The sequence below is a fragment of the Planococcus citri genome, chromosome 5, assembly GCF_950023065.1.
Source record: "Planococcus citri chromosome 5, ihPlaCitr1.1, whole genome shotgun sequence".
In the NCBI taxonomy this organism is placed as follows: domain Eukaryota; kingdom Metazoa; phylum Arthropoda; class Insecta; order Hemiptera; family Pseudococcidae; genus Planococcus; species Planococcus citri.
The window spans coordinates 64018382-64090470 of NC_088681.1; the positions used below are offsets into that span (position 1 = coordinate 64018382).

Sequence of the window (72089 nt, forward strand, 5' to 3'; positions counted from 1 at the left end):
AAATCACATTGAGCTTTTTTTTCAAAATCGCATTGTGCTTTATTCCAAAATTGCGTAGTTCTTTTTTTTTAAATCGCGTTGTGCTTTTTTTTCTGGAATAGTGTTGTGCTTTTTTTCAGAAATCGGATTTTGCTTTTTTTTCATAATCATGTTGCGCTTTCTTTTCAAAATCGCGTTGTGCTTTTTTCCGAAATCTCATGTTTTTTTTATTAAAATCGCTAATTGCGCTGTGCTTTTTTTTTGAAATCGCGTTGTGCTTTTTTTTCTGAAATTGCGTAGTGCTTTTGTTTTCATAATCGCGTTGTGCTTTTTTTCCCATAATTGTGTTGTGCTTTTTTTTCAAAATCGCGTTTTGCTTTTTTTTCTGAAATCCTGTTTTTTTTTATAATCGTGTTGTGCATTTTTTTCCAAAATTGCGTAGTGCTTTTTTTTCTGGAATCGTGTTGGGCTTTTTTTCAGAAATCGGATTGTGCTTTTTTTTCATAATCGCGTTGCACTTTCTTTTCAAAATCGCGTTGTGCTTTTTTTTTGAAATCGCATTGTGTTTTTTTTTCTGAAATTGCGTAGTGCTTTTGTTTTCATAATCGCGTTGTGCTTTTTTCCCATAATTGTGTTGTCCTTTTTTTCAAAATCGCGTTTTGCTTTTTTTTCTGAAATCTCGTTTTTTTCATAATCGTGTTGTGCCTTTTTTCCCGAAATTTCCGAAATTGAGTTGTGCTTTTTTTCATAATCGCGTTGTGCTTTTTTTTCAACATCGCGTTGTGCTTTTTTTTTTAGAAATCGCGTAGTGCTTTTTTTTTAAACTTCCGCTGTGCTTTTTTTTGAAATCGTGTTGTGCTGTTTTTTCTCAAAATCACTTACTGCTTTTTTTCATAATTGCGTTATGCTTTTCTTTCCAAAATCCCATTGTGCTTTTTTTTCAAAATCGCGTTGTGCTTTTTTCCAAAATCGCGTTTTCCCAAATTGCTATCCCGTTGTGCTTTTTTTTAATAATCGCGTTTTCCGAGATCGCGTTGTGCATTTTCTCAAAATCGCGTTGTGCTTTTATTAAAAAATCGCGTTGTGCTTTTATTAAAAAGTCGCGTTGTGCTTCTTTTTCAAAATCAAGTTGCGCGGTTTTTTCAGAATTGTGATGTGCTTTTTCCAAAATTGGAGTTTTTTTTTCAAAATCAGGTTTTTTTACTTTCAAAATTGCGTTGAGCGTGTTGTGCTTTTTCTCAAAGTCGCGTTGTGCTTTTTTTTTCATAATCACGTTTTCCAAAATCGCATTGTGCATTTTCTCAAAATCGCGTTGTTTTCCATAATTGCGTTGTGCTTTTTTTTCAAAATCCCGTTGTGCTTATTTTCTCAAAATCGCATTGTGCATTTTCTCAAAATCGCGTTGTTTTCCATAATTGCGTTGTGCTTTTTTTTCAAAATCCCGTTGTGCTTATTTTCTCAAAATCGCGTTGTGCTTTTTTTAAAATTGTATTGTGTTTATATTTTGAAATCGCGTTGTGCTTCTTTTTCAAAATCGAGTTGCGCGGTTTTTTCAGAATTGTGTTGTGCTTTTTTTCCGAAATGAGTGCTTTTTCTCATTTTTCTCAAAATCGTGTTGTGCTTTTTTTAAAAATTGCGTTGTGCTTTTATTTCGAAATCGAGTTGCGTGGTTTTTTCAGTTTTTTTTTTAAAATTGCGTTGTGCTTTTATTTCGAAATTGCGTAGTGCTTTTATTTCGAAATTGCGTTGTGCTTTTATTTCGAAATTGCGTTGTGCTTTTATTTCAAAATCGCGTTGTGCTTCTTTTTCAAAATTGAGTTGCGCGGTTTTTTCAGAATTGTGTTGTGCTTTTTTCCAAAAAATGAGTTTTTTTTTCAAAATCAGGTTGTTTTACTTTCAAAATTGCGTTGTGATTCTTTTTCAAAATTGCGTAGTGTGTGTTTTTTTTAAAAGATCGCGTTGTGCTTTTTTTCCAGACTGCTTTTTTTTTCAAGTGGTTTTTTTTTTGAAATTTCATTGCGCCTTCAAAATCATAATTGCGTTCTGCTTTCAAAATCCCAATCTTTTTTTTGAAAATCGCGATGTGCTTTTTTTTCAAAATAGTGTTGTAATTTTTTTTTGAAAATCGCGTTCTATTTTCGAAATTTGCGTTGTGCTTTTTTTCGAAATTGTGTGGTGATTTTTTTTCAAAATTGCATTGTGCTTATTATTTTAAAGTCGCGTTCTGTTTTTTTTCATAGTTGCGTCTTTTTTTGAAATTTTGTTCTAGTCGTTTTTTTCGAAACCATGTTGTTACCTAACTAAATAGGCTACGCACACTATTCCAGCTGCGCTTTAGCGCAGGTGTCTAGTTAATTTTCTATTCGCTGATTAGCTCTAACAATGAGAATCCCTTGAAAAATGCGATTTTCGGAAAGAAAAAATGGTTCGAATTGAAACCTCTACCAATTAATCGTATTAAAAAAATCGATCACTTGTGGTTTTCGATCTCACATGAGCGAACTTGTTTGAAATAAAAAATTAATTTCAGCTTCAAAAATAAATTTTGGATAAAAAATCGAATAATCGAGTCAAAAACCGACTCTTCTCCGATTTTCGAACTCATACAATCGAATACGTTAGAACAATGAAAAATCAATTTCATTTTTAAAACTAAATTTCTGGATTAAAAATCGATCATGATCGAAAATCGAATAATCGAATTTCGAAAATCGACTCAATTGCGATTTTCGATCTCATATGATCGAACGTGTTTGGAATGAAAAATCAATTTTATAGTTTCATAAATAAAATCCCGGATGAAAAATTGATTGTGATCAAAAATTGATAAATCGAGTGCCAAAAATCGACTCATTTTCGATTATCGATCTCATATATGAATGAACATGCTTGAAATGAAAAATCAATTTTATTTTTAATAAAAGTAAAATTTTGGATCGAAAATCGATCAATCGAATTTCGAAAATCGACTCAATTGCCATTTTCGATCTCATATGATCGAACGTGTTTGGAATGAAAAATCAATAATTTTACAGTTTCAAAAATAAATTTACGGATGAAAAATCGATCGTGATCGAAAATTGATAAATCGAGTGCCAAAAATCGACTCATTTTCGATTATCGATCTCATATACCTATGATTAAACATGTTTGAAATGAAAAATCAATTTTTATTTTTAAAATTAAAATATTAGATCAAAAATCGATTAATCGAATTTCGAAAATCGACTTCATTGTGGTTTTCGATCTCATGCAATCGATCGCGTTTGAAATTAAAAATCAATTTTACAGCTTCAAAAATAAACTTCCTGATGAAAAATCGATCGTGATCGAAAATTGATTGAGTGCCAACAATCGACTCATTTTCGATTTTCGATCTCATATTTATGATTAAACTTTTTTAAAATGAAAAATCAACATTGTTTTCAAAAGTGAACATCTGGATCAAAAATCGATCATAATTGAAAATCGATTAATCGAATTTCGAAAATCGACTTCGCTGTGAATTTCGATCTCATGTAATCGATCGTGTTTGAAATTAAAAATCAATTTTACAGCTTCAAAAATAAATTTCCGGATGAAAAATCGATCGTGATCGATAATCGATGAATCAAGTGCCTAAAATCGACCCATTTTCGATTTTCGATCTCATATGACCAAACATGTTCGAAATGGAAGAACAATCTCATTTTCAAAAGCAAACTTCTGGGTAAAAATCGATGTTGAATGAAAATCGATTAATCGAATATCGAGAATCGATTCAATTGTGATTTTCGATTTCATATAATCAAACACGTTTGAAATGAAAAATCTATTTCCTAACTTCAAAAATAAATTTCCTGATGAAAAATCGATCATGGTCGAAAATTTATGAATCGAGTGTCTAAAATCGACTCATTTGCGATTTTCGATCTCATGTAGGATCGAAAACTTTCGAAATGAAAAATCAATTTTATTTTCAAACGTTAACTTATTCTTGATCAAAAATCGATCACGATTAAAAATCGATTCATTTGTGATTTTCGATCTCATATGATCGATCATGTTCGATATGAAAAATCTATATTTTATTTTCGAAAACTTTTCAAAAAATCTCATCGTCATCGATTGTTTGCTGTGTTATAAATCAAAATTTTCTGTATCGATCTCCCTCGGCCATTTTATCTAAGGGAGAGGGGGGTAGTTCTCGATTCTATCAGGTGACCAACAATTGGCTACCAAAGCTCAACTCCCTTCAATTTTGAAAAAAAATATATATAATTATCGATAACCAAGCCAACAATTATAATTTTTTTTCAATTCGTACATTACGAAATTTCACAATATTATCAACCAAACTTGTTAGTGTTACAAATATTACAATACAGATCCACGTGTTCTACTAGCATAATTGCCAGTAAATTTACATCAGCTTTAGCACACATATTGAACGTATACTCACTTCTAGTCTCCCTATTTGCATTATTATGCAAATCACCGATCACGCAAGTCGTATCACTGAACCCTTCCCGGGCTGCTTCAAAAAAACAGATCCGCTATCCTATCAACTTTTCAAACAAACTGGGCGCGATAATTTACGTTTCGAATCAACGCCATCATCATTATGCCCCTCCACTGCTGCACTCCAGTTTTGATTGAAAAACCAATGGCCATTTGCCATATGACTTTATTCAATCATCCTTTTGTTCATCTCTGAAAACAGACGATGCTTTGTGATGGCGCTGCCATTGCGATTGGAAATAGCAGCGAGCCCAAAATTCAAAACAAATCGCGAGTAAGTAAATCATCTTACAATAATTTAGTAATCAGCGATTACGAATATTAATATTCGATGTTTTTCAGGTTCCTCTACACCAGCAACTTCACTCGAGGACTTCATCTTGAACAGTCTTTTCTTTCAGCTCAGAATGATTAGGTATGAGAAGACGTACCTACTACACCTAAGTTATTATGAAATGAGTAGAAGTACACATATCGTACACGCTGTTCGAGAAATTCAAGCCACTTTTACCTGCACTACAAATAATATCATAATGATAATGTAATCTGACCATCTAACTTTATACCATTCTCATAATAGACAACGTAATATATGGAGTTCTCTTTCTCTCTTTCTCATCCTACACGTATTACGAATAAACCTATATTTTCATATTACTGTACGAGTTCATTTTATTTCTTAATTCGGGCTATTCTTATATAGAAATCTATTTCGTATTAGGTTTTCAACCGCTCCATACATCAGTACAAGAGTCGTAAGAATATTATCATCATCATCGCCGCACTGTACCTATGTACCTTTGAAGAATGAATTCAAATCGAGGGGGTTGTTCTTTATACAGAAAAGCACCACCCTCTCCGAACCTTGCCTTATAGCTCTTTGCTTTATTTCCAGGCACAGCAACACTACCTATTCTTATTCTCCAATCTTCATCTCGAGTACAAAGTGCCTATATGTACCTGTTTGTATATCCGCTGTGTGTTTTTTTATTAAAACGTTTTTCTCTTTCCTCCTTCTTCTTCAACATTGCCTTCGTGTTTCTTTCCAATATAGATTTTTTTTTCACCGTAGTACCTTTATTACTATTGTTCCATCTGTCGAGGAGGTTTTTTGATCTTCTTTTTCTTCTTGTGTTTTGCCCTCTCGGTGTATTATTGTTTGCGTCTTCCTTCGACGCATTGACGGTGGTGATGACGATGAACGCAGTGCGGTGGATAGAGACAGAGGCGGCTGCGACTGTGATTTATGAAAAATATGAGCCGCGTAAAATTTCTCGAGTATTCGACGTCATGGCTTTAGTCATGTTTTTTTCGGACAGTTCATCAAAGAGTTCGCCTATGTTGAGGTACATATACGAGTATAATACACTTGATGCTTGAGATTACTCGTACAACCAGAGATGAAGACGTGATAACGAAAACTGAGAATGAGTCTGTTTTGCAGCGAGTTGGAGGAATTTGGAAGAACAAAGACTATGGGTCATTCCATGCCAAATCGGCGGATTTTTGCACGAGGGTTCTTCGATTTTTTTCAAAATCAGATCTTGTGTAGAGGTCATCAAACGATGACGAATGACGCAAACCGGACATTTTTTCGATTTTTTTTGACGGAGCTGTGGCGCTTCAAAGTTCTCTAAAATTGCCGAAAATGGAAAATTTCAGTTGCGAATTGCTCCAGTTGTACGTGGTATAGAATTTTAAACTTTTTTTCAAATTGTAGTACTTTGAGAGGGTAATCGACGAATTATGTCAAAATCAGTGTTGCCACTTTCTGAAACCTAAAAAACTCGATTTGAAAACTTATAATTTAAATATAACCACGATGTCCACCAGTAAAAATTCTGAAAAAATTCTCAGTTTTAGTCCTTTTTATGTAGAATAACATATCAAAAAATTGGAGGGGCATTTGTTTTCATTTTCGATAAAAAAAAATTACAAGTTTTATTTTCATTGCAAAAGTACCATCAGAAACCTAAAAAATGAAAATTTTTGCATTTTTGAAATATTTTATCAATGCGTAGACGAATATGTGAAAAAAATCCCCCTCACCCCAATTTGTCAACGAATTGACATTTGTCGTGCTATAATTTTATTTTAAGAGTGAAATGTATTGAAAAAATGTCGTCGCCGTTAAAAAATTGGGGTGACGGGGATTTTTTTCACACATTCGTCCACACATTGATAAAATATTTCAAAAATGCAAAAATTTTCATTTTTTAGGTTTCTGATGGTACTTTTGCAATGAAAATTGTTAGAGTGTATATGAGCAGTTTTGGTAATAAGAGAGAGGATGAGAAATATTCCTTAGCGGGTGAAAGATTGCCAGAAGTCTTATACTACTCTTTGCAATATCAAGAAGGAACAATTTAACACTTACCCCTTGCTAGCTCGGCGGTTATACTACCAAATTGTCGGATACATCAACATAAATACTAACCAATGTATAAATTAGGCCCACTTTCACGGAATAATAACACATTCGTTAGTTTCTCCAATGTAATCGGTGTAACAAATTACATTCTCTTAATTATAAAGCCTGGGACAGACGATCCAATATATTTGACAAACCAGGTTTGTCAAATTGATAAAATTTATCAACATATATTTGGTTGCATGGAAAGTCAAATATGTTAGATCATGTAAACGCTCTAATAATCTAAGTTTTTTTCCAAATTTTCAAAGTTTTGTTGATCGATGACAACAATTCTGAAAATATAAATAATTTCTATTTTCAGAATTGGTGTCATCGATCAACAAAACGTTGAAAATTTGGAAAAAAAACTTAGATTATCAGAGCGTTTACATGATCTAATATATTTGACTTTCCATGCAACTGATGCAACCAAATATATGTTGATTATATGTTGATAAATTTTATCAACGATGTCAATTTGACAAACCTGGTTTGTCAAATATATTGGATCGTCTGTCCCAGGCTTAAGGTTTTCTTCAAATATATACATTCACCAATATACGCGTTATTTACGAATTAGAACAGAGACACTATGCTCGACCGCCTAATCACGTTGATTCACCAAAGAGGACTTAATTAATCACAACTCCACGACAGGGCAACTAAGATGAAGTGGTTGATTGCTTTATTAAGCCCCAAATTAACCAATGAAGATACTAATTAACCGAACCCTGATAAGGGTAAAGAGGGAAAAGGAATACGTTTTCAAACGATTAAGTCGAAGGAAAACGGACCAAGTGCTCAAGTCCACGATTCATAGATCGTTGAAGTACTATGGTAGGTACCGAATTTACGTATCTACGACTCCGCGAACGAACAAGAAGTGATTTCGAGATCGAACCTAGCTAAAGTTATACCTAAAGCACCTAAAAGTTCCTAAATCGATCTCGAAAGCTGATAGGCTCGCGCTACTTTTACCAAAAGATGGGGGAAATATTCTAACCAATCATAAAATAGATGCAATTTGCGAATTCTCCGCCCATATTATATATTAGCGCGGACCCCCCCGGTGTGATGGAATATTATCCGGACCACCCAAATGGTATTCGATAATATTCGAATTCGCAAGTACCTACACTTTACCTTAATAAATCAGACGATCCCTAAGTTGTCAAGACCTAGAGGATGGATTTACCAAGTCCTATAGGATCTTCCCCAACTTAAGAATCGTTATAAGATGCACTGAGAGGACAGTGAGGCCATAATGCCACCTTACAAAATAAAACTTGTAATTTTTTTTTATCGAAAATGAAAACAAATGCCCCTCCAATTTTTTGATATGTTATTCTACATAAAAAGGACTAAAACTGAGAATTTTTTCAGAATTTTTACTGGTGGACATCGTGGTTATATTTAAATTATAAGTTTTCAAATCGAGTTTTTTAGGTTTCAGAAAGTGGCAACACTGATTTTGACATAATTCGTCGATTACCCTCTCAAAGTACTACAATTTGAAAAAAAGTTCAAAATTCTATACCACGTACAACTGGAGCAATTCGCAACTGAAATTTTCCATTTTCGGCAATTTTAGAGAACTTTGAAGCGCCACAGCTCCGTCAAAAAAAATCGAAAAAATGTCCGGTTTGCGTCATTCGTCATCGTTTGATGACCTCTACACAATATCTGATTTTGAAAAAAATCGAAGAACCCTCGTGCAAAAATCCGCCGATTTGGCATGGAATGACCCTATGTTATTGCAACCTGTGTTGAAAGTTGTCGTTTTGATAAATACACAATATAGACTGTTCTTCTTTCAAAGGTCGTAAACATCCTTCACTTCGTTTAGTGGCTCACCCCTGCAGGACTCGCCTTCATCAAAGAGCTTTTAAAAATGTATAAGAGTTCACCATTTTTAATTGCTGGAGAGAGGTGTAAAGGAGTTCAAAATTTGAAACCTCTAAAAGATACATCTAAAGTCATCCACCGAATATTAGATATCAACATTCAACTGCTCGGGTCAATTTTGGAAGGCTGCAACGGTGACACAAAGTCAAAAACTGTTTTAAAAAGACCAGGGCTCGTACTCAGTTTTTTCCAAAACAAAAAGTAACCTAAGTAACCAAAAAAGCTTGAAAAAGTGACCAAAAAAGTGACAAAACGTGAGCCAAAAAAAACAGAACATTACAAAATGAGAAATGCGTATTTTGGTTTTATTAAATTTAAGAAAATTGAAATATATGTACTTATTTTGCAACGTTTTGCTGAAGAAGCAAGACTTTGAAAATTTTAGCAAAAAGCAAGACTTTTCAGCAATTTTTTACAAGAAATCGTAACTTTTGAACAATTTTTGGAAAAAAGAATAACTTTGAAATTTTCTGAAAAAACGACCATTTTTTTCAGATTTTTCTAAAAATTGAGAATTTTTGTCATTTATTTTTTGACAAAAAGCTAAAACATTGACAATTTCTGCAAAAAGCATGACTTTTAGGCAATTTCTGAGGGAGGGGGGAATGATGCTTTTTTGCAATTTTTGTCGAAAAATCGAGAGTTTTGTGAAAAATAAACGAAGCTTCATTCGGACAATTTTTGAAAAAAAGTGAAACTTTTCGGAATTTTCAACAAAAAACCACAATTATTTGCAGTTTTGCTAAAAATCTCGAGGATTTCTGTCAATTTTTGGCAATAAGCACGAGTTTGACAATTTCATCAGAAAGCAGGACTTTTGGCAATCATGTTGGAGAAAAAATGATGCGAAATGAACGAGACTGACTATAGGATAACTTTTTAGAAAAAAATGGGACTGTTTTAAAAATTTTTTGTCAATTTTTGAAAAAGCGAGATTTTTTGTTAAAAAGTAAGATTGGCAATTTTAGTAAAAAGTTTGATTTTCCGGAAATTGGCAAAAAAGACACTTTTTGGCAAAAAATCGAGACTTCTGAGGTAATTTTTGAAAAAAATTTCAACTACTAATGCATTAAGTTGAGTCACTTCCAACATAAATTTGAAAAAATGTCATTTTTTCGCACCCACATATTTTCCAAAAAATGCTCCAAAGTCTCAAAAATATGCAAATCAGAGGGCTACAACTCCGGTAATCTATGATTTAGGTCATATCTATTTCAATAACAACCGCGATTTGAGGGATATTTTCGACCCAAGTGAAAAAATAATACTTAGGTGGGTACTTGTTGATATTTTTTTTAAAGGGCCTTTGAAAAATAGCATTTTATCTCTTGCTTACGTCAAAATCGAGCTAATGAAATTTTTGAAAATTTTTTTTGAGAATTTAAATTCCCCAAAGAATACTTATTTTCTCACATTGATGGCTGATTTCCTTTTTTGGGGGGAGGGGCAGGAGAGGTTCCCTATAATTTCTCATGCTCCATGCTCTAATAGATAATGAAAATAAATGAATTCATTCACTTTTCTCTTCAACAGAGGAAAAAAATGACGCGATCTGTTCTGAAGAAATACATTGCCTATCGAAAAATTGGGAGAAATGTCCGATTTTTTTATTATAATAAATTACCAATTCTTCCTTCCCCCTCCCCCTGCAAAGTTTCAATTCTTCTTCCGAAATTTTAGTTTGTAAGTACCCTATTTTAGAATCACCCCCCCCCCCCAATCAGTTCGAAAGAGTTTCCAAGGTTTGTAACTTTGTACTCAATTTTTTCCACCTAAAAAAATGAGTAAAAATTGCCAAAAAAAAATTTACAAGACGTGAGCAAAACTTTCGAATGTATACTCGTAGAAAAAAAATCACAAAAAAGCTAGAACAATTATTCAATTACTAAGAAAAATCAATTGAGACTTTGGCAATTCTAGCAGGAAGCATGACTTCTTGGCAATGGCAAATTTTGTGAGAAAATTGAGATAACCTATATCGAAACTTTTTGATCTTTTTGGAAATTTTCGACATAAAAATGAGAATTTTTGGCAATATTTGGCAAAAAAAAAAGTCATTTAGAAAATTTTCGTAAAAGCATTTTTGGTAAAAAAAAAAGCTAAACTTCTAAGCAATTCTTGGAAAAAAATCAAGACGTTTTCGAGGGTGATACTTATTGAATACTTTTTTGCAATTCTTGTCGAAAAAATGAGACTTTTTTCCAACAGCTTTTTGGTAAAAAAAAGTGACTTTTTTGGAAAACGTAGGCAGCGACTTTTTGACAATTTTAGCAAATACGCAGGGCTTTTTGACAATTTTTGGCAACAAAACGAGGTTTTTGACTCTTTACTAAAATATCAATTTTTCGTCTTTCGAACGTTAAAATACTAAAAATAAATATTCTTATAGTCGGAGAGCCCGCCTAAGGATAAATTGCATCCCCCGTGGATCCTCCGGCACAGCAGTTTTCTTAAAGGGGGAGTCCTAAGGAACATTTATAGCCCTTGTACTCAAAAAAAAAAGTGGCCCTACTTACAAATTGGCGACCATTTTGATTGACAGGTCAGCCGAAATCGCAGATTTTGCGTTCCAACATGGGACTTGCACAACATTTTTCAAACTGTACAAAGGTAGATCGAAAGATCAAGCAAAAATTCACCACCTGTCAAAATTTCAAGTGCTAAAGTGCGTTTTTCGATTTTTGGTGAATTTTTGAAAATCAACTTTAGGCCAAAAATGAGGGAAAAAATCAAAATTTTACCAAATTGACCTAGAAAGCTGAAATTTGGGATACACCATATTTTCGACATGCCAAATCGATTGGAAACTATTTCAAACCGTTTTGAGCAGTTCTGGAGCCTCCAGCAGATTTTTGAAACTCGAAATTCCCACAAAATTTTACCAAAATGGAGTTGGAAAGCTGAAATTTATTCTGCAAACTAATTTCAATACGCTACGAAGTCAACAGCAGGGGGATTTAAAGTCGTTTTGGAGCATCCGTCGATTTTTGAAAATTACTGGAGCCTTTAGTAGATTTTTCAAACTTTAAATTTTCACAAAATTTCATCAAATGGAGATGGAAAGCTGAAATTAACTCTACACTCCAATTTTAACACCCTCTGAAGACGACTACAGGTGGGTTCAAATCATTTTGGAGACTCTAGCAACTTTTTGAAAATTACTGGAACCTCCAGTAGATTTTTGAAACTTGAAATTCCCGCAACATTTTACCAAATGAAGTTGGCAAGCTGAAATTTACTTCGTAAACTAATTTCAATACGATAAAAAGTCGACTGCATGGTTCTTTCAAATGGTTTTAAATGATAGTGAAGCTTCCAGCTACTTCTTGGAAATTTCAATTTTCCAAAAAATACCACACAACCTCTCAAAAAGTGGTTGGAGGCTGCAAAACGACTTTAAATCCCCCTGCTGTTGACTTCGTAGCGTATTGAAATTAGTTTGCAGAATAAATTTCAGCTTTCCAACTCCATTTTGGTAAAATTTTGTGGGAATTTCGAGTTTCAAAAATCTGCTGGAGGCTCCAGAACTGCTCAAAACAGTTTGAAACAGTTTCCAATCGATTTGACATGTCGAAAATAGGGTATATCCCAAATTTCAGCTTTCTTGGTCAATTTGGTAAAATTTTGATTTTTTCTCTCATTTTTGGCCTAAAGTTGATTTTCAAAAATCCACCAAAAATCGAAAAACGCACTTTAGCACTTGAAATTTTGACAGGTGGTGAATTTTTGCTTGATCTTTCGATCTACTTTTGTACAGTTTGAAAAATGTTGTGCAAGTCCTATGTTGGAACGCAAAATCTGCGATTTCGGCTGACCTGTGAATCAAAATAGCCGCCATTTTGTAAGTAGGGCCACTTTTTTTTTGAGCACAAGGGCTAGAAATGTTCCTTAGGACTCCCCCTTTAAGAAAAAAGTTGTGCCGGAGGATCGACGGGTGGTGCAATTTATCCTTAAGTGGGCTCTCCGACTAATTAGCTCATTTTTTTGTTTTGAAGGTGCCTTTTCAAGGTTCAGTGAAAAGAAGTGAAAAAAATATTCATTTTACTTTATTTTCACAATTTGGGTCTCTCCAAAAGCTAAATGTCAGTTACAGGAGAGACCAATTGAGAAGAAATTCATCAGTGATCGTTCCTGAAATCCACTAGAAGTTGGGAAAATGCACTTGGATATTGTTAAACGATTAAATCCATTAAAATCCTTCAAGAAATTCCTTTAAAAAAGGCTCTATTGTTGATTGACTTTCCTCCTTTATTGAACGACTTATCCCGAGAATAATTTTTTCCCTCAATTTTTTAGTCACTGACCCTTTTGTCTCATGAGGGCAGTGGATTTTCACAAAATCACTAACGAAATTGATTCGACGATTTTTCTACGTTCTTGTCGATGAAATTCGGAGATTCTTCTGTATGAGGGATTTTCGTCCATTTTGTTGGTTGAATCGGAAAATTCTCTCGGCCAAAGGAGATACTTTTTCAAATCATGTGATAGATTGACAATTAAATGATTTTTCAGTACCTTCCATCAAATCTTGGATGATACTATATGTAGTTATGAATCCCCACCTGAGCCGCCCTATCTGGTGATTTCCGTTCTTAGGACACCTTTTACGTAACGTTTTCTGGCCCAAAAAAAGTACGTTGAAAATCGATCCGGTTTCGTTATCGTTATAGTCAGCCTAGTGAAAATAACGTCTTCAACGGTTTCTTATGTACAAGTTTGTACGAGTAATTTTACATACAAAACGTATTCATCGATGAATTTTTTATTCGTCCATAAATGACACGACGACGATGTCGGCAACTCCTTAATACATACAAATCACGTATATCATCCAGGTATATGTAGATAACCTACACATAATAATTCACATGGTAAGGAGAATTCGAGTACTCGATGGTTTGTTGGCAGAGGAGCTTTATCAAAAGATGAGAAGATTTCGTTTTTTTTCTTTCTTTCTTTCTTCGCTTCTTCTTCTTCTTCTTCTTATGTATGAATGAAAACGTTCGCTGTGCTTTGAGAAAAAGAGCAGAATTTCAAAACGTTTTAAAGTAATTCTAGAAGTTGTACCACGCCTTCTACGCGCAGAAAACACATACAGTAAAAGAGAAGCCGTTTCGTCGTTGATGAGGTAACCGTGTGACAAGTGGAAACGACAACAGCAGCCAGCAATATCAGGCTACAATTTTCGATATCGCTCGCTACTGAAAATACCGTACGCTCAGGTGAAGAACGTCCCATTTCCGGCCTTTTATTGCCGAAAACCCGTCTACATGATTTTTTACCTTACGTCGTCAGTGCGCGGTGTTCTCCCCAGTCACCGACAAGTACTTTGTACATAAGGAGATAAGGGGGAAACATGAAAGGATGAAGAAAGAAAACCTTATTACGTGTCACGCAAATGAACCCACGAATTTACAGGGATCATCCTCCGGTGATCGTATGTAACGGCTATAGAGCTGCGGCCAGTAGAGTTCTTTTTTTTTATGTGGATGTGGTGATAATCGTGTCGAAATCACCCTATGGTTTGAGCCAATTGATATGGAAAAGTCGAAATAGAGGGAAAAAGGGAAAATAATAATACAAGTTGGTCGAACGAGGTGACAACAATGGTGGACGCTGATAGTTGGTATCATTGCTGGTGCATTTATGAATTAGATTTTTGGAGTTCATTTTTCATTTTAAGGGCTGTAGCGAAAGAATTGCCACCACCTTCGATTTTTCAGAGGACTCGAGCAGTAAAGGCCCTCGAGTGAGATGAATAATGAAGAGTAAATCCTACAGGTTTTAAACTCTTAAAATTCATTGAAAAATTAAAAAAATTCTAATTCATGAATTTTTGTAAAAATAAACAAAATTTATGAAATATTTTTTTAATGTTTGTTCGCCAATTTTCAAAGTATCAAGTTTGTAATTTTAAAGAAATGTTCCTGAGTTTTTTATGATGAGGAAAGAGGGGGGGGGGGGTGTCAAAATGAGATTTGCCCAGGACTTGTTATGGCTCTCGATTGCTCTGCTTTCTCTTCCTCAAGTATACAAGTTTCTTCTAATAAGCTATATTTTTTTTTCACCTTCGATGAGAAAGCTCCGTATTTTTCAATTAAGTGAGAGTTATATCGCAGAAATGAAATGATAAATTGAAACTTAAATATATCAAATTGTAAAGTGACTACAATTCGAACAAAACAATTAATCCATGTTGTATTTTTCTTTGTTTCAGGTGAGTACGAATTTTTGCTGAATTGGTATATATTTTCGACTTTCTGCTCATGCGAATGCAAAGTAAGTTATTTTTTGATTCATGAAAGGCTGTTGAATTTACATCATGAACACGAAAGGATTCATTTTTTTAAAATTATTTTCCAACTGGTTACACTGTTCTGGCTTCGGCTAAAATTGTCGAAGTCTCACTTTCTGCTAAAAATAGCAAGAAGTCTTGAGTTTATCAAAATTGCAAAGCAGTGTTGTTCTTTACCAAAAATCGCTAAAAATTATCGCTTGCGGTTTGCAAAAAATTTCAAACGTCTTACATTTTTCCAAAAAGTGTCAAAAAGTTTTGCATATTTACTGAAATTGTCAAAAGGTCGTTTTTTGCCAACGTTTTCCAAAAAAGTCACTTTTTTACCAAAAAGTTGTTGGAAAAAAGTCTCATTTTTTCGACAAGAATTACAAAAAAGTATTCAATAAGTATCACTCTTTTTCGCCTGTAATATCCAAAAAATCGTGCTCTTTGCCAAAAAATCAACAAAACTGTTCCCAATTTCAATACGATAAGAAGTCGACTACATGGTGGTTTCAAATGGTTTTAAATGATTGTGAAGCTTACAGCTACTCCTTGGAAATTTCAATTTTCCAAAAAACACCACACGACCTCTCAAAAAGTGGCTGGAGGCTCCAAAACGACTTGAAATCCACCAGCGACGACTTCGTAGCGTCTTAAAATTGGTTCGCAGAATGAATTTTGACTTTCCATCTCCGTTTGATAAAATTTTTAGGAAATTTGAAGTTTCAAAAATCTTTTGAAGGCTCCAGTAATTTTCAAAAAATCGCCGAATGCTCCAAAACGACTTGAAATCCCCCTGCAGTTGACTTCGCTGCGTATTGAAATTAGTTTACAGAATAAATTTCAGCTTTCCAACTCCATTTTGGTAAAATTTTGTGGGAATTTCGATTTTCAAAAATCTGCTGGAGGCTCCAGAACTGCTCAAAACGGTTTGAAACCGTTTCCAATCGATTTGGCATGTCGAAAACAGGGTGTATCCCAAATTTCAGCTTCCTTGGCCAATTTGGCAAGATTTTGATTTTTTCCCTCATTTTTGGCCTAAAGTTGATTTTCAAAAATTCACCAAAAATCGAAAAACGCACTTTAGCACTTGAAATTTTGACAGGTGGTGAATTTTTGCTTGATCTTTCGATCTACCTTTGTACAGTTTGAAAAATGTTGTGCAAGTCCCATGTTGGAACGCAAAATCTGCGATTTCGGCTGACCTGTCAATCAAAATGGTCGCCAATTTGTAAGTAGGGCCACTTTTTTTTTTGAGTACAAGGGCTATAAATGTTCCTTAGGACTCCCCCTTTAAGAAAACAGCTGTGCCGGAGGATCCACGGGGGATGCAATTTATCCTTAGGCGGGCTCTCCGACTATAAGAATATTTATTTTCAGTATTTTAACGTTCGAAAGACGAAAAATTGATATTTTACACTGCTCAATTTCGATTAAAAATGACAATTTCGGAAATAAAGACTAACTTTTTTCCGATCTTTCAGAAACAAAAAGACCATCGGGAAAAAAGAAGTACTTTTCCTCACCAGAGAGGTCCTGTTAGGACTCCCCCCTCCGTAGATCCCCTGTTACTATTTCATTACACAGTACTGAACCATTCAGCATCAAATTCCATTTTTTTCTCTCTTTTTCTTCAACTCCAAATTATTCTGAAAAATGACTTTTGTGGTTTTAAATTATTTATGAAGACTTTTTTTTCTTGAAATGAATTCGAAGGATTTTTTATAAAAGTTTAATCATTGTAAGAACTTTTCAATGAAAATTGATTTCATAAATTTTGATAAAATTTGATTCAGACAAGTTTTAGAACGATTTCGAAAAATGGAGTCGATGATTTGAGCCAATTTTCAAATCTCAAAATAAAATTTTCATTTGGAATAAGCGAATTTTTTGCACAATTTTCTAAAAATGCTGGACAGATTTTTGGCAAAAAGACTAGAACATTTTTTTAAATTATTAGTTATTATACATGAAGAAATTTCAAATAAACTCGTCGCGTTCTCAAGAGCTCTAAAACGACCTAAAGCAAACGTCACCCCCTCCCTCCCACAAAAATGAATTCTGGGAAAATTATTCAAAATGAATTTCGGAAACATTATTTCACTACAAAATTGAGGGTCGCTTTTTTGCAAAATAATTATAAAAATTTCGATTTTTCAAGGAATTTTCGAAAATTTTACACCTGTTTGATTGAAAATTCATAATTTTCCTATTTCGGACTCGTTACTTTTCATCCTTCCTCGCCCCTCTTCACCCCCTCCCCCGCCGAAAAAAATCGGGCTTGTAGAACATTGCCTCTTTTCCCTTCTTCCCCCTTTCCCCTTTAATGAATCGTTTGAAAAATCACGCGAACTTCGTCAATTATTAAGAAATTCTTTTGAGTAGATATGATTTCTCTGATTTTTTTCGAGAAAAAAGTCGATATATCATTCGACTTTTCACAATTTTTCAAAATTTTGACCCTCATTTTGGGGCACAGAGGGGATTTGAGGGGTTGTAGGCAAAAAATAAGTTCATATTCGTACTCAGAGATTTCGAAAACATACCATTCGATATGTCACTCGACTTTTCACATTTTTTCAAAATTTTGGCCTTTTTTGGGACAGTTGGGAGCTGTGAGGGGTTGGTCCCAAAAAATAAGGCCATATTCGTGCTCAGCGACTTCGAAAACATACAAGTCGATATATCACTCAACTTTTCACGATTTTTCAAAATTTTCACCCCCATTTTGGGGCACAGAGAGACATTGGGGGGTGGAACCCAAAAAATAAGTTCATATTCGCACTCGGCGACTTCAAAAACGTACCATTCGATATATCACTCGACTTTTCACGATTTTTCAAAATTTTCACCCCCATTTTGGGGCACAGAGGGGCGTTGAGGGGCTGTATGCAAAAAATAAGTTCATATTCGTATTCAGCGACCTCGAAAACATACTATTCGATATATCACACGTCCAGATTTATTTTTCAAATATTATATGATTCAGTAGTGTGTTACTTGAAAAATCAAGCAACCCTCACGAACCCCCAAGGAGGGTTGAAGACAAACCAGTGGTAGATTCATTAGCAGTTGGGTGAGTAGACTTTGTAAAAAAAATTTGAGCGAAAACGAATGATTTTAAGTGGTAATTTTGATCAATTTATTGGACTGTCTTTTTTTGAAACACCTACTCTTTCCACCCCTTTTTTTGGACACCCCCCCCCCCTTGAGCAATGGGTATCGAGCGTAGTATAAAATTGTCGAGAATTTGAAGGGGAACATTTTTTGTCATGGTAGTTTTTCTCAAAAATCCAATATTTACGGAGTAAAACGCAAAAAACGTGAATCGGAACCGGTTTCTTCCTCCAGGGGTAGGAGAGTCGGATTTTTTGGTGGTTCAGAGGGTCCATCCGAACACATTCCCGAAGAAAAAATTCATGTGCCAATTTTTTTCCTTTTTGTCCCTGCTTTTTTACGTTATTTTCCCGCTCTATTAAAAAATATGGAAAAATAAAAAATTTCAAGTTTGATTAAAAAATCAAAAAAATATCAAAGGACACTGAGAAAATTTTGTAGAGAAAAAGCAGATTTCATTTTTTGGGAAAAAGCAAGACTTCTAGCAGCAAATTTTTTTCGAATAGTTTGAGAAGTGGAGGAGAGCAAGATCAAAACTTCTTCATTTAAAAAAATGGAAAAAGCGTAATTTTTCCCCAATTTCCTAATTTTATAGCGAAAAAATATGCACTTTATTATACTGTCAGACAGGCAAATACCAACTACAGTATCTTTCCTGAAAAATGAAAAAATATACACGAAACCTTAAGACTAAAAAAAAAAATCCTATAGGATACAGATCAATAATCGACTGAATAAATCAACTTCATCCCTTTTTCGAATGAAAACTCGTCATAATCACAATCGCATCATCGCACCTTTTCACTGGACAAACATGCAAAAAAAATCCTTGCACCAAAAACCCCAAAGATTCCCCCCCCCCAATCTTTCCCATCCACGAATAACATTTGACTCGGAGAGTCAGCAAAATCGAGAATGAACAAGTCGTAAAAAAAGGATAAAAGCAGAGTCGCCAAAACGACTGTATGTAGCATAAACACAACCACCACCATCGTCACCATCGTCAACATCATCAGCTGTTAAAAGACACATCGTCGTTTAAACGGTTAAGGGTGATCTTCGAAGGACAGAGATACCTAGAAAAAGATCGGCTCACAGCGGGGTGAATTAGAAACGCACCGATGGATATACACTACAGAAGAAGAATAAAAAAAAGGCGTGCACTATTAACCAAATAGGGGTGAGCGTGAGCCAATGAGAAACATCGGTATTGAAAACCGGTGACTACGTTTCGATGTCAAAATTCGAAGCCGAGAAGCCCATAAGTCATTTGAGTTTTTAATCTTTTAATAAAAACTACTTTACTCGCGGGGTTCGGTTCGGTTCGATTCGTGATTCTGCACAAAGGTGAAAAAATCTGGCTTTAATCGTAATTACGAGTACTTTATTTTTATCCGAAGTATTTGGAATATTTTTTCGAGTGTTTGTTGGTGCGACGGTCGCGCGCTCCTTGTGTATGTGTAAGTGCCAAAAAAGTGTCCTGCTGGTCTGCGATATTGGTTGCGTCCGTTGCCCACCCTGTCTGTGGATTTTGCGCATAAAACATGGAGAGCTTTGAAGCTTTGAGGTATCAGCAGTCGAAAACTTCTTCTTCGAGTGAGTGATAAATTTTCAGTGTGCTTTTGTATTGTACATACCTAAGTATTCGTCAACGCAGATATTTATTCTTTATTCGTACATCGATGAATTTATTTTAAATGTGGATACGTTTTAGTCATATTTTGATTCCTCGCAATCGAATTATCAAATTAGGTAAAAAATGGATGGTTTGGATGAGTATGCGCAATGAAAGAAGAACATACATTTTTAAAATCACGAATTGATCAAATTTAATGACACTCACGATCACAAAAATGAAATCTTTGAAATATCTGTAGGCATCAGACTTGGAATTTTGGATCTTGACAGTTTTTGGAATTTTGTAATTCGTGAGAAAAAACCATAGCCAAATTCGTGTTCCGAAGGAACTTTCTGGTCAATTTTTAAAAACTGGCAACAAAAGGTATAGGTATCTACTATAGAAAATTTAGTCGCCACTCACAGCGCAGAATAGATAGACCATAATGAGATAGACATCAATTTCTAAAACCTAAAAAGATAATGAAAATGCAAATCAAACTTTTTCATGGTTTTTATAAAATTTCAACGACAAGATTCTTTGACAATCCACGATGACGAATCTTTGTTGGGTTTTGACCAATGAACAATTTTTGAGAAAATATCAAACGTATAGATTTCCAAATTTTTAAATCTCACGATCAAATATGGACGATGAATCTAATTCGGATCAGAATTCGCAAATCCTCATTTTGATAATGTATGTATTTTGGCTCAAACAATAACATAAAATGCAGACTGCATCTTCACTTACAAACAACATAGCCACTTTCAATCTTTTTCTTGACATTTTATTATATGTAGTACTAAAAAGAATTAAAATATGGGCGTAATGATTAGAAGATTATGATGAAACGCCGGGCAGAACTTTTTCAATTAACGATAAACTTCTATTTATGTAGATAATTTCAGTGTTTTGAAAAACCTTAATTTATTGATAATATGGATTATGGATGTGATTACCTCTAGAATCTGCTCACAAAGAAAATACCCCTTGAGGCAAACATTTTTTAGAGCCAGACTTACCTACGAATTATTATAAGCTGAAAGAGCATTCAAAAATAAATATATGTATCATCGGAAAAATTTCGGGGGTTGAATTATTTTATTTTCCGATTTTTGGAGAGTTTTTGAAAATCCAAATTTGTCCCATTTTGCAGGACAAAATTTAAAATCAATTAAATTGAGAGTAGAAAGACGAAACTTGTCATATACTTCATTTTTAACCTGCTGAATCGATTGATGGTGCTTTTGAGACGTTCTGATGCCAGAGGCGTGCCGAACAGGGGCAGGGTGAGGGGGTGACCCCCGACAGAAAAATTCAAGCAAAAAGTGGGGAATTTTTAGGAAAAATTTAGTGAGATGGAACAAGCTGAGTAATTTGGGAAAGTTGGGAAAAAGTACCTAGTACAAGCAAGAAAAATAAAAGAATTACGAGTACCAAAAACTATGAGTTTTCACTTCTTGAATTATAAATTTTCAAAACGTTTCACCCTCACTTCGCTCAGTCTAGGTCATTTTCCTTTCTCCGGCCACAGTTGAAGAGTAGAAGAATAATTGACTTCTCGCATCAAAAATAGTGTTTTTTTAGTTGAAATTTTCCACAAAAAAGGTCTCTTAAATTCATTTTAGTCAAAATTACCAGAAAGTCCGATCTTCTGCTGAAATATCACAAAATTCCCTATTTTTCGCTTAAAATCCGGAAAGAATACTTAATTTCTAATTTTTGCCAAAATTGATTGTTCTTGAAAATACTCGTATACAAATTATGCTTTGACAAAAATGAAAAATTGTGAATTTTCAAGCGCTTCTGCCTTCGTCTCACTCAAACCCCATTCATATTTTCAAAAATACTGTAAGTATTATAATTCCTTGGAAACTGAAATGCTAAAGCCATGAAAACGAGCTTTTTGGATCATCAAAAATTCAAGAATAATGTTTTTTTGGGGTGTTTATAATTACAAGTTTATTACACCCGTGTTGTTTTACGTTTCGAAATTATCGCAATTTTTCACTGCTTCGCTCGAGTTGATCATTTTCCTTGTCATTTCTCTGACCAAAGTCGGAGGGTTGAAAAATTGACTTCGAGCATCAAAAATGATATTGTATTATACTTTTGAATAATTATTAACTTTCGAAGGCTTTTGCCCTCGTTTCACTCGGGCCTTTATTCCTATTTTTGAAAATATTTGACTTCAAAACTGTAGGAAAATTGAACTACATAGGTACCTATCGCAGAAAAAATGAATTAACAAAATTTTAGTCGGCTTGTAACATTTCTTTTTTTTTTTGTAATTTTTTCAACAAAGAAAATAGGTTTTGAAAATGCTTTTTTGATAAAATAATAACGGAAGTGGATCTAAAATTCAAAACTGAAAAGGAAATCCTCATTTCAGGAACTTAAGACGTTTCCAACTCCCTGTTATAAAGAAGAAAATTCTCTGAAAATTTTACCTTTCCTCCCTGACTAAAAGTCTAAAGGTACCACAAGCCTCTTAAAATTAAAATTGTGATGAAAAATTCTGGATTTATGCATCTAAATTTTTCTAAATAACCATCATTAATTCAAAAAAACAATTCATAGTTCGTCTCAAGCAATGTTGCTTCCCTTACATAGCGCCTCCAAAAATGAAAAAACTGAAAGAATAAATAAATAAATAAATAAATAAATAAATAAATAAATAAAAAAATAAGTAAATAAATAAATAAATAAAACGGAAGTCGATGCAAATGTTTCAAAAATTCAAATTTCTGCCTTTACGTATTACAGCTCTAAAAATCTCCTTTTCAAGAAAAAATATTCCCCGGTCCCCCAAGTGATTTTGATCTCAACACAGAGCCCTCCACAGTTGAATTTTTTTTTTTAATGGAATGAAAATTCTCTGAAAATTTTATCTGTTCTTCTTAACTGAAAATTAAGAGGTACTGCAAGCCTCTCAAGGTTGAAAAAAATCAAGAAAATCGAATTTTAAAAAAGGTGACGAAAAATTCTGGGTTGATGGTTCTAAATTCCTCAGAATAACCATGACTTAAAATTTAAAAAAAAAAAAAACAATTTACAGTTTCCTTCAAGCAATGTTCGATCCCTTAGCACAGCGCCCCCAAAAATTAAAAAAAAAATCAAAAATATGTAGAACGGAAGTTGATTAAAATTTTTACCTTACAATCATTATTTTTAACCTCCTTTTCTAGAAAAAAACTTCTTCGGTATTCTAGATAATTTTGGTCTCGACAGAGAGCCCCTCACAGTTGAACTTTTTTTTTTGGTCAAGTGAAATGATGATGTTTGGGGGGGGGGGTGTTTGTAATTACTCGATTATTACACCCGTCATGTGAGATTTAAATCGAGTTGGTAAGGTCAAGTTTTTTAATTGGGTCTAAGAATTTTTTAATTTCGGAAGGGTCGTCTGGTATGAATAGTGAAAAAGTTTAATAATTCCTAAAATAACATCTCTTCCAAAAAAAGAAATTATTTTTTAAAAATTTATCGGAGAGCTCAAGGAAGTTTTATCCTGAAAAGAGAGTTTACATTCATGTTTTTAGAGGAATTCTTGCCGAAGAAATTGAAAATTTTTGAACAATGCTCTTCGACATTTCTTTTCATTTTTTTAAATACTTCTCCCTTTCCTCCCACCCCATCACCGAATCAAATCTTAAAAACAACCGCGAATAACATTTTTTACAGAAATGAAATTTTTTGTCTTCAATTTTTCTATTTCTGTAAGTATTGCATTGCTATTTTTAGCAATTTTTTTAAAAAAATCGAAAAAAATGTGAAATTTTTGTAATTTTTCCAGTTGACACATTTAAAACCTTGATTGAGAGTGGGCGTATTTCTTGAAAAATTCGGTAGGTACAGAGTATATTTATATTTCATGAAAATACATTTAAAAAATGAAAGTTTTTTTTTTTTGTTTCAAAGGATCATAATACGTATACTTAGTTTACCTATTCGAGGGGAGGGGGGAGGAGAGGAACTCAAAAAATTCGAGTTAGAATTATAATTTAACAGTAAAACTTGATAGATGAGTTTTCAACTGGCAGGGGGAAGGGAGTGTTACTGGCACCACTGGAGAAAGTGAAGTAAGGTTATAGCCTTAATACTCGTATAGTTATAATTGAAATGTAAAAAAGACCAAATATTCTTGCGACTACCTAGTTCTTTCATGATTTTAAATTTTCATCTTGAGAGGAATGTTAAGAAAATCACGATTAAAAGTGCTCATGCTTTGTAGGTTGAGGTTAAGAGTAGGCCTGAGTGTATAAAATATTGTTTTTAGCACAGGTAGGGGAAAAAAGTATATATTACATCCTAGGCCAAGTGGACGAAACATCTGTACATTACGCACCTAACATCATAAGCAAAATAGCTGAGCTGTAGGTGATTCGAGTGGGTAATTGTTTAATACATCTCGCGTATAATTAACCCGGATGATTGATTCAACGACGACGCGTCCACAACGACGGCGGGGGTGTTAGAAGCATGAAAAGGGTGCCAAAAAAAAAAGAAGAAAAAAACACGAAGAGCTAATTATCGGTCGGGTGAAAGGGCGAAGTGGGTGTAAGTGAGGGTGGATGATCGGTGAACTATGGGGATATTGATGCTATAGAGATGAGAGACGTGCACGACGTACTATTTACCCTTTTCTTTTTTTCTCTTTTTTTTTATCGAGTACCTAACTCTGTTGTTCTGAACGCCACCGATGATCCGTCGTAATGCAGATTCGCACGCCTATATTGTACCAAAGCAGATGACACGAATCGCATGTTTTCCCACGATTTTTTTCCGCGTTAAGCAGGTTCTGTTCGGCGCGGCGGCTTGGTGGATGATGATGATGAAGAGCCAAATGAAAAGTATACAGAATAACGAGACACGTTTCCAAAGCATGCGGGTATTCGATTGTCAGTGTTTCCTTTATCGAATTCGGCTATTTCCTAGTTCGACACCACCCTGGATGTGCCTAGTGGGCCGTAGCGTGGACTGAGAAATTTTCTCGAAAATACTTTCGTGATTAGTGTGCAGGGTGGAAGAGAGAATAGAGAGAGCTTTCGTGCAGTGGTACATTATGGGATCGCGAGATGTACTTTACTTACCTACACCGGTGGTGTATTGTTTTTTGTAACGGATGGAAGACCCTGTGATGTGGGGTATGTGCGATACCTGTATTATGTCGTGTATAGGAGGACTCGATCAAGTGGCACGATCGTGTCGTGAGATACACGCATGGGAATGATGATGAAATTTTACCAAACAATTTTTGCCACTCGAAAATACTGTAATTAAAGGATACCTACTTGTAGATGAAATGTATCTGACCCTGTTTATAGCCAGGCGATGTGGGTGTTAATGGACGTTTCGATGAGACTGAGAGACGGTGAGATGAATGGTATTGAAATTTTTCCATCAGATGATCGATATGTATCTAGCTAGGGTGACAGATTTATGTGACGAGATCATACATTTATGTAGTTCCAAGAAAGAGCTACTATAGTCATATTTAACTGCGTATGTTCCGATGTTTCGTTTCTTTGGCATGAGTTGTTCTTGAATTTTCATTTCTTTTTCAACAAAATTTCAAAATGAAAAAAAAGGACTTAGAAAGGACTTTTAGTAGGACTTTCAACAGGTCATTTTTCGAGCACTTATGGAATTTTTTGAGGTTGAGGAGGGGGGGGAGTCAAAACTTCTTCAAGGTGGGAGGTTCAAAATTTTTATTTAAGTTTTTAGCCAAAGGTATTCTAGAAGGACTTTTAACTGGGCAGTTTTTGAACACTTGGGATTTTTTAGGGGGGGGGGGAGGGAGTAGGCGAGATTTCTGCTTCAAATTCGGAATTTATTAATTAATAATTATGGAAAAGAGAAACAAAGTCGCCCTGGCGAAGCGAGGGCGAAAACTCTCAAAAATTAGAAGGTATTTTGGGTAATATGAAAAATTATGTCATCTTGTGTGGTTTTTTTTTGAGGGGGGGAGTGTTTATAATGATTCAAAATTCTGAAATTCGAATGATGATGATTTTTCTTGTTGAAAAATTTGAAAATGAAAAAAGAAAAGCAAACGAGCTCGAGGCCACGAGCAATGTGATGGCAAAAGTTTTCGGAAATTAATACTCCGAGAGGCATAAAAACGATGGTATTCGAATGATATTCAAAATTAAAAAAGAAAAATAAATGGGCCCGAGCGAAGCGAGGCAAAAGCTCTCGAAAATCAGCATTTCGAGAGATACAAAAACAAAGTTTGTTTGTGTGATGAATTACTTATTTATGTTTTGCTTCAAAATTATAAAATTTGAATTATGATTTTTTTTTTTGAAAATTTAAAACTGGAAAAAGAAAAGCTAACGACGGGCCCGAGCGAAGCGAGGGCAAAAGCTTTAGAAATTCAGTATTTTGAGAGGTATGAAAACGATGATTTTTTGTGTAAATAAGTTACCTATTATTTTGCTACAAAATCTTGAAATTTAAATGATGATTCAACACCTCAATTCAAAAAAAAAAAAAAGCCAACAAACCCGAGTGAAGCAACGCTAAAAGTTTTCAAAATTTCATGTTTTGCTGAGAAGTAAAGAAAAATGTGTAAGGAAGGAGGAGTTAATTTTTCTGATTCAAACTTTGAACATTTTATTGAATTTGAACACTTATTTGAAAAAAGAAAGAGCAGATAGCCCGAGCGAAGCGAAGGCAGAAGCTCACATAAATGTGTGATTCAAGTTCTAGAAAAGTCGACAAATGAGCCGTTTTCTACAAGTTCAAAATTCCGGGAAAAGGGGAAAAATTGAAAATTTGAAAAAGTCATTTTGAAAAAAAAGGACTTTTGGATAAAATTGTTGAAAAAAAAGGACACTAAAAGGACAAAAAGGTGTCATAGGCAAAAAAAAGGACTTTTGTAGGATAAATAGGATAAATAGGAGTGTTAGACACCCTGCAGGATGTTTAACAAAATTTCAAAATAAAAAAGTAGGACTTAAGTAGGACTTTTAGCAGGACTTTCAGCAGGTAATTTTTTGAGCACTTATGGAATTTTTTTAAGGGGGAGGTAAAAATTTACATTCAAGTTTTTAGTCAAATTTTTGTAAAAAATGTTTGCTTTTCTTATGTTTTCAAACATCTTATGATTTTATTCAAACAAGTAAACGCTAAAAATAGTATAATGTTTCACTTCAATTTTTCATTTTTTTTCTCCTTATTAATTTTAAAAATTGATGAATATCACATCATGTTCGCTTAAAATCAAAAATTCGAATTCTTAAATTTTGATTGTAAATATTTCATATTACTATTTGCTTCAAAATTTTAAAATTTGAATAGTTCTGTCATATTTTGTTGAAAAATTGAAAATGCAAAAAGAAAATCAAATGGGCCCGAGCAAAGCGAGGGCGAAAGCTTTCGAAAATCAGTATTCCAGGAGGCATAAAAACAATGGTACCTATTTGAATGATGATTTTTTTTTTTTTAATTCAAAACAGAAGAGAAAAACAAACGGGCCCGAGCGAAGTGAGGGCAAAATCTCTCGAAAATCAGTATTTCGAGAGGCATAAAACAATAATTTGTTGGTATGATGATTAACTTATAAAACTTTTATTATTTTGCTTCAAAATTTTAGAATTTAAATTATGATTTGTTTCTGGAAAATTTAAAATTGACAAACGTTACCGGTATACAATGGCTAAAAGCTTTCAAAAATTGAATCATGTTTTGAGAAGTGAAACTAAATAGTTTTTTGTGGAGAGAGAAGTTCATTTTTCTGATTCAAACTTTGAACATTTTCTTGAATTTGAACAATAAATTGTTGATGTGGGAAAAGAAGAGCAAATAGCCCGAGCAAAGCGAGGGCGAAAGCTCTCAAAAATGTGCAATTCAGAATCTAAAAAAGTCGACAAATGAGCCCTTTTCTACAAAATTTGTTCAAAATTCTGAGAAAAAAAGGGGAAAAATTGAAAGTTTTAAAACGTCTAATTGAAAAAAAGTAGGACTTTAGTAGGACTAAAAGGACTTTTGAGAAAAAGCAGGACTTTAGTAGGACTAATGGACCAGTAAGACCTGTTAGACACCCTGTTTTCAAAAAAAGTTAATGATTATAAGTATGTATCTTCTACTGATTAGAGTTGAATTATTTTCGAAGCTCTCTCTCAAAAGAGTCAAACTCCGAGTTCAATAATTCTTCCTCAAAAAGAGTCAAAACTCTTTTCCACGCTTTTTATTTTATTTTATTTTTTACACTTTTTTGTGTAGAAAAATCGCAAGGTCAAAGTTGACTTCGCGAGCCACGACATCACAAGTTGAGATAATTTCTCCAACTTTTTGGAGTCGTCTCGAGTAAAATTTTCAATTACCTACCTACTGTATATTTTACCAGAACAAAATAATAAGTGAAATTGACATCAAAAATAGTTTTTGAACTGTTCAGATCTCTTTGAAAGAGCCATTTTGCAAAATAGTAAAACTAATAAGTTGAACTAAGAGTTTGATTTGATGAGTTTCATGAAGAGTTGAAGTTTTCATAAAACTCAATGCCCAGAATTTCCTATTTTCTTTCTAAATAATAATAAATTGCTGTAGAATATTTGAACTACGAAAATTGTTCAAAAAAGACGTGTAATTCGAGTTCACGTGTTCTGAATTTAATTTTTATCTTTTTTTCGATAGTTTTTCCAAAATTGGAAAATCCAAAAATCCTTTGAAGGCATCAGACAGAGGCGTGACAAAATTAAATGTCGTAGAGGGGGGAGGGGGTAAGACTGAAATTGTTCCCAATTTTTTTACCAGATTTTCTCAAAGTTTTACCCCGACCTCCTCCCCTCCGGTATTTTTCATGCTAATTAGGTACTAATTAGCCAGATGTGGTTCGAAAAAATGTGGGAAAGAGGAGTTAGAAACAAAAAGGTTGAATTATTTCAAATACATGTGTTCAAAAACGATGCTTTCTTATGTGACAAAAAATTTGAACTGTACTATTAGAAGGTTGGTACTGAAATCAAAAATCAAAAATTCGCAAATTTTTTTCGAGCGAAGCAAAGGCGAAAGTTTCAGAAAATTAACAATTTGATTTGGTTAATAATTCTTAAATTTCTGAAATTAATTTTTCATTCCTGAAAATTTTTGAAAAATTACACAACGATAGTTTGAAAAGTAAAATACCTAACTGATGCAAGAAATTGATTTTCATAGCTTCAACGATTAAAAAATTTCAACAATAAGTAGTTTTCAGGGTAAACTTTTTTTCAAAAGAAGCATCAAAAAACGCATTTTTGAATTTTTTTCATTTGTTTTTTCTAACTTGAACTCCAACAAACTCGAAATTGGCTTTGCATATATTACAAAGATTAAAACATATGAAGAATTCGAATTTGAATTTTTTTCAGCATTTTCCCCAAGAAATTAGCACGAAAATACCTTATCAGCACAATTCAATAATTTTCAAGACACTGAATTCTATATTTCGGAGCAGTTAATTTTTTTTACGCAAACTAATGTATCTACATGAAAACTTTTTCGAACTAAAGAATAAAAAAACAGTAAAAAATCAAAAATGTCTTCAAATTTACTGATTGTGATTTTAAAACCATAATTCAAAAGCTTATCACGACAATTCAAAAAAAAATATCAAAACGCATCTATTTTCCAAATACTTATAAATAATATTTCGAATGATTCTGTCCCAAATTCCTCAAGAACCCCTCCCCCCTCTTTTCTCTGAACTAAGCGTTCGAAAATGTGACAAAAAAAATTTTAAATGCCACATCTTTTGGTCATTTTTTTAAACAAGATTTGTTTTCATTTCCCCTCGATAATTTTAGACACGTAGGAATATACTTATTTTGAACAGGGGAGAAAGAGGGGTCCGTCCGAAACGAAATTTACATTTCACTCATGCAATGAACGATGCCCATAAAGCTACTAGTAAATCCCTTCTCTCCTTTTGGGCAATTTTCTATAAAAATTTGAATTTACTGCCACTCTTTCTGTGTTACAGAAATGATTTTCGCGAAGATTTTCGAAAATTTAAGTCATTTAACACACGACTCAGAAATGGAAACAAATTGAACTTCTTTATCAAACACTAATTCATTTTTCGATATTTCAATACCTCAAAAAACGAAACCTTGTCGTTTTTTCATTTCATTTTCCCACCATTTAGCAGAAAAAATCGAACGTTTCCATTTTTCTCAACGACAACCCTCGTGAAATTTTTGAAAAAATTACTCTTCACCTCAGGCACTCAATTTTCCAAGCCAAAATCGCTATTTTTATTCCAATACATCTCGTATCCAACCCCCCCCCCCCAACCCTCACGCCCAATTAACCGCACGGGCGCCTTTTTGCCCACACGCATCCCACCGGACCCTCTAGCCCCTTCATCTAGCTGTTCTTTTTTTTTCGAGTTTAATTAACGATATCACGATTCGTATCGCGGCTCACAGACAGGCACACACATTACTAGGAAAAAATAAAAAAATTACACAGGCTCGAGGAGGGTTAACAATGCTCAACCTGTTGTTTCCTGTTTTCGAGCAAGGCGTCTCTCTTACGACGACGATGCATGTAAGTACGCCGCCCTTATTACCGCACACAGATCATAACAAACAGAGTGTATGTACATGAGCGAGCGACACCTCCCCCTCGACACATTCTTTATACGAACGAAATTCAATGTGCAGTAAGTACGAGTATACGTAAAATATACAGTAGGTGCTTTTTACGTATAGTATAGTTAGTTGGTGGTGAAAATACTATAACGCGGAAGTATCGAGCACCCACCGGAAGTGAACGATATAGTTTTCACGGGGCGGTAAAGTACCGCGATACGAGATGCGGTATCATTATAAACGCCGAACCACTTGTCTGTCTATACACACATGCATCCTTTTTCACACTCTTCGCCATAAATACGAGTACATATTAAGTAAGGAACAGCGTGCATGTGAGGAAAAGAAACAAAATTTGCTACGTGTCTTTTCAACAAACTCATCGCAGGATACCTAGGCTACTTAATCGAATGATAGATTACCATCTCCTACACCCCCCCCCCCTATTTTGCCATTTTCATTCAGCAGGTATCATGTGGTGGTATCAAAACTCGACATCGACTGAGTTTTTTCTCTCCTCCTGCCCTTCCATCTTTCTGCCTCAGTTTTCTGTATCATGTATAAACGTACAGTATAGATTAATGATACGTGTAATTATCTACATATACACAGCAGAAGGGGTGGTTTTCCATTAGGTTTTTTTATAAGGGCGTCCGCCACCGGCCACCTATAGCTCATATCCATGTGAACCGATGCGAATTTCGGTCTCGTTTTGTGATCATTTTTCTATACTTATATGTACTTAGCTCATCATCAATGATCTATCTAATCCGAGTCTCTTAATTATTTTTCTGTCAGCAGGTAGCAGTAGGATATTGTACGACGTTGCGTGTAAAGTTTGCCAAGATAATTCATCCGGAAAACATTACGGAATATTCGCTTGCGATGGGTAAGTGTATTAAAAATTACGATTTTTTTCATTTTTCTTTACGCTATGTTTTCGATTCTATTTACTTACTCGTTTTTTTTGTTTTTTTTTCTGTTCGAATTCCAGGTGCGCTGGATTTTTCAAAGTAAGTTGTGCTCGATTTCTTGTAAAGAAATCTTTTGCACTCGCGGTCGAGATTTTTACTCGAGCAGATTTTTTCATTCTTGTTATCGTGTTTATTTTAGAGATCGATTAGACGAAATCGCCAGTACATTTGCAAAGGTAAAATCGAAGGCAATTGCGTGGTTGATAAAACTCATAGAAATCAATGTCGAGCGTGCAGATTACGAAAATGTATACGAGAAGGAATGAACAAAGATGGTAAATTGAAAAACTGTATATTTTTAAAATGCTTTATCTTTATAATAATTTTGAGAGGGAAAAAAACAAGAATAAAATTGCAGAAAGAAATCATCACTGAGGGTGGGGGGAGGATATAAAATTCAATCACAGAGCAAGGATTCTTTTCTACACTTTCCGAAAGCAAATTCTTCATAAAACTCTAATAAACTGACCAGGCAATGGAACTTAATACAGCGCAGAAATCATGAAAATTCATCTTCACCTAAGTGACCCCCCCCCCTCTTTGAAAAAATTAGCATTTTAAGACGTTCTTCAGATTTCACAACTCAAGCTCGATTTTTTGACATATTTTTCGAATTTCTATATTGAAATTTAGGCACTATCCAAATTCAACTTTTAAAAATAAAAACCAGAAATTAGGTAGACAGAGGTATCTAAAAGCTAGACCTACAAATTGTGAATATTTTTAATTTTGAAAAAATACACTTTAAATTTTTTTTTAAATTCGTCAAAATTAAAAAACAAATTACATATATGTATTTTACGATTTAAAAATTATTCGTCAGTAAAAAAAAACGCAGACGATCGTAGCTTCCAAATTATAAACATTAAACAATCCACACATTTTACATGACTGAAACAAGGTGTCCATTATTTTTGGATGAGTCATTTCCCCTGACTTTTCCAGGTTTTCCAGACCAATTTTCCAGACCATTTTTTTTTCAATTTTCTATACTTATCCCATAATTTAATATTGAAGAAAAAGTGAGGGGGGGTGATATTTTTTAAATCTGTTTCTCTTCACACTGAGCACTTCTTCGGAGATGAAAAAAAAAACAGCAGAACTTTGATTAATAACCTTTTTATGAAATTATAAAAAAAATTAAACATGCAATTTGAACCTCTTGAGAATTTTTAGATAATATGTGAGGGCGCATACGGAAAGGGTCCATTCGACCAAAAAAAAAAAAAAAAAAAAGTTCTCTGAAATTGCTGTAGGAACTCTGTAAAGGGTTCCTACGACAATTTCAGAGAACTTTTTTTTTTTTTTTTTTTGGTCATAAGGACCCTTTCCGTATGCGCCCTCACATATGTTTCATAAGATGCATTTTTTCACAATTACAAGGATTTTCCGTAAAAATTACAAAATTCCCTGACTTTTCGGTTTTCCAAATTTTCCAGAGAATGGACATCTTGTGAAATGAGGTGGAAAGGGGTAAAATCGTTCATTCGTCGCAGGTACCTACTATTTTTTTAGAGGTTCAAATTATGCGGAAAATACAAAATCATCAACCATAAAAATTTTGTACTTTTACTATCAAAATTTGATCAAAAATTTCAATTTTCATTTCATTTTTCACTAAAAATTACCCCCCAAAAAAAGTTTCGTTACAAGTCAGATTGTCAAAAATTCATGAATATTTTTTGGGGGGAGAGGAAGGTCAAATTCCATTTGCTTTAGACCTGGTTTAGCTTCGACAACTTTGTTCAATAATGAATCAAAATAAAAATAGTCATTTTTTTATAAAATAAATTAAGATAAAAAGTCTTTTAGACAAATTTTTGAGTAGGAAAAAAAACTTTCAGAACTTTTTGATTAAGCTTTATATCTCCTCCCCTCCCGCCAAATTAATCTGTTCCATAACTTAAGGGTCATTCCACGTAAATTGGACCAAAAAGTGGTTGGGGGGTTCGGCGATTTTTTTGAAATTTTTCCTGTAGAAAGACCTTCCGAAGGGATGACCAATGGCGCAAATCGCAGCCTTCTAGCCCATTTTTAAAGGCAGCCAGGCGGTGTCAAAGTTTTCAGTGAATCTAAAATACATTATCCATTTCAGCATTGGATTACTCGATAATCGCGATACCTACCAAAATGGAACTTTTGCCCATAGTTAGGGGATTTGAAAGGATTTTTGGTGATATCATAAAAATCAGTGTTGCCACTTTTTTTCGTACAAAAAATTAGCTCAAAAAGTTTCGAAACGTAGTTTTTACATCGTTCCGACTCTCAAAAATTCTGAAAAAAATATATTATGTATCACTTTCAATGCTGAACAACATATTAAAAAATTTGGATGGTAACTTGTCGACAAGTCGATTTAAAAAAATTCAAAGTTTGCAAAAAAATGAGATTTTTTGATTTAAAACATGAAACAAAGTTTTGATTGGTGAAGTTGACCCATTTGACCCATATTTATACGTATCTGTCGAAAAAGTTGAAAAAATCCTTTCACTCGATGAAATGAATTCCTCACAAAAAAATCAAAATTCGAAAAGATTCAAAAAATGAACGAATTTTCATTTTTTTTGTTGTGAGTGTAATTTTTATCAACTTTTTCATGAAATACGTCAGAAAGAGGTCCAAATAAAATAACTAAATAAATTTAAACTTTTTTTGATGATTGAAATTGAAAATTGAATTTTTTCGAATTTTGATTTTTTTGTGAGGAGGGTCATTCCACGTCAATTGGACCATGAAGTGGTAGGTGGGTTCGGCGATTTTTTTTGAAATTTTTCCTGTGGAAAGACCTTCCGAAGGGATGACCAATGGCGTAAATCGCAGCCCTCTAGCCCATTTTTGAAGGCAGCCAGGGGGTGTCAAAGTTTTCAGTAAACCTAAAATGTCATCCAATTCAGGAGTGGATTGCTCGATAACCGCGATACCTATCAAAATGGAACTTTTCCCCATAGTTAGAGGTTTTGACAGGCTTTTTGGTGATATCATAAAAATCAGTGTTGCCACTTTTTTCGTACAAAAAATTAGCTCAAAAAGTTTCAAAACTTAGGTTTCATATCGTTCCGACTCTCAAAAATTCTGAAAAAAATATATTATGGACAACTGTTCATGCTGAACAACATATCAAAAAATTGTGATGGTAACTTGTAACGAAGTCGATTTAAAAAAATTTAAACTTTGCGAAAAAATACGATTTTTTGATTTAAAACATGAAAAAAAGTTTTGATTGGTAAAGTTGACCCATTTGACCCCTATTTTTACGTATCTGTTGAAAAAGTTGAAAAATCCCTTTCACTCGATAAAATGAACTCATCACAAAAAAATCAAAATTTGAAAAAATTCAATTTTCAATTTCAAGCATCAAAAAAAGTTTAAATTTATTCAGTTGTCTTATTTTGACCACTTTCTGACGTATGTTGATAAAAATCTCAGTCACAGCAAAAAAAAATAAAATTGGCTTTTTTTGATTTTTTTTGAATTTTGATTTTTTTGTGATGAGTTAATTTCACCGAGTGAAAGGGGTTATTCAACTTTTTCAACAGATACGTAAAAATAGGGGTCAAATGGGTCAACTTTACCAATCAAAACTTTTTTTCATGATTTAAATCAAAAAATCGCATTTTTTCGCAAAGTTTAAATTTTTTTAAATCGACTTCGTTACAAGTTACCATCCCAATTTTTTAATATGTTGTTCAGCATGAATAGTTGTCCATAATATCTTTTTTTCAGAATTTTTGAGAGTCGGAACGATATGAAACCTACGTTTTGAAACTTTTTGAGCTAATTTTTTGTACGAAAAAAAGTGGCAACACTGATTTTTATGATATCACCAAAAAGCCTGTCAAAACCTCTAACTATGGGGAAAAGTTCCATTTTGATAGGTATCGCGGTTATCGAGCAATCCACTCCTGAATTGGATGACATTTTAGGTTTACTGAAAACTTTGACACCCCCTGGCTGCCTTCAAAAATGGGCTAGAGGGCTGCGATTTGCGCCATTGGTCATCCCTTCGGAAGGTCTTTCCACAGGAAAAATTTCAAAAAAATCGCCGAACCCACCTACCACTTCTTGGTCCAATTGACGTGGAATGACCCAGGAGTTTATTTCATCGAGTGAAAGGGGTTTTTCAACTTTTTCGACAGATACGTAAAAATAGGGGTCAAATTGGTCAAATTCAAATATAAAAACTTTTTTTCATGTTTTAAATCAAAAAATCATATTTTTTCGCAAACTTTGAATTTTTTTAAATCGACTGTGCAACATGTTACCATCCCAATTTTTTAATATGGTGTTCAGCATAAAAAGTTGCGCATAATATATTTTTTTCAGAATTTTTGAGAGTCGGAACGATATGAAAACTACGTTTTGAAACATTTCGAGCTAATTTTTTGTACGAAAAAAAGTGGCAACACTGATTTTTATGATATCACCAAAAATCCTTTCAAATCCCCTAACTATGGGAAAAAGTTCCATTTTGGTAGGTATCGCGATTATCGAGTAATCCAATGCTGAAAGGGATGATATTTTAAATTCACTGAAAACTTTGACACCCCCTGGCTGCCGTTAAAAATGGGCTAGAGGGCTGCGATTTGCGCCATTGGTCATCCCTTCGGAAGGTCTCTCCACAGGAAATTTTTCAAAAAAATCGCTGAACCCACCTACCACTTCTTGGTCCAATTGACGTGGAATGGCCCTTAAACCAAATTCACATGAAACGTACAAGAGAGGTTTCACAACTACCACAAATAACTTGATATTTGGAGAATTTCCAGAATTTCAAATTCAACCCATTTCTAAAAAAAAAAAAATCAAAATTTGATAAAATCAACGTAAAAAGCTGAAATTTGGTGCATACCCTGTTTTCAACCTATCGAGTCGTGAATCGAAGTTTATGGGTGGTGAATTTAATTTTGATCATATTAACCTATTGGATTTTTTTACTTGAAAAATTGGAAAATATGAAAGTCCGCCGGAGGCTCCAGAACGCCTTGAAATCATAACCAATCCATTCGGGCATAAAGAATTGAATTGAATGGAAAATAGCGTAAGAACCAAATTTTAGCGTCTTTCAACAACTCTTTGCGAACCGTGAATTTTTCTTCATTTTTTTTCAAAAATAATCGCTAGAGAAAATGTTGGGTTTGAACCAACAACAAACTCAAGACAAGATTTTGACAATATTTTCTCAAATCGATCGAAAGGGTCACAAAAGCGATAAATTCGAGCTTATGGGGGTTCATTTATTGATCATTTGCAACATTTTTTTTTCAAAAACTGGAGAATCCGAAAATCTACCGGAGTCTCCAGAACGGCACGAAACTATCAGGAATCGATTTGGGAGGTCAAAAGTAGCTGGTATTCGTATTGATATCAAATTTCAGCCTATTATGACGATTGATTTGATCGAATTTTGAGTTATTTTTCGTGGGAAATAAGCCTAATTTAAAATTTAAAAAATTCCTCAAAACTCGAGAAATGAAATTTAGAAGCTGAAATTAGAGCTGGTGGTGTATTTTTGACATCCTTTTCCAATTCCCCCCTGTCCCTTCCAGAGATATGTATGTCCTCTGACTCTTGATTAGAAGAAAATTCAATTTTTCGCTGCATTTCATCACAAAAATTCATCGCTTTCGCCTACATTATGTTTCAAAAATTCCCTCAAGGCGTATCAAAGAAAAAAATCAGATTTTTAAAAATGAAAACAACATCAAAATTTGTGCTTCAATCGTTCTATAAAATAATTAAAATCAAAATGATTTTTAAATCATGTTTTCCGAAGTCCACAATTTTTTGTTTAAAATTTCCATCAATAGCTTCAAAAATATTTTCAAAATTAAAAAAAAAAAACAACTACAACATCAAATCAACTAATTCCTCAAGATTTCCAGTTTTACCCTTTCTCAGCCTAAATTTTCAGAAAAAAAATACACTCCCTCAACCCACCCTTTAATCTCTTAGGCTTTTCAAACGTACATCATTATCCTCTTTTTTGCAGCTGTCCAACACGAACGAGGTCCTCGTAACTCGACACTACAACGTCAGATGGCTTTATACTTCAAAGAGCCATCATCGGACACAGCACCGTCCATCTCACCAGGCCTAGACTTATCGCGAATGTCTTCCGCATCGGGTAACGCCGAAGAATCGATAGATCGTCCAGTACACGTATCCAATTCGTTGTTCCTTTATCCACCCAGAATGTTGACACAGGTATAAGAGAGATGATCCGATCATTCATTTTGACAAATTACGAGTACCTACATTACGTAACTTGATCATAATCGATTTATGCTTTCTTTATAGATACCGATGCCATTTCCTGGCATCGCAGCAACGCTCAGTAGTCCGGAGACCATTTGCGAATCGGCTGCTAGTCTCGTGTTTATGAATGTGAAATGGGCCAGGAATGTTCCAGCTTTTGTGAATTTGCCAGTCGATGATCAGGTATGATGATTATTAATTCGTAATTTTATAATAGAGATGGGCATTGAACGACATCTGTAGGTGCTTTTCTCCTTTTACTCCTTTTCCAATACAAAATATCAGGCACCATAATATTATGTAAACAAACATCGTACGCGTTAGCGTGACTGGCGAATGGTGATTCTCAACACCAAAAAAAAAAAAAAATTCACCCTTCGATCAACGGGTGCCTTTCATTTGGTTTCTGTCTGTACAATGCATAATGTATTCTCCAGCTCCAGCGGTGTGTTTATGTGTCAGTTACCAAATAGGAAATCACAACGCCACCCACGTGACTCCGCCTTCATTCGCGGACAACTCGTTTGACTCCATCTTGTTCTCTGTTCTCATCGCAGACAGCCTTGCCTATCCTAGCATACACTTTTCATGCTGTAATATTGCCTCATCATCATCGTTTACAAAACAGTGATCCGAACTAAAACACGATTTTTCTTCACCCTCTGCCCTGACAGGTTGTTTTACTCGAAGAAAGCTGGCACGAGTTGTTCATTTTGGGAGCTGCTCAATATTTACCTCCGCTCGAACTGAACCCTTTGATAATGGCCTGCCTCGAACAGAACGACCACGAAGATAAACACCACTTGATCAGCGAGGCGAATAAATTACAAGAGGTTATCAATAAATTCAAACATCTACAAGTCGATTTCCACGAATACACTTGCATGAGGGCGACCACCTTATTTAAAACAGGTATCCACCTAATTTGATTCTCTACCATATCTAAATCTTTGTATTCATTTGCCTACTACATCTTCGCCTTTTTTTTTGTCTCATTTGCCTTATTATAGCAATATTCGAAGACGACGAAAACGAAGACGAAAAGAAGAAAATTCGCTTAAAAGAAGCCTCGACCATTCGCAGCCTTCACGAAGATAGCCAACAAATGCTCAACAGATACGTAAACACAATGTACAATTTACAACCCTTCAGACTGGGTAAATTGTACCTGACGCTCACGTCTTGCAAAAATGTCTCCGGCAAAGTGATCGAGGATTTATTTTTCCGAAGAACCATCGGACCAGTACCAATTTCACGCGTTATAAGCGGAATGTACAAATCCAATTACCTATGACCAAAATTTATCGCAGATCTGTGGTCAGTACTCAAGACAGTTGTATCCTTCCGAAGACAATCGAAAGTGAAATTTTCTCCTTCCAGTAACGAGAAGCATGGACTATTGTTTAACGCAATTATTAGATTACAAATCTTTATCTAAGTAAACTTCCAATACAGTTTGAAGTACTAAAGATAGACAATTAAGTCTACCTGCAAACTTGAAACTTACTTAAGCCAGTGATTATTTCGTTGTCGTTGTTTTCAACGATGAGTATAGACCTAATCAGTGGCACATTCGGGAGTATTTTTTCGAAAAAAGGGTCCTTGAAGCGTGTAAAGGGCAGAATTACGCGATCAGTCAAACACGTAAAGCTCAAAAAATACTCGTAGAACCGTCAGAACACCTCATATAAGTGATTTTCTTCCATATGGATCGTCCTAATCCAAAAAAGAACTTCAATTTCGAATTCTGCGTCCAAAAATACCTCGAAATCGATATACATGAAGGGTAGTTATCATTTTTTCAACGACCTCCTCCCCTCCCCCTCCCGCCACGGTTTTCAAATGTCACATCATTTCGTGAGCGATCAACTTACGCAACAAAAATAATTTTTTGATACTTACATGAAATATTTCGAATTCGACGTTAATAAACTGACTATAATTGAGTAATTGTACTGAAAGATACATCAATTTTTCTGTTTTTTTTTCAACAGGGAGGAGGGGAGGTGAAAAGGGGAAACAGGATCTCTCCAATCAAAAAAAGAGCCTCGATATCGAACTCAGCGTTCAAAAATACCTCGAAATCGATATACATGAAGCATATTATAGTTATCATTTTTCCAACAACCTCTTCCCCCTCTCCCTACCACTCCCACCACAGTTTCCAAATGTCATATTATCTCATGAGCGATCAACTTATGTCACAAAAGTAATGTTTTGATACTTGAAATATTTCGAATTCGACCTTAATGAACTGCCTAATTGAATAAAATTCTGTTGTTTTTTTCTTCGAGAGGGGGGAGGGGGTAAAAAAAGGGAAATAGGATCCCTCTAATCAAAAAAAGAACCTCAATATCAAACTTAGCGTTCAAAAGTACCTCGAAATCGATATGCATGAAGCATAATTATCATTTCTGCAACTACCCCCTCCCCTTCCCCCTCCCCCCGTCATCCACAGTTTCCAAATGTCATATCATCTCATGAGTGACCAACTTATGCTACAAAAAGAATTTTTTGATACTTGAAATATTTTGAATTCGACCTCGATAAACTGCCTAATTGAATAAAATTCTGCTGTTTTATTTTCGTGGGGAGAGGGGTAAAAAAAGGGGAAATACGATCCCTCTAATCAAAAAAAGAACCTCAATATCAAACTCAGCGTTCAAAAATACCTCGAAATCGACATACATGAAGCATACTTATCATTTTCGCAACTACCCCTTCTCCTTCTACCCCCTCTACCCCATTTTCAAATGTCACATCATCCCTTGAGCGAACCAACCGTGCAGCAGAAGAAATTTTTCGATATTTTAAACATTTTAAATCCAACATTATTAATATTTGACTGATTGTACTGAAATATCAAATTTTGGGGTAGGCGTGAGAAGGGGTGGGGAGGGTCCAGGGAGAAAAACTGATAAAAAATCGTCCAGTATATCGATTCCAAGGTTTTCAGGGACGCTGATTTCAAATTTCAGTGTATTTTTTCATTTTGATCTCATTTTAAAGAAATAAATGATCGGGAGAGTTTTGAAAAAAGTTCTCAATGCCTTTGATTATCAAAATCACGTGTGAAATGTTCACTGCAGATCTCCGAGGCTTCGAATTCCCATTTGGAAGGTGCCACTGATTATAACGATGATTCTCACGTATTTTCCTTCCTTTTTTATCTCTCTCAAGTGCGATTCAGTTACCAATTTTTTATTTTTTAGTTGAATTTTCATAATAATGTAAGATTATTTTATATTTTACCCGATTATACATTACGAGCATGTATTTATTATTTTTTCACTATTTTTTACATTTTTGTGCGATTATAACACACTGTACATAATTTATACCTATACCGAATAAATTGACAATATTTTTTTCTACATTTTTGTACACGATGTGACTTTAATTACACTCGGCTCCATTCGTTCGGATTTTACAAAGAGGTTGGTGTATTTTTGGATGGTTTTTCCAAAGCATTCACAAATGTGCAACTTCCACCGCCGAATCATCAACAACAACAGCAGCAGCAGCAGCAATAACAACAACAAACAAAACTGTATCTCGACTCCGGATCAAACATCGATAATACCTATTTGTACATTTCGTGTAGAACAAAAAAAAAATACCAGACTACTGCAACGCCAGCCACTCCTAAAACTGCATCCGTAAGTCCGCACACGCGGCAAAGAGGCAAATACACAAAACAGACGAAGAAAAAAATGGTACAAAATTGTAAAACCTTGTCAACGTCATTTCGAATAACTCGCGGTTCGGTGCATTTTGCCGAATTTCTAACCGGTTCCTGTAATATCGGACTGGATGCAGCGGTATATATTGTGCAGCGCTGGTTCGGGATACGGGAGCCCTTCTTGCTGTCATCGAAATGATGATAATAAAGATGACGACCAATGCAACCGGGAGCCTTGACTGCAGCAAAGAGATACGATGCGCGATGCTGGAAAAGTTAAATAACTCGGAGGGTTTTTAATTTCCATTTATTAACTTGCGCAGCGACGCGTGTGAGTTGTTTTAAATGAAAGATATACTGGCTTGGCAGGGGCTAGGAGGTTTGGTTCGCTGGTCCTGGTTGGGTCTCTTGGTATTCGTACGGCGGTGCACTGTGTCGGTTGTTGTATTGTTTGTAGAGAGATTCGAGGATGATTTTTGAGAAGACGAAATCGATGAGCCTTCCGTGTTACGAAGAATGATGATGCGGATACAGGGCGTGGGTCAGATTGCACGGTAGCTATTGTTGTATAGTAAACCTACATATCTGATGATTTGTTCTCCGGGTTGAATTCACCGAGGCAAGTGAGAGAATTCCAGAAAAATTTGACAGAAAGTTGGAAAAATTCAAACAGAAGATGATGAAATTAGTGTATTAAAGTTGAAAAGCCATCTTCACTCGGTGAAATTAACTCATCACAAAAAAATAAAAATTCGAAAAAATTCAAAAAAAAAGCAAATTTTAATTTTTTTGCTGTTGAGTGTGATTTTCATCAACTTTTTCATAAAATACGTCAGAAAGTGGTCAAAATAAGACAACTGAATAAATTTTAACTTTTTTTGATGTTTGGAATTGAAAATTGAATTTTTTCGAATTTTGATTTTTTTGTGATGAGTTCATTTTATCGAGTGAAAGGGATTTTTCAACTTTTTCAACAGATACGTAAAAATAGGGGTCAAATGGGTCAACTTTACCAATCAAAACTTTTTTCATGTTTTAAATCAAAAAATCGGATTTTTTTCGCAAAGTTTAAATTTTTTAAAATCGACTTTGCGACAAGTTACCATCCCAATTTTTTAATATGTTGTTCAGCATAAAAAGTTGTCCATAATATATTTTTTTCAGAATTTTTGAGAGTCGGAACGATATGAAAACTACGTTTTGAAACTTTTTGAGCTAATTTTTTGTACGAAAAATGTGCAACACTGATTTTTATGATATCACCAAAAAGTCTTTCAAAACCCCAAACTATGGGGAAAAGTTCCATTTTGGTAGGTATCGCGGTTATCGAGTAATCCACTGGTGAAATGGATGATATTTTAGGTTCACTAAAAACTTTGACACCCCCTGGCTGCCGTTAAAAATGGGTTAGAGGGCTGCAATTTGCGCCATTGGCCATCCCTTCGGAAGGTCTTTCCACAGGAAAAATTTCAAAAAAAATGCCGAACCCACCTACCACTTCTTGGTCCAATTGACGTGGAATGACCCTAATACGGTGTCGTTTTAGGAGAAATTCGATGACGAGAGGAAAAGTTAAGCAGGTGCTTGGATAAATCAACTATACGGTACACAGAAAATATGTAGTAGATCGAGAGGGGAGGGGGTCGAGCTCGAATGGACCTTATTTTGAAAGTTCGAATTCTCATCACTCTTCGCAAATTTGGAAAAATTGGTCTGGAAGGCTGAAAAAATTCAGAAGAAATAATTTTTTTGGAAGACTGGATATTCTGATTCCGGTGACTTTCTACAATCGTGTCAATATTATGGACAACTTCTGGAAAACCTGAGTAGCAGAATTTCAGAAATTTTCCAAGTAAAGTCCAGAACCCCTCCTCCCCACTCCTTCCCCAATTTCGTATCCTCAATCGAGTCTATTTTTTGATTTTTCGCAAATTTTTGACACTTTGAAAAATTTAACGGAGCTGTTTTAAAGGCGATTTTCAAATTTTTCATAAACGTATAAACTTTTTGGGCAAACTGAACCAATGTGAATTATTTCTTCAGTTCAACTCCAGACATCGACAATTACACCAAGTTTCAGGCCAGGCTGAAGCCTCTGGTGATTTTTCAATTTTCTTCAAAAATTTCGAATTATTGCTCTAAAGGGGCCAAAAATGAACTGTGAGAGAATGTCCAATAAGCATCGATCCAAATTATAGGTTCTGGAGCTCATTTTTTGTTCCTTCGGAACAATTTGAAATTTCTGGAGAAAATTGAAAAATCACTGGAGGCTCCAGAATGGCCCAAAACTAGCAATTGTTAATACATTCATGTGGAAGTTGAATTTGATGAAATTATTCATAAAGTGTTCACATTGCTAAAAAAAAATAATATTTCACGAAAAAGTTTGAAAATCGCCAAAAATCCCAAAATGAACATTATAGTCCGGCATATGACAATAGGAGTAATTGCACCCCCCCCCCACCGATCCTCCGGGACAACTTTTTTCTTAAAGGGGACATCCTAAGGAACATTTTAAAGCAAACTTGCCAAAAAAAAGTTGGCCTTACATACAAAATGGCGGCCATTTTGATTGACAAGTCAGCCGAAATCGTAGATTTTGCGTTTCAACATAGGACTTGCACAAAATTTTTCAAACTTTTACAAAGGTAGATCGAAAGATCATGCTAAAATTTATCACTTGTCAAAATTTCAAGTGCTAAAGTGCGTTTTTCGATTTTTGGTGAATTTTTGAAAATCGAATTTAGTCCAAAAATGAGGGAAAAAATCAAAATTTTACCAAATTGACCAAGAAAGCTGAAATTTAGGATATACTCTATTTTCAACATGCCAAATCGATTGGAAACTCTTTCAAACTGTTTTGAGAAGTTCTGGAGCCTCCAGCAGATTTTTGAAACTCGAAATTCCCACAAAATTCCATTAAATTGGAGTTGTAAAGCTAAAATTTATTCTAAAAACTAATTGCAATACGCTACGAAGTACTGCAGGTGAATTTCAAGTCGTTTTGGAGTCTCCAGCGACTTTTTGTAAATTCCTGAAGCCCCCAGCAAATTTTTGAAACTTTAAATTTTCACAAAATTTTATCAAATGGAGATGGAAAGCTGAAATTTACTCTACACTCCAATTTTAACACCCTCTGAAGACGACTTCAGGTGGGTTTAAGTCATTTTAGGGCCTCCAGCGACTTTTTTGTAAATTACTGGAGCCTCCAGTAGATTTTTGAAACTTGAAATTTCCCCAACATTAATTTTATCAAATGGAGTTGGCAAGCTGAAATTTACTTCGCAGATTGATGGTTTCAAATGGTTTTGAAGCTTCCAGCTACTTTTAGAAAATTTCAATTTTCCAAAAAAACCTCATACAACCTTTCAAAAAGTTGCTGGAGGCTCCAAAACTACTTGAAATTCACCAGCAGTCAACTTCGTAGCGAATTGAAATTAGTTTTCAGAATGAATTTCGAGTCTCCATCTCAGTTTGATGAAATTTTGGGGAAATTTCAAGTTTCAAAAATCTACTGGAGGCTCCAGTAATTTTGATTTCATTTTTTCGTTTTTAAATTTCACTTTCGGAGCATCCGATGTCATTTTCAATTTATTTTCAGAGTTTTTGGCTGCATTTTCATTTTTTCATTTTCATCTACTCACACTGCTTCGCAGACTAGTTCTATTTAAAATCAATTTTGAGCAATTTGATGGAAGGCAAATCGGAGCAAGAACAAATAAAAGTAATTGAAAAAATTGAAGGGGACGAAGAGGTAAAAAAAAACGATTGCTGATTCGAAATACATAAAAATCTTCCCCCACAAATCTAACGGATGTACAAATTGAAGTTTGTACATATGAAAAAAGAAAAAAGGAAAACCGAATCGTCGCAGCATGAACTATATGAACCCCTAATTACATCGTCGTCGACCCCGACACATGATGAGGGAATCAAACCAACCCCCTCGATAATAATATAACCCATTCGAGCACCTAACGGCGCGTTATCTTTTTACCATATCGAGAACATAAGCAATTTGATATCATTATCACCTCATAAAGAATAGATAATCGTATACTATACGTACGATAATAAAATCAATGCTAAAGATCCAAATACTACAATACACGGTCGAGAGTATTAAGTATTACCTATAATACTTTACTATACGTAGAAAGGGAGCGAAGAGAAAGAGAGTGAGATAGGTATAGTGTAAAAGGGAAGATTTCGCATCTCCCGCCTGCCGGCGGCTACGATGGCGCGGTAACTGTAAATCAGCTACCCGTTTTAACCCTTTCTTTCCTCTGTCAATTTTTTTTCCATTATTATTATTATGTTGTGTGTAGAAGGCAAACGTATTTTACGCATGGATGATGAAAAATATAACATATCCGCGATGTCTCGGTGGCTTTTGAAATAAGCCATCATAGGAGAAAATAAAACTTGAAAAAAAAAGAGTAGCCGAAGGATAAACCGCGCGATAGAGAAAAGAAGAAGCTATAATTGAAACGAATAGGTTGGTAATGTAAAATAACTGTTTTCGCCAGACTTTCAGTCTGTATAACGGTTACCTTTTACGGAACGCTTGATTTTTATTGTAGAGAAATTTCTCTATTTTAAATGGAAAGAACTTTTTTTTTTGACCTTTTCTTTTATCAGTTTACGTATATACGAGACGAGCTACTTAACGGTGATTTTAACCGTTTGGGCGGTTTAATTAACTTGTCATCGATTGATTGACCGCGTCACAAAGGCTAAGATAGTGCTGAGGGTAAAGAAGCGGGAAGGAGGGAAGCTAGGCGTTGTTTTTCTCTCTTATATGTACAGCAAACGAACTCGAATTTCATCTGATTTTTTGACGAATGTACCCGCAGCATCTGCACCATTTACCAAAGGTACCTATAGTAGCAGTTTCAGTGAAAAGTGCACTGAGAAGGGTATAAATAGGTACTCGACGATTATAAGCGTCGATTTTGAGCATACTTACATAAGTACGATAGCGACCTTTTTGGTACTGATACACACCGAGTGTACAGAGTAAAGTAGTTGTAAAAGGTCGTAATACTATAGGGAAGCCAGATGACGTCGGTGACAAATTTTCATTTCGGAAAGCCTGTTAAGAATCAACTTCTCGAAACGTCGAACTGATGGAACAATGAAAAGATCCTGTTTTTGAATGTTGTCCTGTTTATTGACCTTTAAAATACACATCGCAGGCTTCATTTTTCACACTTTTGCAACAAGAAGATCCTCGAATGACTCAAAATGCGTTCTTGATGGTTCAAAAGTTGAAAGTTCGACAACAGTTGACATCACTTTGTGTTTCATGAAATTGATAAAATTTCAACGTTTCAGTTTGTTTTGTTTTTTTTTTTAATTTTTTGAAAATTGTTTTTGAAGGATTTCATCTCACCAGCTGTCCAAGTTTTAACCAAATCATCAGAGGCGTGCAGAACAAGGGAGGGTAAGAGGAGTATCTCCTCACCCCCCTTGCTTTTGCTCTCGCTTCGCTCGGGCAGATTTAAATTCTACCATGCAATTTTTCAAAAATTTTCAAGAATGAAAAAATTAACTTCAGAAATTCAAAACACATAACCAAATCAACACCTACAGGCTTGGTAGTGGTACTTATGCAAAAAAGTGCAAAAAACGAAAAAGGGTGTAAAATTTCGTTCAAAAATACAAAAAAGGACAAAATTTTGACGTTGAAAGTACTTACCTATAGTTGAAAATGATTTTTTTGTACTTCACAAAACATAAAAACACGAAAAATAACACCAAAAAAATTTGAATTTTAGATTTTTGATTTTATGTATGTAGTACCACTTTGCAATAAAACAATTCAAATTTTTTGTCAAGAATGAAAGCTTCGTTTTTGAGCATCTCAAATTATTCAACGTTTTTGCTTCCAACTGGGTTTAGTCCGGCATATGACAATAGGAGTAATTGCACCCCCCCCCGGGCATTCTAAGGAACATTTTGAAAAAAAATTTCCTAAAAAAAAGTTGGTCTTACTTACAAAATGGCGGCGATTTTGATTGACAGGTCAGCCGAAATCGCAGATTTTGCGTTTCAACATAGGACTTGCACGAAATTTTTCAAACCTTACAAAGGTAGATCGAAAGATCATGCAAGAATTTATCACCTGTCAAAATTGCAAGTGCTAAAGTGCGTTTTTCGACTTTTGGTGAATTTTTGAAAATCCAATTTAGATCAAAAATGAGGGAAAAAATCAAAATTTCACCAAATTGACCAAGAAAGCTGAAATTTGGGATATACTCTATTTTTGACATGCCAAATCGATTGGAACCGGTTTCAACCCGTTTTGAACAGTTCTGGAGCCTCCAGCAAATTTTCTAAACTTGAAATTCCCACAAAATCCCATCAAATTGGAGTTGTAAAGCTGAAATTTATTCTAAAAACTAATTGCAGTACGCTACGAAGTACTGCAGGTGAATTTCAAGTCGTTTTGGAGCCTCCAGCTACTTTTTGAAAATTCCTGAAGCCTCCAGCACATTTTTGAAACTTTAAATTTTCAGAAAATTTTATCAAATGGAGATGGAAAGCTGACATTTACTCTGCACTCCAATTTTAACACCCTCTGAAGACGACTTCAGGTGGGTTCAAGTCATTTTAGAGCCTCCAGCGACTTTTTTGAAAATTACTGGAGCCTCCAGTAGATTTTTGAAACTTGAAATTCCCGCAACATTAATTTATCAAATGGAGTTGGCAAGCTGAAATTCACTTCGCAGACTACATGGTAGTTTCAAATGGTTTTGAAGCTTCCAGCTACTGTACTTTTAGGAAATTTCAATCTTCCAAAAAAAAACGCCATATAACCTTTTGAAAAGTCGCTGGAAGCTCCAAAACGACTTGAAATCCACCAGCAGTCAACTTCGTAGCGTATTGAAATTAGTTTGCAGAATGAATTCCGACTCTCCATCTCAGTTTGATGAAATTTTGGGGAAATTTCAAGTTTCAAAAATCTACTGGAGACTCCAGTAATTTTCAAAAAAGTTGCTGGAGGCTCCAAAACGACTTGAAATTCACCTGCAGTACTTCGTAGCGTATTGAAATCAGTTTTTAGAATAAATTTCAGCTTTACAACTCCAATTAGATGGAATTTTGTGGGAATTTCGAGTTTCAAAAATCTGCTGGAGGCTCCAGAACTGCTCAAAACGGGTTGAAACAGTTTCCAATCGATTTGGCACGTCGAAAATAGGGTATATTCCAAATTTCAGCTTTCTTGGTCAATTTGGTAAAATTTTGATTTTTTCCTTCATTTTTGCCCTAAATTGTACATAATTTTCAAAAATTCACCAAAAATCGGAGGCCAACTTTTTTTAGGCGAGTTTGCTTCAAAATGTTCCTTAGGATGCCCCCTTTAAGAAAAAAGTTGTCCCAGAGGATCAGCGGGGGGGGTGCAATTTAGAAATCCAAATTTTCTACATACATGCAATTATTATTGAAGAAGAAAACAGGAAATTCTCGTTCAAGAACGAGTCAATTATTTGTACCAAAATCTCAAATTCGGTTTCTTGAATCGGTTAGTGGTGGTTTTCAGCAGTAATTCTGAAGTCTCCGACACATTTTTGGAAGTACATAACATAATATGCATATTTTTTCATAGAAGTACCTACATAGAATAATCGCTGGAGAAAAGGAAATAAATAATTTTGAAAAGATAAGCCCATTTCCAATAAGGATGGGCATTGAGTTTTTTGAAAACTTCAACTTTTCAAGAAACTGAGAATCTAACTCTTACTTTAGTCCAACTTATAGTTTTACTATTTTTGAAATACATGGTTCTGAATAGTCCAAAAACTCTTTTTGTTACGTCAATCTCGCCAAATATTAGTTCAAGTGAAATACATACATATCAACATATGTAATTGAAAATTTTACTTGAACGAACTTCAAAAAGTTTGAAAAATTCTCTCAAGTTCTGAAGTCGTGGCTCGTAATGCTAACTTCGACCTTCAGATTTGTTCACACAAAAGTGCAAAAATAAAAGGAAAAAGAGTAGAAAAGAGTTTTGACTCTTTTAATGCAGAGTTTCGAATTTCACTCCTCCCCCCCCCCAACCATTCAAAACTTCGTCGCGCCTTTGCAAATTATTTCCTTTGAAAGTTGCACATGTTAATCCTTTCCCTTTCTAATTAGAATGTTTGAAAAAATGTTCTGCTAAAAGTCTTGATTTTCGTGTTGCACTAATGTTGTACTCGTCGTACTAATTATTAATAGGCATCTTTTTCTATATTTCTGAGCCTCTTAATAGAATTCAGATTAGTTCACAATGCCCTGAGATAATTTGTTACTATGTATAGGTAACTAATTGTGTAATTTATGGTGTAATTAAAATCTATATTTTATTACATAATCACGCAGTGACCAGTCAAGTACCTGCATTATCGATTTTCTGCTCAGATCGATTTGTGCAGGTGCCTTCTTTATTACTCGAAGACATTCATCACGAGACCTCGGGCAAATGCGGGTATTTGTACTTATTTAAACTGGAAAAAAAAAACTCCGAATCAATTCCTCATTAGTAAAAGTTATTTTTCATCTAATGAGCTTCTAAATTTAGTCAATTACATAGTAAATTTACACTTGTTTTTTGTTTATACGATACATGGAAAAATACTCATTCTTCTGGTCGGCTGCATGTCGTGTTGTTTGGATTTTGTGGTGCTGCTGCTGCGGTAATCACAGCACGCGACGACGCTGGTGCCCTATCCAATTCAGTGTTTAATCGATCGCGATATAATTGCTTAAAAAGCGTAAGAAATTACCACCATTAATTAACTTCTGGAGGCGAAGAAATATGTATAGGTAAATAAAAGCTCGAGCGGTCGAAGAGGCGAAAAATCGTCGACTTTGTTCGTACCCACTACCCATATATGAAAAATGACGACAGGTGACCACGTTAGTATAGATCAAAATACATATACTTCTCAAAGTGTAGTAATATATGAAGGTAAAATGAAGAGTGAAGGGAGAGACCTGGGTACTCCATTCATTCGCTATGCATACCCATCGCAGCGCACTCTTCAAATACGGCAGCAGCAGCATTTATTATTATTTTTCATACATTATGCTTATTCGATTCGCTTTCGATACGTAGCGAAATTACAAAAACGTTTAAACTAAAATGCGGGTATGCGGTATTTGTTGGTTGGGAAAAGCCCCGGCAGCATAATGATTACGTGCACCCTGCACCTATCCCATTCGGTCTTCGAGTCGCGGAATCGTCACCCGTCGCGATCCACTATTCAAGTCACCCGACTATATCGTCGGCCAATACGCTGCGCAGGGTGACTCTCTCACTCGTCGAGTGCTCTTCACAATTTACTGTGTATGTATAGTAGAGGTACTCACTCTCTCGGTACCCCTCCTATGCGAGTTCTTAGTTTAATAGTTCTATTTTACCAGCACATTACCAGCGATCTACTGTCACAGACACGTTAAACTAAGAGCACTTGAAGATGAAAAAAAAAATGTTCCCTTTTTTTACGTATTATTATCTTACCTCTTGGCTGTGTACAGTGTGCGTATATGTACACAACGAACGTACAGCAGCATCGTGAAGAATGATTACTCGTATTATCGCTTAAACTACTCGAGTAATAAGTTTACCTTCATTATATTCGTGTAATTCGAATATTCGCGATAATAGTCTGTATTTGTAGTCGAATTTTCAACGTCAAGAAATAGAAAAACGAATTTATCATTTTTTTTCTGTCTTTTACCGACTTTGCCGTGAAACGGAAAGTCAAGGTATTGTATTTGTCATGATGGTTGAGGATTTGGGTGGGGGTGGGTTTTCTTGACGAATTGAAGTGTGCTGATCACGATAAGACATATGGCGCAAAACGAGATAAGTTTATATATATACATATATATGAATACACGTACCTAGTACCTTGTGGTGCCCGGGTCTTTTATGGTAATTGTGGTGCCCGCGTACATAGAGGATCACATATATATGTATGATAAAGGTGTTTTGGTGCAGTTTGGATTTTTCATCATAGTTAGTCATAGAGGTGCCCGATACATAAACTTGGTACTTGTGGTGCCTACCTCAAAAATTTTTTTATCACCTTAAAGTGCATTTCACTCGATTCTGCATCGTTTTATATAAAAAGACTTTGTGGTGCCCGATTTGGGCGCCACAAGACCAAAACCGGGCACCACAATGACTACGTATACTTAAAACGGGCACCACAATGACTAAGTTTAAATCTATATATATAGCCGCATACAGGTAAACTCATAACGTTTTGTATAAAATACAAACTCACGTCCCACCTGTAACTTCGTTGCTGTGCATGCGCTCGACGCATCACCCCATAGGCCTGATAGTACTCGATGTTAGGCCGCGTTATATTCGTTAACTTGATTTTTGGGTGACCTGTGGAGAGGTATCTCATTGCCGAAACATCAATTTTTCAGAAAAGCTTTTTTTTTAAAGTACCATACGTCTCTGTTTTTCGCAAATAGCTTTTTAACAAAGCATCCCATAGAAAAATAACCAGCTCTGAGCAGAAAGGAAATTTTATTCTCTACAATTTCCTTCATGGCATTTTTTTCCTAGGATGCATACTTTTCCCATAAAATCACTGTTTAGACTGAAAAACACGAAAATTCGGACCTGTATAATCAACTCTAAATTAAAATTGAGCAGTCAAAAATTTATTTTAGACGATTTTTGACCACGCCATGTGAAAGAGGACATCTTCAACCACCAAAATCACCAAAAAGAACGTAAAAAACGTAAAAAATGATTCTTGGCAATAAACACCTTTTCCTCATATCCTCATACCTATTAATTAGGCTATGTACTCATTTGAAAATTGAGTCAAAAGAGAAAGTGTATAAACGGCAATCTCACGTCCCTGCTCAAACTTTGCCAGTAGACTCCCCACACCTTGTAGATTCATATGGCACCTCATCGAAAAGTCACGTCCTAAAAAGGTTACGAGTTTGTCAAAACGTTATGAGTTTGCTGGTTAATCTATAAAAAAGTTACGAGTTTACCCCCTAGAATATTTATATTTATTTATAGGTATATCAATTTATGTATAAATTTGTGCCGGGCTGAACTCAAAAGCTCCGAACTTTAAGTCGAAACTGATGATGGCAAAATATTGCTTTGATACTGAACTAGAGAAATTTTTAATTTGGTCGAAATCGGTTCAGCCGTTTACGAGATATGAACGTTTAAGTGTGTTTCAACGTTATGGATAAGCAGAAATTTGTGTAAACCCTTATATCTCGCAAACGGCTCACCCCCAACAAACAGATGTGGTGGTTAGGGTGTGAAGGTTGCAGATTGGTGCGCCGGAGGTCGGGTATTCGAATCCCGCGCGAGTCAAGAGGATAAAATTTTTTGTTGATTTTTTTGTTAATTTTTTCTTAATTTTATCCGTCCAAAATTTTTTTGCCATAAAATTTTTGGTAAATAGCCAGTAAATTTTGATAATTTTTTTTCTTGGTGAATTAATAGTAATTTTTAGTAAATAAAATGATTAGTTATTTTTGGTGAATTACTCGTAATTAAAGTTGGTCGAAAATTTTGGTAAATTGCTTGGGTAATTTTTGGTAAATTGGTAAAAACCTTTGGCAGTAAATTACTGGGTTAATTAAAATTCGGTAAAAAATTGGTAAATTAGTGAGGAAATGTCTGGTAAATTACTGAGGCGAATGCTGGTAAATTGCTAAGGTAATTTTTGGTAAAATGGAAAAAGTCGGTAAAATTGGTAAATTAGTGGGTAATGTCTGGTAAATTACTGAGGTAAATGTTAGTAAATTGCTGGGGTAATTTTTGGTAAATTCGTGAATTTTGGTAAATTGGTAAAAGTTGGTAAATTGTTAAATTTTGGTAAATTGTTAAATTTTGGTAAATTGATAAAGTTTGGTAAATCGGTAAATTTGGGTAAATCGGTAAATTTTAGTAAATTGGTAAATTTTGGTAAATTGGTAAATTTTGGTAAATTGGTAAATTTTGGTAAATTGGTAAATTTTGGTAAATAGCTAAAGTTTGGTAGATTGGTAAACTTTGGTAAATCGGTAAATTTTGGTAAATCCGTAAATTTTGGTAAATTGGTAAATTTCGGTAAATAGCTAAATTTTGGTAAATTGGTAAATTTTGGTAAATTGGTAAATTTTGGTAAATAGCTAAAGTTTGGTAAATTGGTAAACTTTGGTAAATCGGTAAATTTTGGTAAATCGGTAAATTTCGGTAAATTTGTTTATTTTCCTGTATAACAGAGCAAAGTCGGTTAATCTTGCCTACTGCGCAAGATGTTTTTTCTTAGTGCTTTAGGGTACAAATTTCAGCATTCTTTCAGGTTCATTGGTGTCCATGTTAAGATGGTAGGGACTAGGGAGGGATCCATTGCATCAAGAGAACCATTAGAGGAATCTCCGTTCGATTCCAAATGAGAGTTCGATTTTTAGACAGTACATGGTCCGAAACTCCACATGACCAACCCTCTGGACACGTTTGGTACTCCAGGACGTAAGGCCAGCTTTTCGCAATTTTAGAAAAATAGGAATTTTCACAATTTTGGTAAAAAAAAAACATGTCTTTTTTTAGCAATTTCAAGAAAAACAGAATTTTTTGAAAATTTGGCAAAAAAACAGGACTCTGACATTTTGACAGAGATACAAGAATTTTTAAAATTTCAGAAAGACCAACACTTTTTTGCAATTTTGGCAAAGTAATGTGCGTAAGTATGTAATAAATTTCGGCTTTCCAACTCCATTTCATGATAGTTTATTGTAGAAAGAAGTTTCGAAAATCCGCTGAAGGCTTCAGTACTTTCTAAAAAGTCGCCGGAAGTATCAAAACGACTTGAAATCCATCCGCAGTCGACTTCAAAGCGTATTGAAATTAGTTTGGAAAAAGAAGTTTGACCTTCCAACGGCATTTGATAAAATTCCGTGAAAATTCAATTTTTAAAAATCTGCTGGAGACTCCAGGAATTTTCAAAAAGTCGCTGGAGGCTCCAAAATGACTTGAACCCACCAGAAGTGAAAAAAAAAAACGTCTTCAGAGGGTGTTAAAATTGGAGTATAGAGTAAATTTCAGCTTTCCATCTCCATTTGATGAAATTTTGTGAAAATTTAAAACTTCAAAAATCTCCTGGAGGCTCCAGGAATGTTCAAAACGTCGCTGGAGGCTTCAAAACGACTTGACATTCACCTGCAGTCGAACCCTATTTCATGAAATTTTGTGGAAATTTCATTTTTTTAAAATCTGCTGGAGACTCCAGGAGTTTTCAAAAAGTCGCTGTAGGTTCCAAAATGACTTGAACTCACCTGAAGTGAAAAAAAAACGTCTTCAGAAGGTGTTAAAATTGGAGTATAGAGTAAACTTCAGATTTCCATCTCCATTTGATGAAATTTTGTGAAAATTCAAAACTTCAAAAATCTGCTGGAGGCTCCAGGATTGTTCAAAAAGGCGCTGGAGGCTCCAAAACGACTTGACATCCACCTACAGTCAAACCCCATTTGATGAAATTTTGTGGAAATTTCATTTTTTTTAAATTTGCTGGAGACTCCAGGAATTTTCAAAAAGTCGCTGGAGGCTCCAAAATGACTTGAACTCACCTGAAGTGAAAAAAAAACGTCTTCAGAGGGTGTTAAAATTGGAGTTTAGAGTAAACTTCAGATTTCCATCTCCGTTTGATGAAATTTTGAGAAAATTTAAAACTTCAAAAATCTGCTGGAGGCTCCAGGAATGTTCAAAAAGTCGCTGGAGGCTTCAAAACGACTTGAACCCAAAAAAAGTCTTCAGGTGGTGTCAAAATTGGAGTATAGAGTAAATTTCAGATTTCCATCTCCATTTGATGAGATTTTGTGAAAATTTAAAATTTCAAAAATCTGCTGGAGGCTCCAGGAATGTTCAAGAAGTCGCTGGAGGCTTCAAAACGACTTGAAATCCACCTGCAGTCGAACCCCACTTGATGAAATTTTGTGGAAATTTCAAGTTTTAAAAATCTGCTGGAGACTCCAGGAGTTTTCAAAAAGTCGCTGGAGGCTCCAAAATGACTTGAAATCCACCTGAAATGAAAAAAAAAAGTCTCCAAAGGATTTTAAAATTGGAGTGTAGAGTAAATTTCAAATTCCCATCTCCATTTGATGAAATTTTGTGTAAATTTAATGTTTCAAAAATCTGCTGGAGGCTCCAGGAATTTTCAAAAAGTCGCTGGAGGCTTCAAAACGACTTGAAATCCACCTGCAGTTGAACCCCATTTGATGAAATTTTGTGGGAATTTCAAGTTTCAAAAATCTGCTGGAGGCTTCAAAACTACGCAAACGGTTTGAAACAGTTTCCAATCGATTAGGCAGGTGAAAAATAGTCTCGTATATCCCAAATTTCAGCTTTCTAGGTCAATTTGGCAACATTTTGATTTTTTCCCCATTTTTTGCTTAAATCTGATTTTCAAAAATTCACCAAAAATCGAAAAAAAAAACATTTTAAATAGATCCTTATGCGGTCTCCTCGACTACTATCTCTCCTGACCACAAAAACAACTCAAATTTTTAAAAATCGCTCTGTTTTTTGTATTACATTGATTACGTGCATTTCTAACCCAAACACCAAAAAAAAGTTTCAAATTGTTGCCCAGTGTACATAATTTACTCGTAAATTTGACGTAAGTAAGTATACCATACTTAATGTCTTCAAAGTGGTAACCCCCATTCAGAAAACTTATTTAATCGTCAATTTGCTGAATATAACATCGAACTGTCATCGAATCTTGATTTTCGCCTAACCCTTTCCTAAAATGCAAACATCAATACCGACGACGAACGAAGAAGAACACAATACATTGGACAAATATTACGTACATGTATATTGGCCACCTCTTTGAAAAAAACCACGCTATTTAACATTCCCAGACTCTTTGGGAGCTCGGCACCGCGGTAACCAGCTGCTATGACCACTCGAGTACAATATCAACGAGATCGACGAAATGAAACAAAAAAATTGAAGTAAAAAATTTTAAACGCGATACTTGAAATCTGGTTGGTAATTGTTACAATTGGATTTATTGTTCGTACGCGTCGTTAAAAACAGTATCGATTAGTTCGATGCGATCAACCCCCCTTCGTAGGTTCCTCCATAAAAAAAAACCACCCCACCCTCGTAACTCGATGTGAAAATTATACGTGTATAGGTACTTTAGGCGTGATACGCGTTGATACGTTTAAATGCCTGTGTGCGTGTTAAATAATTAAGTTATTTTCGCCTGGATTTGAATGTAGGTATAGGTAGTTGGATTAGGGATCTCTTGAATATTGTCGAGAGTGTTTGCTTCGGCACTGAATAATACCAATTTTTTTTCTCTTAATTTTGATAGGTACTTGTAACAGTATAGTTTGTTACCGATCTATTGTGATTCATTTCATTAAAATTCTCGGGAAAGTCTCACATAATATAATTATGTAGTTATTACGATAAACTAATGTGTGACGTGTACACGTATTAAGTATAGCTCTAAAATTAGGTACTACATTTATTCGCACACTGGATTTCTTATAGTCACTTAAGTGAAGCTCACATGCCCTACAATGTATCTCTAAAATATAGTAAAAATAAAATAAAATAAAACAGACAAAATTTCATTCTACGAATACAAATTCACCAACATTAGGCAGCTATACATATAGGGCACATCAGGTAGATATCTGGTATACCTATTAGCTGGTATTAGCGGAACAGAAGATACGACAAAAGACGAGTGTTTATTTACTTTTATAGGCGGAAAAAAGCAAAATGATTTTCACCGTGAAATAAGTCGCGTCTTTAAGAAACGAGCGAAGGTAGATCTGCTGAAAGAAAGAGTTACTTAGTTAACGGGAGAAAGAAGAGAAAGAGCGAGAAAGAACCAGCTCGAAAAGGAATCAAAGGCAAAGAAAAGAAATCCCGTACACAGTAGCGAAAAAGGGACGACTTAATTGCATGCTCAGACACTGGACTCGTTGTCTTTGGCGGTAGTTTTTGTAAAAGAGATCGCAGATCAATGCTTGTAGTGGCAACAGAAGTCCGAAGGTCTCGATTTTTTTCTTTCTCTCTCTGACGTTCGTCCAGTTGTATGTACTCGTATGGTCAGTCTTTTCTTATGTATTGTCATATTCGCCTTCGGTAGATACACTATACGAATTACGAACCCTCGTATTTTTGTTTAAGATGCTAAAAGGCAGTAGCCCGGCCGCAAATTCGCATTTTTGTGTTAGATGGATGGTGTATTATTGCAAGGTTGAGGACTTTGTTTGTATAGCGTGTTCGAGGTATATGAACGAATACATAATGTGGACTGGAATAAAAGGTTTTGCGGAATAATTATGTAGAAGAAGAAGATTAAGAAGAGGGAGAATGGGGTGGAGGAGTTGGGGGTCAACTTTCTTCTTGAGACTTTGCGTTTTAATATTGAAAATTTTCAGTTTTCAGTTTTTTTTTGATTTTTTCTTCTTGTTTTTTGACTTTTGATTTTGTTATTGATTTAATTTTTAGTATTTTTTCTTGCTTCCAGTTTTGGGATTCAAGTTTTTTGGATTTCAGTTTTATTGATTTCACTCATCAGTTTTTTTTTCAATTCCAATTTTCATTTTTAGAGTTTCTGGTTATCAGTTTTGTTTTTGCTTCGTGTTTTATTCCATCGAGGTATTTTCAGGTTTTCCGATTTTTAGTTTTTGGTTTCGGTTTTGGTGTTTTGGTTTTCAAAAAGTTATAAAAAAATCATATCTTTTTGCCAAAATTGCATGAAAAGTTTCAGTCTTCCTGAAATTCAAAAAAAATGTTGTATCGCTGTCAAAATTTCAAAATCCTGTTTTTTTTGCCAAAGTTTCAAAAAATTCTGTTTTTCTTTAAATTGGGAAAAGGGTCATCTTTTTACCAAAATTGTAAAAAGTTCTATTTTTCACAAAATTGCGAAAAACATAACTTTTTTTTGGGCCAAACACTGCAAAAAAATTTCAATGTTTTTTCAAAACTACAAAAAAAGTACCCTTTTTGATTTTTTTTGCAAAGATATTAAGAAAGTAGCATTTGAAGCAAATGTTGCAGAAAAAGGTATTGTTGCTTTGCAAAAATGATTAAAGTCCTTAGTCCGGCATATGACAATAGGAGTAATTGCACCCTCCCCCCGCCGATCCTCCGGGACAACTTTTTTCTTAAAGGGGACATCCTAAGGAACATTTTAAAGCAAACTTACCAAAAAAAAGTTGTCCTCACTTACAAAATGGCGGCCATTTTGATTGACAGGTCAGCCAAAATCACAGATTTTGCGTTTTAACATAGGACTTGCACGAACTTCTTCAAACTTTACAAAAGTAGATCGAAAGATCATGCAAAAATTTATCACCTGTCAAGATTTCAAGCTCTAAAGTAGATTTTTCGAGATATGGTGAATTTTTGAAAATCGAATTTAGGCCAAACATGAGGGAAAAAATCAAAATTTTACCAAATTGACCAAGAAAGCTGGGGATATACCCTATTTTTGACATGCCAAATCGATTGGAAACGTTTCAACCCGTTTTGAGCAGTTCTGGAGCCTCCAGCAGATTTTTGAATCTCGAAATTCCCACAAAATTCCATCAAATTGGAGTTGTAAAGCTAAAATTTATTCTAAAAACTAATTTCAATACGCTACGAAGTACTGCTGGTGAATTTCAAGTCGTTTTGGATCCTCCAGCGACTTTTTGGAAATTCCTGAAGCCTCCAGCAGATTTTTGAAACTTTAAATTTTCACAAAATTTCATCAAATGGAGATGTAAAGCTGAAATTTACTCTACACTCCGATTTTAACACCCTCTGAAAACGACTTCTGCTAAATTTCAATTCATTTTAGAGTCTCCAATGATTTTTTGAAAATTACTGGAGCCTCCAGTAGATTTTTGAAAATTGAAATTTCCCCAAAATTTCATCAAATGGAGATGAAAAGCTGAAATGTACTCTACACTCCAATTTTAACACCCTCTAAAGACGACTTTAGGTGGGTTCAAGTCATTTTAGGGCCTCCAGAGACTTTTTTGAAAATTACTGGAGCCTCCAGTAGATTTTTGAAACTTGAAATTTCCCCAACATTAATTTATGAAATGGAGTTGGCAAGCTGAGATTTACTTCGCAGACTACATGGTGGTTTCAAAATATGGTTTTGAAGATTCCAGCTACTTTTATAGGAAATTTCAATTTTCCAAAAAAACGTCATACAACCTTTCAAAAATTTGCTGGATGCTCCAAAACGACTTGAAATTCACCAGCAGTCAACTTCGTGACGTATTGAAATTAGTTTGCGGAATGAATTTTGACTCTCCATCTCAGTTTGATGAAATTTTGGGGAAATTTCAATTTTCAAAAATCTACTGGAGGCTCCAGTAATTTTCAAAAAATCATTGGAGGCTCTAAAATGAATTGAAATTTACCAGAAGTCGTTTTCAGAGGGTGTTAAAATCGGAGTGTAGAGTAAATTTCAGCTTTCCATCTCCATTTGATGAAATTTTGTGAAAATTTAAAGTTTCAAAAATCTGCTGGAGGCTTCAGAAATTTTCAAAAAGTCGCTGGAGGATCCAAAACGACTTGAAATTCACCAGCAGTACTTCGTAGCGTATTGAAATTAGTTTTTAGAATAAATTTTAGCTTTACAACTCCAATTTGATGGAATTTTGTGAGAATTTCGAGATTCAAAAATCTGCTGGAGGCTCCAGAACTGCTCAAAACGGGTTGAAACGTTTCCAATCGATTTGGCATGTCGAAAATAGGGTATATCCCAAATTTCAGCTTTCTTGGTCAATTTGGTAAAATTTTGATTTTTTCCCTCATGTTTGGCCTAAATTCGATTTTCAAAAATTCACCATAACTCGAAAAATCTACTTTAGAGCTTGAAATTTTGACAGGTGATAAATTTTTGCATGATCTTTCGATCTACTTCTGTAAAGTTTGAAAAAGTTCGTGCAAGTCCTATGTTAAAACGCAAAATCTGTGATTTTGGCTGACCTGTCAATCAAAATGGCCGCCATTTTGTAAGTAAGGCCAACTTTTTTTTGGCAAGTTTGCTTTAAAATGTTCCTTAGGATGTCCCCTTTAAGAAAAAAGTTGTTCCGGAGGATCGGCGGGGGGGGGGGTGCAATTACTCCTATTGTCATATGCCGGACTACCTGTTTTTTTATACGACTGCAAAAAATCCAGCTTTTGGCAAATACATAATTTTTAAAAATCTTGTTTTTTTTTTTTAGATTGTAAAAATAAAAAGCCTGCTTTCTAGGCAAATTTTTGTAAAAAATGGTGGCTATTGCGGTAGGTCTAATTTTGGAAAAAAGAGTGGGGGTCAAAAACTTTTATATTTCTAGATACGTATTTTCATTTGTTTTTTCAAAGTAAAAATAACTTGAAATAATTTTTTATTCAATATTTTTCCAACTAACTACTTAGTTTGTTTTAAAAATAGAGAAATCTCTACTCGATTAAATTTTGAGAACCGAATCTCATTCTCAAACTTCCTGTCGCAAGTTTTGGTTTTTTTTCGAATTCATGAAAAGGCTGTCATTTTTTGCCAAAAGTTGAAAAAAGTTCTGTGTTTTTGGCCAAAGCTACAAAAAATTTTGTTCATTTCTTTTTTTTTTCAACTTCAGATTTTTCATTTAGGGTTATCTCTTCTTCCTATAAGATTTTCAATTTTTCAATTTTTGTAATTTTCTTCGAAAACAAAAAGATTTTGGGAAATTTACCACCTTCCCCCACCCCCCACACCACCCCTCAATCTTTTTAAGTTTTCAAAATTTCGACAAAATTGCAAAAAAAAAAAGGTCTTTTTTTTAGAATATTAGCGTTTTAAATTTTTTTATCGGTGATTTACGAAAGTACGAGTTGATATAAAAATTCTGACTCGAATAAATTTCAGCACGGTTCTCTTCGCCAGCCCCCTCGTCATTTCTCTCAAATTGAAAACTCGGAGAAAATTCCGTTAGAAGGCCACTTTTTTTGACTAAATTGCAAGAATTCTTCATTTCGTTTTCTTGCCCGAATTGCAATTTTTTTCAGTCAAACTTCAACGTTTTTTTTTATTTTTACTTCATTGCTATTTGATTTTCTTGGTTTTTTGAAATTTATTTTTTAAAGTAGAAAAATCTTGACTTGAAAAAATTCTGACATTCCTTTTTCCTCCCTCGAGGGCTCAAAACACGCCGTCGACCATGTGATTTTTACCTTTATTTTCATAAAATAATCATATTATGTACATCATGAGCGGTATTTGAAAAATTTGCCCCAATTGATGATTATTGATTCCCAAAAGCGTGGTTTGCCCCCCCTCCCCTGGAGAACCTCTATGTTACGTCACGTGACGACCACCTTCCCTAAAAAAAAGTCCTGGGTGCGCCACTGCCTCGTTCTTTCATTGAAATACACTCTATTTGAGAAAATTCCCTGCGCCAAATTTGCAAAAAAGTCTTGCTTTTTCTATTTTCTTCAATCGAAATTTGAAATTTTACAAAATGTACGTGTTTATTTAATTTTTCTAGATTTTTTGAAATTTTTTTCAAAAGTGTAGAAAAAATCTGGTTTGAATAAACTGGACCCTGATCCCTCCAACTTTTCTGTTGAAAGATCCTACTTTTTTGGAAAAATTTCAAAATGAAAAAATATCAACATGGAAAAATTTTGCCCCGACCAATGTTTGATCTAATTCCTCCTTTTTCTTGAACTGAAATATTAGAAAATATTTCTCGACAAATGACTTACTTTTGTCCTGCTTTTGAATGTTGTACTGTTTACTTATTGGTCTTATAAAAGTGAACTACCCACCTATAAGTACGTAGAACAAGCGGTAAGCTACTTTTTTTAAAGGTAATTTTATTTTAAAAAATGACATTTTTTGGAATTTTGAGCGGAAAAGTGACAATTTTTAACAATAAACAAGATGCTTTGGGCTTTATAGCCGTTCAGTCAGATCCTGAAAGAATCGCTCGAACATGAAACAAAGCCAATTGGTAATCACTCAACGACGATCAAGTCCACCTACCCTACGACAATCCCATAAATCCAATTTCACTAATTCCACGCACAGGAAGGCACCTAATAGCACTTACGACTTACGACGACTTACGCCATCGATGAAATCATCAACCATAGTTCATCGCAATTCGCATACGTACACGTCTAAACCACATCTTTGCAAAACGACGATCTCCTCCATTTTGCTAACCGGAGCTTCGCTCTTCGCTTCTTTTGGTATGGTTCGAGCTGCATCGCAGTGCAGGTAAATCTGTATAGTCGCTTGATCGTCGAGTACAGAGAGAGAGAGGGTCCGGGTCGCCGCCTGCAGCTGCATTCGTAAGGCATTTTGTAAACGCACCGCGATCACCAGTACACGCACACAACGATGGCACAAACGAGGAGAGCGTCGAGGATAATCCGAGGACGTAGTTTAGCTTAGCCCCCGGGCCCCTTTTGAACATATGCTCCGCGCGACTATATTAGTATATTGTGTTATAGACGGTTTTTTCATCTTTTATCTCTTCTCGTCGCTCGTCCTTCCTCCTCGGACGACTCAATACGCATCAGAGTGCCGAAGATACGCGCTTTTGCTCCGTTCGTATTCGTCTGCAAAGTCGAGCGGATCGGGTCACGATGCAATTGGCAATTTTAGCGAGATTCGTGTGATTTCGCATCTTTCACTGATGGAAATTTGCAAAAGTGGCAAATTTCCAGATGATATGTACGATTAATAGATAAAAAATTCGCTGCTCGACTCGGTTCGTCTGTGTACGTGTTGTTGTGTTGTTGGTCCGTCATCCCCTCGGAATTATTTAGGTATCGACGCGGAGAAAAACGAGGATTTATATTCTTTTCAAAGCCACTGACAAATTGGCATTTCGGCTTCCAGCTTTTCAACTCCTATATCAAATCACCGTGCCCCCTTCTCGAGTCGCTTCTTCTGCCTTGCTCTTTCTTTCTTCTTTATTTTTTCTATAGTACAGTAATAGTAGATACCATTTAAATAACTCGTCCGCAATATACTGCCAAACAAATGATGTACAGGGTGCTCCTCAACGATGCTGGTGAATTCCACTTTTCGGCGTTACTTTCCTATGGGTACTCAATATGATCTTGTATGTCATTAAGAGGACACATGGACGAAGGCTGAAGTTTTCCACGCTAGCTAGAGATGATCCTCGTGGGTGAGGAATTCTGCATTAAGTTTTCATTCTTGATCCGAAAGAACACAGATCTATTAAAAATAAACTGAAAATTGACAAGTCGTCATTGAAATAGTGTACACTACACGGAAAAAAAAATTAATAAAAATTACTATTTCAGTATAGTAACCGGATCCCATTCAAAAATAATAGTGATTTTTACTCAGTCAAAAAAATACATTTTACCTAGAATTACGTAAAATTTATTACTCTTCATAGTAAAATTTACTAATCTCATAGTAAAAATCACAATATCTTTGAATAGGATCCGGTTACTGTATGAAATAGTAAAAATTAACCATAATTTTATTTTCCGTGTACAATCCGAAATCTACTCGTAATCAAAATTAAGTACATAATTATAATACCCTGTATTAAAACTTTGTTAAAACAGATCAAAAGTTATTACAATGGAGAATGGATGAACGAGTAAAGCATGAAATCATCGAAGATCACAAAAAATTGGCCTCATGTAGAAATAGTGTCTAACTGATAAAAAAATCAATCAAGCATTCGGTTGGTCAAGTCAAGGCAACCATGAATCAATCAGAGAATCACAGCGATCAACCAATCAGACACGTCGATCAATCAATCAATCAATCAATCAATCAATCAATCAGAAAAACACAGAATCAGTCAATTTAATCAAAGCGATCATGCGTAGATCGATCAATGAATTAATTGTCAGTCAATCAATCCATCAGTGAATCATTTATTTAGTCAATCAATGAACCAGTCAATTAATAAGAGTGATCAATCAATTAGCCACGTCAGTTAATCAATCAATCATCAATCATTTATTCAGTCGATCAGTGAACAGTGATGCAGTCAAATAATAAAAGTAATCAACCAATCAGCAACGTCAATCAATTAATCAATCAACCAGAGAATCACCAACTCAGTCAATTTAATCAAATTAATTTTAGATTGATCAATCAATCAATCAATCAATCAGAAAAACGCCGAATCAGCCAATTAATCAAAGCAATTATGCGTAGATCGATCAATGAATTAATTGTCAGTCAATCAATCCATCATTGAATCATTTTTTTTAGTCAATCAATGAACCGGTCAATTAATAAGAGTGATCAATCAATTAGCCACGTCAGTCAATCAATCAATCATCAATCATTTATTCAGTAGATCAGTGAACAGTGATGCAGTCAATTAATACAAGTTATCAACCAATCAGCAACGTCAATCAATTAATCAATCAATCAATCAATCAGAAAAACGCCGAATCAGCCAATTTAATCAAGTCAATTTTAGATTGATTGATCAAGTGCATCAAAACAAAAAAAATTATTAGGTCAATCAGTAAAGCAGTCAAGTAATAAGAACCATCAATCAATTAAGTCAGTCAATCAATCAATCAGAGAATCACCAACTCAGTCAATTTAATCAAATCGATCATAGATTGATTGATTTCAATCAATCAATCCAGCCATCAGTGCACCAAAACAAAAAATATTATTTAGTCAATCAGTGAAGCTGTCAATTAAATCAAAGCGATCATAGATCAATCAATCAACCAATCAATCAATCAATCAATCAGTCAGTCAATCAATCAATTCCTCAGTCAATTAAAACGAAAAAAAATGATTCAGTCAGTCAAAGAATTAATCGATCAATCAGTCAATTGCGTTAATCAGTCAATTGATCTCGATTTTAATCAATCAGACAATTAATGAATGAATGAATGAATGAATGAATCATTCAATCAATCAATCAATCAATCAATCAAATCAAATCAAATCAACTAATCAGTCAAACAGTCAGTCAAGGAATCAATCGATCAATCAATAAGTTGTGTTATTCAATCAATCAAGTCAATTGAATGATCTTGATTTTAATCAATCAATGAAAGAATTACCAAATCAGTCACTTAAATCAAAGCGATCATAGATCGATCAATCAATCAATCAATCAATCAATCAATCAATCAATCAATCAGTCAATCAATTCTTCAGTCAATTAAAATGAAAAAAATTATTCAGTCAGTCAGTCAGTCAGTCAAAAAATTAATCGATCAATCAGTTAATTGCGTTAATCAATCAATCAATCAATCAATCAATCAAGTCAATTAATTGATCTCGATTTATTTCAATCAATCAATCAAATCAAATCAAACAATAGCTTGATACGTACTTTGGCCAAAATTCAAAAGAATGATGTAAGATGTTACGTTACAAAACTTTTCATCAAAATGTTGAAAAATTACCTAAAACCATCAAAAAATCAACAAAAACAGCATAAAAATTGTTTTAAAGAAAAGGTTGCCAAAATTTTAATAAACATTGTTGAAATTAATTCAAAAATTTAGAAAAATTACAAAAATGGCACAAAACATAAAAACATCAAAAAACAAATAATAAATTTCTTGAAATTAATATGCTACAAAAATTTCAAAAATGTTGAAAAACCACCAAAAATTATAAAAAAATTGAAAATTGTTGAAAATTGCAAACAAAAAAAAAATGATGAAAAGTTGCTGAAATTTCAACCAGGTAAAACTTCTGTAATTGGTGCAAAAATTAAAATACCCCAAAACTCACACAAAACAAAATATTAACCAAAAAGCAATAAAAATGCTTGAAATAATGCGACGAAAATTGCATAAATTGCCAAAACTTACGTAAAATTAACAGAAAATTAACAAAAACGCTGTAAAAAATTTTTAAAAACTGAAAAAATTGATGAAAAGTTGCTAAAGCTTGGATAAGTTTTTAAAATTTAAATCAAATTTTATAGAAATTACAAAAATTGCACAATAGTTACTTACATGGAAAAATTTAGCGAAAGAAAGTTGAAAATGTCAAATACTTATAAAAATAGTTGAAAATGTACTCGACAAAAATTACACAACATATCAAAAAATTTCTTGAAGTAATAAAAAAAACAAAAACAAGAAAAAACAAATTGAAAATGTAATTCAAAATAGAATAAAATATGTATTCAATAAAGAAAAATTTACAAAAAGTTGATGAAATGAAAATTTTTGGAAATGATGTAAGTACTTAAGTACACATAAAAGTTGATAAAATGCTAAAAAAAAAAATTACAAAATACAATAAAAACCAAACTAAAAATTACCAGAAAACTTCAAAAATGCAACGAAAATGAATTTTACAAAGAGCAAAAATCCAAAAAAAAAAAACATCAAAAGTATTAAAATGACGAAATTTTGAAAAAATTGCACAAAACATTGACAAATTTGCCCAAAATGACCAAAAAATTGACAAAATTCACACAAAAGTTGTTGAAAATAAAGTAAAAATCCACAAAATATATTTAATGGACAAAACAACAACAAATTTGTTTTAAACCATCAAACAACTGTATAAAAACACAAATTTATGCTTTTTTAAAACAATTTTTTCAGTCATTCAAAAATTTTAGGTAACTATACTTTCACTTTTATGAATTTTAATTAGCTAACGTTTCAACATGTTCAAGCGTGAATTGTACGTTTCAAAGTTTCAAAGCAGAATAATATCTATTTCAATTTTAATTTTAAACAATCTACCGCTGCGGTTTTTTTTCAAATTTTTCGCATTTTTTGAAAAATTACTTTGATTTTGATGTTTTATGAATTTTGAGAACTTGTGGAAGGGGTTTAAGTTCATTTCGGTTTAAAAATCATCATTTGGAATAACTGAAAACTCATAACTTACTAACTCAAAATTTGTGTTCGAGAAAACCTCATCCAACTATATCCTATTCAAACAAAACCTTATAAAATACTCCATCATTAACACGATCACGTCGCTCTATATACCTATTACCTACATTTACATTATAAACTACCACGCACCTTATATACCATATCGGCCAACTTTTTCGCTCACCCTGTCGTCACCCTAAAGAGACCCGATACAGATCAAAACACAATAAGTATTTAGCTTACATGATGAAGTGTAGATACAACCACCGCAGGCCATTCGCTTATTTCGTCGTGTACACAACACAAAAGGGACACATAGGACCGTGTCACCATGTCAGTGTCAGACGTTTAGATAAAAATGACAGACTTTCTGCCATCTACCGATTTATTTACATTATCCGCCCCGATTATAGCCGTAATATTCGCCCCTCTTCTTCCACATTATAATATGCGCTATAGTGCAGAGTGTGTGTCTGTGTAGTGTGTATGCCGCCGTATACAATAGGTAGATTTTTGCGCTAAATATGTTGCTAGTAGTATGTGTTCATTTACTGTACTAATAGATGGTCGAGAGTTATCAACATCGATGGTGAAAATGGTAACAATGTCCATCGCCCCCTTTCACGTCTCCCTCGACTTTTTTTTCGCGTTTTCATCTCGCTATTACATTAGACAGAGAGAAAATGATGGACTATACCGTGGTAATGGTACATCCATTTAACGCGCTAAACGATGAACTCTGGTCGCTTTTCGGCACCTCTTTTGGCTCTTTTATAATATAGTCAGTCACACATAAGAAAATATCTGTATTATTCGACGGATTATGAATATTTTCGTACAATACAATTCATTTTTATACGTATAAGACCCTCGCATCTTGACGACATAGGTAGGTAAGTACAAGTAAGGTACCTCTACGTGGAATAATTTCAAGAAAAATACCTTCATTTATCAACGACGACAACGATGACGGTCCTCGCGCCCATGGCATTTCCCCTCTTACACTGCATCTGTAGATTTAGATACCTATATCTACATCGTATTATGTTATGATATTGTTTCTGGTGCTATTTTTATACTACTTTGTACAAGAATGTAGGTAGAGGTACATAGTGAGGCTCCTCATTCCTGACATATCGTTATGTAATAATGGTAGGTATTTGTGTTACGACGACGACCACGACGTCCAAGACGAAGAATCGGAAGCGGACAGGTTGAGATGGTTGCTGGGTCTCATTACGCTGCGCCATCTACGTCGCTGGCCACCGCCGTGTCTACTGTCCAGTCGTAATTACGTAATCGCGTAAAACTAATACACAATATTATCATCGTCGGTGTCAAAATACACAAGTTGTGCTCGTATTATACTTATTATTTATCCATGGTGTGAAGGTATACGATAAACACGAATCAGAAACTGGACTATGCTGCGATAGGGGTATCCAAATACCATATTATGGTATATAAAGTAAAACAAGAGGCAGCAGCAAACTTGAGAATTTTCAGAATCGAATTTTCGTTCTTATTCATAGGTACATAAATGTGAAATAAATCAAAGTTGAAAATTCGATAATCTGTACCAAATCATGATTTTCTAGTATTGTCACGTGAAAGCGAAGTCAGAGGGACAAGGAGAGAGAATAGAAGTCCAGGTCTTCAAAATTCCAATCACAGGCTCCCATTAAATCGACGTATCATAAATGTAGAACAATTTTCCAAAAAATCAGATAGGCTTTAAATTTTTAAATAGGCCCTTACAAGTAAGGTATTTCAAAGCTAATAAAAAGCATAGATAGTGAAATTCATTTTGAACTGAAATTATTTCAAAAAAGTATTTTTATCGGATTCTCAACAAGTCAAAATTTTTGCTGGAATTGTCGATCTTGATTTTTGGCAAAAACTCCAAATTTTCAAAAATTGATAAAAATTTTTGGTTTTTTTGCATAAAAAAGGAAAAATCTAAAATGTCTTACTTTTTTCTACAAAAAATTGTCCAATAGTCTCAATTATTTCTCATAATTTTTTTCCCATGATTGGCAAAAGTGCTGCTTTTTGCTAAAATTATCAGTCTCTCATAGCCAAAAATTGACAGAAATTCTCGAGATTTTTAGCAAAACTAGAAAAAATAATTGTTGTTTGTTGCAAAAAAAAATTTCCAAAAATTGCCCAACAGGTTCGTTTATTTTTCACAAAACTTTAGCCTTTTCGACAAAAAAAACTGCAAAAAAGCATCATCCCCCCCCCCAATAATAAAATTGTCAAAAAGTCATGATTTTTGCATGTCTCACTTTTTGTCAAAAAAATCTATAAAAACTCTCGATTTTTAACAAAACAGTAAAAATGGCCGGTTTTTGCAGAAAGTTCCAAAAAGAAAAATTACCTCATTTCAAAAATACGTCGTTTCCTTTTTATAATGCATAAAAAATCAGGACAAAGCAGAATTTTTAAACATTAAATTTTCAAACACGTGCATATTTTGAATGTTTTTGATGAAAGGGAGAGAAGGGCGAGGAAGGGAGGGGTTAAATCAAAATTCCTCTGGTGAAAAATTTCAGAGTCAAAATTCTTAAAACTTCATCTGAAAAGAACTGAAAAAAATTTTTAAATCTAGAAATTTTAAAAACTGAAAAACATGATTGAATGGAAAATTCTCTAATTCGATTAAAAACTGAAAATAACAATACCTTTTGACTACCTTGAAAAAACAAAAAACCAAAAACCAAAAAAAAACCGTAGATGACAGGACACGATTTTTGGGGCACTGAGATGGGTTGTTTTTCAATTTTTGTTTTTAAAATTTGATGAAGCCGAGCAAAATATCATAGAAAATAACTTTACCCAGACATAAAACAAATTTTGAAATTTTAGATCTACGTTTCAAACCCATTGCCCAATTTTATTTCGCATATTTTGCATTCATTCTGAATTAAAATGCATATTGTTACACATTTTGGACATTTCGAATCCATATTTTGTCCTAATATTATGTGCATTTTTCTTGTTTTGATTTTTTTTGACATAGAAGTTTTGAAAATTTTGACCAAAATCCACTTTCAAGACCACTTTTCCAACGACAAATAATTACGAATTGAGAAATTCTGAGGAATTTAAAAAGAAAAATCCGCGAATATTTTTTCCCAATTTTTGAAACAATTTTTCCACTTTTTGATCATAAAAAAAAAACATAAAAAATGAAATATCTCAAAAATAAGAGTACAAAAAAAGTTGATAGATTTTGAGAATTTTTGAACTTGAAAATGATGCTGAAGTAAATGATGTGTAAGTTCATACTAAAGGATATCAAGGAATCACCTGAATTGATTTAAAAATTGAAACATTCTCAAAATTCGAGCTGTCATTAGGGAGGGGGGGGGGTTCCGCATGCATTTTTTTCTGCGTATTGTTCCATCAAATTTCGAAGAAAAAAAATTTTAAATAACTTGACTGAAAAAACCACTTACAAAAATGAATCGTTCGCGAACTGCTTGATTGGTTCAGAGTGAATTGACAAACTGTGGGGAAAGTCAGTCGTCGAAAGCCAAAATAAGACAGATGTTATTTTGCATCTCCCCCTCCCCCCAAAGTCGATCAATTAATCACAAAAACTGTAAAAATTGCAGTTTTCCAATAAAATAAATACAGGTTTAAATAATTATCTAATCTTGAACCCTTTAAGAATATTTGGACTCGGGGAAAATGATCCACTTTACCTCTTTTCTATAATACTATGGTCCTGGGAAAAATTCACGAAAATCATCGACTCGAGTAATTTTTAATTCTAGAAAAATTTCCCCCTTTCAGTACAGTCTTGGAAAAAGTTCATAAAGTTCATCAAATGGGCAATTTTAAAAAATCTCACACTATGATCAACGCGACCTCAGCTTTGATAGTAAAATGGAGCGAATTTTATCAGAAAAGAAAGCTCGTTTCTTCCATAAAAACAATAAAAAGAAAAAGATCTGAGGAAAATATGGTACCTTTCATCAGCAGAGCCTGATTCGTAAACATCAATTCAACACTTTAACCAGTATTTTCATCTCACAATCATCATTATTCATTACGTTGAATCTACGAGTAGTAAGAACTTCGTACAAATTGACCACAGCATCTCCCATCACCGCACGAATACAATGATTTTAGCTCTTACCTGTAAAAAAAAACACACACATGAAAATACAACATCGATTAAATTAAATTTTGAGAATCACTTAAATATAATCTGTCACGTCCATGGTGAAAGGTCTCGACCTTGTCAAATGCAGTTAGATGAGCGATCAGTTTTCCATATATAAAGAAACTTTTCCATCCCCTTCATAATTATATTGTTGTTAATTGTAGTGTCCAATATCATCTATCGTCTCGGTAGTGTACACGTTCGTTTGTGGCAGGGAACGTTTCCGTAGATTATCATTACGTATTATTTTTTCGTTATAGTATAGCATTGTTTTATAGTGTTTATCTCGACATGTTGCAATTTCTGGTAAATATCGTTACTTTTTCTTTCTTCTCGATCATTTTTCAACTCGATTGGAAAATATATTTTTAATTTAAAATGTAAGATTTTAGATTTCTAATGCGTGCAAAAAAAATCATTTCTTCCCAATCAGCATTGGTTTTTTAAAAATCATTATACAGATTTTTTTGAAAATTTTTTTCAGTAGGAATCCTAACTCGAATTAATTAATATTTTTCAAAAATCATTAACAATAAACCATCAAAAAATTCAAAAAAATTCTATCAAGCGAAACCCTAAGAGCAAACATTTATATTTATCAAATCTCCTTTGAATGAAGAGTTATGCAATCCATTGATCATTCAAGTAGTGAAAATAAGGGTTCGAAGTGCACGAGGGGTAAAAGTAAAGAAATTTTGGGAAATCAATCGTATAAAATGAAAAAAAAAAAAATACAAAATCACCAACTCAATATTTT

At 34.2% G+C, this 72089-nt stretch overlaps 2 protein-coding genes across 3 annotated transcripts in view; both read left to right on the plus strand.

Moving 5' to 3' along the window:
* Window positions 1-19476: 19476 nt before the first annotated feature.
* Window positions 19477-40998, plus strand: tll (nuclear receptor subfamily 2 group E member tailless). 2 transcript variants are annotated; one of them, XM_065367705.1, is made up of 8 exons: window positions 19477-19790; window positions 31194-31284; window positions 31390-31408; window positions 31509-31644; window positions 37359-37573; window positions 37667-37807; window positions 38299-38536; window positions 38635-40998. In XM_065367705.1, exons 1-8 carry the CDS (start codon window positions 19739-19741, stop codon window positions 38916-38918), a joined length of 1176 nt encoding a protein of 391 aa, XP_065223777.1. In that variant the 5' UTR covers window positions 19477-19738; the 3' UTR covers window positions 38919-40998. The 2 variants fall into 2 exon arrangements, with proteins under 2 accessions (XP_065223777.1, XP_065223778.1); XM_065367706.1 differs by having other exon boundaries at window positions 31197-31284.
* Window positions 40999-71469: 30471 nt separating this feature from the next.
* The window catches only part of LOC135846569 (pupal cuticle protein Edg-78E-like), a 4946-nt gene continuing 4326 nt past the window's right edge, over window positions 71470-72089 (plus strand). Inside the window, exon 1 of the mRNA XM_065365745.1 lies at window positions 71470-71638. Coding sequence (XP_065221817.1) covers window positions 71624-71638 — 15 coding nt within the window. The 5' untranslated portion in view covers window positions 71470-71623. The remainder of the gene's footprint in view (window positions 71639-72089) is intronic.

What these genes read in the sequence shown, in the direction of transcription:
- tll (XM_065367705.1), top strand. Translation starts at nt 19,739, where the DNA reads ATGGAGAGCTTTGAAGCTTTGAGGTATCAGCAGTCGAAAACTTCTTCT. An exon ending in GTCGAAAACTTCTTCTTCGA is followed by an intron (nt 19,791 to 31,193) that starts GTGAGTGATAAA and finishes TTTTTCTGTCAG; the next exon opens with CAGGTAGCAGTAGGATATTG. An exon ending in GACCACCTTATTTAAAACAG is followed by an intron (nt 38,537 to 38,634) that starts GTATCCACCTAA and finishes GCCTTATTATAG; the next exon opens with CAATATTCGAAGACGACGAA.